Here is a 72,089-nt window from a genome sequence, read left to right as displayed (position 1 = left end):
TTCCTTTTCCTTGTTCTTTCTACTTCTTCTTCTTTTTGATTCTTGGGTTTTACGTCATATAACCTACTGTAATATTTTTGGAATATCCCAGCAACTGCAGTGGTTGAATGTACCATTTCACCTGTTTCATCTCTGATGTTCTCTACATAATTTGCTGATTTCTGTTTTCTTAATATTCTCATTAGGTATTTTCCTGGTCTATTTCCCCACTGGTACCTTTCTTTTGCCACTATGTTAAACACCTTCTTTGTTTCTTGCTCCATTAAATATTTTAATTCTTCTCTTTTTAATATTATCTTCTGATGTAAATCTGTTTCTAACTTCTTTTTATGTAATTTTTCTAATTCATATAATTCTTCTATTAATGTTATTATCTCCTCCCGCCTTTTCTTCTTTCATTCCCTATGGAGATCAAGATACCTTTTATATAAACCTTGTGTGCTTCCCATATTGTGGCAACCGAGACCTCTTCAGTCTCATTTGACTGAAAATATTGCTCAATTTCTCTTCTTAACCTTATTTCCGTCTCTTGATCCTGTAAGAGTATCTTTTTCAATTTCCACATTTATCCTATTCCGTTTCCCTTGTGAACGTAGCTTCATTGTGACAGGAGCATGATCTGATATTGATATTACATCAATGACAACCTAACCAGTGACTCCAAAAGTCTATGTTCTATCATTATATAGTCCAATATTGAATACATCTTAAGCACTGGGCAGTAGAACGTATAGTCTCTTTCCCCTGGATGTTTTATCTTTTAGGAGTTCATAAACTGACATTTATGTATTATTTTTTTAATAGACTTTAAACGTTAATCTCCTTCCCTTTGTCCTTTTGATGATGTATCTATCTGAGGATCTATACAAAAATTAAAATCTCCTGCCACAATCATCCTGCCCTTTTTAAAGTCCTTTAATTTTCTTAACATCTCTTCCAAATATACCATTGGATTCTTGTTAGGACAATAAATATTTGCCAAAGTACATTCCATTGAATTTAATTCTCTCACAAATAGGTATCTACCCTCTGGGTTAACCAACCTTTCTACAATGTTAAATCTCACGTTCTTTGCTATCCCAATTGCTACCCTTTTACCAAGTTTTATTGGTGAGTCAGCATAATACCAGGTCGGTTAATGTTTTGAATATAGTTTAACATTTGTATCGTGAGATATATGAGTCTCTTGTAAGAATATTGCTCCAATAGAATGCTGGTAAATTTCCTTAAGAATCTTGTGTCTTTTTCCCAGGGTGTTCAATCCTTTCACATTATAGGTCATAAAATTAACCAGATTCATCCCTCCACATCTATTTTTCTCTTTGCTAACCATATCTAGGAGATTAACCATGTAATTAATTTGTAACGAGAAGATATCTTCTAAAGGGTCCATTCTTACTATCCCTCCTTCTCCATCCCCCCTCCCTCCCCCCTCTCTGAAATCTCACCAACCCCCCTCTCACCCTCCCTCCTCCCCCCTCTAGCCCTAAAATCCTTAAGCCTCTTTCTAGCCCTTGAATCAGTGGTGAGCCTAGTCGATTCTGCCATCAGGGTGGAGCTCTGAGCACATACGTCGTTCAGGAGCATGAAGAGCAACCAACCGCCTTGCCTAATAATTACATTTCTCTTCCAACCCTCCTCTATTACCCCCTCCCTTCCCATCTTCCCCCCTTTCCATTCCCCCTACTCACTCACACCTTCCTATTATCACCTAATTCCTCTCTCCAATCTCCCCAAATCACCTCTCCTCCCATATGACCATCAGGGTAGAGGGAGGAGGAGCTGAATAGAATGAGAGAGAGGAAAAGAAGAAGAAGAAAAAAAAAGGGTGGGGGGAAGGCAAAATGTCCCGTCTTAAAAAGGTCTCTCCATTGCATCATCTTCTTCCCCCTTCTTCTTCTCTTCTCTACTTTTTCTTGGGGACTAGTTTCCAGTTCTGTTTTCCTAAGTCCAAGCTTTCTGTATCCCTTCTGTCCATCCTGGGATATCCGGGATCTGTATTTCTAATCTCTCACAAAAGTCCTATAGATCTTCTGGAAATCTCAATTTAACGGAACGTCCATTCTACCAACCCACTAGACAGGCTGCAAATCCCTAATTATATTGGACATTTTCCTTCCTCATCTGCTCCAGCAATGGCTTCAATGTTCTCCTTCTTGCCAAGGTTTCAGATGCTATATCTGAAAAAATTTGCAACCTTGTTTCTCCGTATTTTAATGCTGGCTTTCTTCCAGATGTACTCTTTATCCTCATAATAACGAAAACGAACAATCACATCCCTGGGGTTTTCATTCCTTGTGGTCGCCTGATGCTGTGTATCCTGTCAATTTTCAGTTGCTCTGTTTCTGGTTTATCCATTATTCGATTAAACACTTTCTTAATTATATCCATTAAATCTTCTTGGGATGTTTCCGGCAATGCCAGAATCCTCAAGTTATTCCATCTCTTTCTATTTTATTGATCCTCCATCTTATATAATAGTCTCCTTTGTTCCCGTCGCATTTCATCTATTTGTCCTTCCAATTTGATTATTGCTTGAGCATGTTTGTCTAATTTTTCTTCTGTTTCTTCCACTCGCAGTAACACCTGACTCAAATCATTATGTAGAACTGCAGTGTCTTTCTTTAGAGCAAGCTCTAGTTTTGCAAACATCTCTGCTATTTCCATCTTTGTGTGCATTTGCAAACGTACTCCATGTTCCTCTATGTTTTCTATTCCCACTTCCCACTCCATATTCAAAATTTCCTTTACCTGATTCGGGTTTAGTATCCCCAGTGATAGTCTGGTTTGATCTCCAATATTGCTTACTCCCAGTTGTCTCCCTGTGATTTGATTCTCTGGACTTCTTTCTTGTGGGGGCATATATTTTTTAATTGTGCTTGTACTTGTTTGGGGTGTTTTTATCTCCCCTCCTTTTATGGATCTACTCCTCAAGATGTTTATTCTTCTAAGTTTATACTTCTATATGGGATAATATCTCCACAAATCGTCAATAAATAAATAAATAAAGCAAGCATATATTCCAGTGCAGATGCTCTTATCTTCTCATCCCAATATATTAGCCTTTCCTGGTCTATTCTGTTTTCACCTTCCAAATACCTTCACCAACTTTCTCCCCTTCCTTCTTCCTGTTTCTCCTTTGAACACACAGGGTGACCCCCCCCAATTGCTTTTTTTCTCCTTTTCCTTTAGTCTCTGTCTCCTCCTTCTTCCACCTCCTCCTCTATAGAACATTTCACCCTTAGCCCATCAAAAAGTCTCTTCCACCTCTGCCTCCACTTCTAATAATCACATATGGGCTTCAGCCACCTCCAGCGCTCTGCCTCCCCAGCATGGCCACCTCAGCCTTTCACTCTACTCTCCGCAAGGTACCTCTGTTTCTTCTCTTCATTCCTCCTGTTCCTTTGGGGTGCCTTAGACGTTGGATGTGATCAAGAAAAAAGGGGGGGGCACCTCTGTGTGTCTTGGTGTGTCTCCATTGGCTCTGGTCCTCCGTTCCTCCGGCCACGTCTCCCAGGGTTCCCCACGGCAATCACATGGCAGCTCCTGGCATCCACCACTTCACTCCTCCAGGACCCGGGACCCATCCACCTCCGCTTGAGGAGGTAATCTCTCTTTCGCCCTTGGGAGCGCACCAGGAAAAACCACTCGTACAGGCATCAGCAAGCGTGGGGTAGGGTACCCACATTGGAGGGTCTCTTCCACATAGCTAGGTGTGCACCTGGAGCTCCTATTCCATGCTCCCTGTTGGCGCCATGCTCAAAACCCTCCCTCTTCAGTAGCAGTCTAGAGCAGTGTTTCTCAACCTTTTTTCAGTCAAGGCACCCATAAAAATTATGGACAGTTCCAAGGCACCCTTTAAAATTTCGGAGTGCCTCAAGGCTGTTCATAATTTTAAAAGGGCACCCCATTCTAAATATGAAAGGTTTTATATAACGCAGCAACATCCAACATTAGAGGTGATTTATTCTTCCAAAGCAAATACACTTTTGCACAGTAGTATTCCAATGTTTCCTTCTCCCTCAGTTTTTCTCGATCACTGAGCTAATGTGACCCCAGCACTGATGGAGAGGGTCAAACAAGGATGCTGTGCAGGCAGCTGACATCCTTATCAATTGATGATGTCATTGGTTGTCAGGATGCTGGCAGCTAGAAGGTTGTAATAGTGCACAATAAAAATCTGTGGCTTTGTGTAACTAATTGGCAGGCTTGTATACAAGTTGTGGGCAATTTTTAGACATTTTGCCAAGGCACCTCTGAAGAAACTTCAAGGCACCCCAGGGTGCCTGGGCACCCTGGTTGAGAAAGGCTGGTCTAGAGGAGAGATATAATTGTTCCATTACATACCAAATGTTTAAATCTTTAAATGTAATGATTCATATCTGAACATTGCGGTTTTATTAGACTTTCATTAGTGGTTAGACAACAGATACGCTGCTCATCCCTTGAACACTCTGAGGGAGACTCTCTTTTGAGCTATGACAAAATGGCGCCTGGCTATCGCGCATGCGCCGTTCGGTCTATTTAGCTCCGGCGTTCACCGTCACGGCGTTCACCGGTTCTTTCTCTGAAGATGTGTTTGGCACGTAACGCGTAAGGAGGAGCCTACGCACGCCTTGACGTCACGCCGTCGGAGCATTGTGGAGCTCCGGCGGCCACTACATCTGACAGGACGGTTAGTCCTGTCTTTTTTACATGTGCTAGCTGTTCATGTGTGCTAGCTTTTTTGCCATTTTACTGGATGCATCCTGCTTTATCCCAATAAACAAGTTTTAACTATACTTCACTATGGGCATTTTTTCTTGATCCCTTTTGGGGAGCATTTTTTCTTAGATATCGTTGATGTGCAGTGGAGGAGTGGTGCTTTCTTTGGTGGAGCAGTGATTACTTTTCTGCCATCCAGTGGATTTATTCTGCCCAGCTCTGTTTTCATCGTGTGGACCTTCATTGATCAAGGGAATACATCTACCCTCTCCATGCTGATGACTACTTTCTGAACTCCATCTTTGCTACATTGCACTATTTATGTGCACTTCTGGTCAGTGTGCATTGTTACCCTAGGTCACCTTTATTGGGACTTTCTTATGAATATATTTTTGTGTCACATTTATATTTTTAGCGCTGCACTTTATATTTTATTTTCATGTGAGGATTTTTTGGTTGTCCTGTGTGCTTCAGCTGCTTATCTATTGAAAGCGCTCACTTTTTTGCTCTCTGTTTTATAAGGATGCTGTGCAGGCAGCTGACATCCTTATCAATTGATGATGTCATTGGTTGTCAGGACGCTGGCAGCTAGAAGGTTGTAATGGTGCACAATAAAAATCTGTGGCTTTGTGTAACTAATTGGCAGGCTTGTATACAAGTTGTGGGCAATTTTTAGACATTTTGCCAAGGCACCTCTGAAGAAACCTCAAGGCACCCCAGGGTGCCTGGGCACCCTGGTTGAGAAAGGCTGGTCTAGAGGAGAGATATAATTGTTCCATTACATACCAAATGTTTAAATCTTTAAATGTAATGATTCATATCTGAACATTGCGGTTTTATTAGACTTTCATTAGTGGTTAGACAACAGATACGCTGCTCATCCCTTGAACACTCTGAGGGAGGGTAGGTATTGGATTACTCTCTTTGCCATAACTGCAGACATTGCATGGACTTATTTGCTGTGGCGTGATCTCTGGATGTAAATACAGATACCTGTTTCACACAGTGCCCTACAATATCAGTATGCAATCTGATCTGCTCTGCTGACACCTTACTCTTCATGACAGGGTACGTTATCGGGTGTGTCAATAGACTATGTTTTTCTCTGCTTGATGGACAAACTAGTGTGCTATTATCACTTGTCAAATATAGATCTAAAGGGGCCATTCAAAGAGCCAATTCATACAAAACTAATACACCATTTTTGGGTGGAGTGAAGCTAGGTTTATTCCTCCAATGGGTTTTCACTGTTGCCTGAGAAATCTCACCAACTTTTGCATAGCTGATTTAGGTTGAAAGATAGCTGCTTGTGTCACAACCCTGGTGAATGTTTCAAATAATCCAATGGGGAATCCACTATTGCAGTGTTTCCCCAAACTGGCCTTAAAGTGACCCTTGCTACACATTTTGCTATTGTAACAGTATCTGTGCGTATAGACAGCTGTAAGTCCTTGATTGCATTCATTCTGTCACAGCTCTCTAGTAATCACTAGATAGCAGCTGTGAAACTGTTTAAAAATTGTTACCTTCAAAAGTCAGCTGTAGAGTGGGGCTGTGTAGTACGTCTGCCTAGATACGATGGCATCATCCCTCCTTTCTGAATTGGCTGGAATGATTTTCATCTATAACTGTTACAGTAATTGCAGGAACTCTGTTCGGTCTTCCTGGAATCCTTGAAGGATCCCTGCTGGGATTTTCCAGATTCTTGGGACCTCCATGACTTCCCAGTAACAATGCTAGGTGTCTCCTCTACCCTAAAGGGTATTAAAACTCCAGCCTTTGCAGTGGCTGGTGCTGTGTCTCATCGCTAGCTGCCTGAGACTTAAACAGCTATGATAACTGCCAGTTGCCTGCTGCCTGCAATGACCCCTGCCTGGACAGAAACTACTCTCTTGCTGGTTGCTTGCCGTGACCCCTGCTGGGACCTGTCCACTTTCTCCGACGTGGAGCAAGTAGGTAGCTTAGAAAAGTCAGATGTTCTCATCTGCAAACTTTCAGATCACTGACTGAAAATATACTCTCTTGCCTGTTGCCTGCCATGACCCCTACCAGGACCTGACCACTCAATTGCCTGCTGCCTGTCATGACCCCTGCCAGGACCTGACTACTCAATTGCCTGCTGCCTGTCATGACCCCTGCCTGGACCTGTATGGATCTGTAGAAAACAAAATATGTGCTTCCTCATATCCATATTTTAGAATATTCCTATGTAATTGAACAATTATCTTTTATTTCTCAGCTTGTCCTGCTTTCAGGGGGGGGGGTCTTTTTGGTGTGGATGGTGGTCCCCTGGCCCATATTTCCTGTCTGAGATTAACCTTCTATTGTAACTTGAAGGATAAGTTCGGGCCGAATTTCACTTTTCTTAATAAATAGAAGCGTTTGCCATTGCCATTTCTGGCAAACTATCCTGCTTTTCTCTCACTGAATTTGAACTGTTAACTGATTTTCAGATTGCGTTGTTTCCTGTTGATGGTCTCTCAGCATTCACTTCCTGTAGGCCATCTCCCAGAAGCCTTCACTTCCTTGTTGCATCACAGAAGAGGGTGTGTTAGGGTATGTTCACCACTCTGGACCACACCTCCGTCATTACAATACTACTTTCCTCCCATCAGCTATGTAGTATAAGAGCCTGTCTGATTTGATACCAATTGAATAGATTGTTCAGGTGTGTCCACCTATTCCATAGTTCTGGCAAATCTAAATTAAATTGTAAGGAGATTGTACAATCAGATTGCATAGTGTAGGGCCATCTTTATACAAGTACATAGGAGGGAGTGGATAGAAACACTCAGTTGTCAGGCCCCGTTCACATCTCCACGAAGTGAATACTCATATTCCCGCATGCTTTTGTTTTGGTAGTTTTGGAGCATTTTCACTCGTCACGCATAAGGCAGCCAATTCGCTTTTAACGGGCCACCCTACACTTGGGGTGCCTTTAACATGAAATGACAACACAAACACGATACAAATTCGCAGCGTGTTTCTGAAGTGCCTGGCAAAGCACACATTTTCTATACAGCTTGCCATGCTTTCAGAAACACTCAGTTGTGAATAGAGCCTAATTGTTTTTGTGTAAACGCACCAATTTGACTTTCAGGCCCCATTCACATTGAGAGTAGTGGGAGCGCATGATTTTTGGCTCATCTTTCCAGCGACACACATAGGGCAGCTTGTTGATTTCAATGGGCTGTGTTACACGTCTCAAAGTAGCTCATAGGACATTTTGGCATGGTGTGTGCTGCACATTTTTTACTGTGCGTTTTGCTGCATTTGTCACCCTTTTTTCATGTGGCAAAATGTGTGCTTGTTTCTGTGATTGGAGTGCCGTTAACAATTAATGGCACTGGAAGTGCAACTAGTTCATTTTAGGTGTATAAAGGTGGTCATACTATATACAATCTCTGTATGAACTTCTTTAGATTTATGAAAACTTTATAATAGGAGGACACACCATCTATCCAATCACTCTGTATCCAATCAAGCAGGCCCTTTCATTACATGAGGGGTGTCCCGTGGGCTGCATTGGGGGTACAGGGAGTTTAGCATGCGGTGTGAGCCCATCTGTAGAGACGCTGGGGTAGCCAGGCAAATGCACATGGGGAGGGATGCTGTGAAAAAAATATTTGATGGGTGAAGGGTGTCTACTAATGAGGCCAGTGCAGGCTGTGTGTGCTAAGGAGATCAGCTGGTAATCTGATTGTGGGGTTTTACTGGCTCCTCTGTCCTCCAGGAATTGAAAAAGCTTTCTAAGAAATTTACCAATGGCTAAAGCTGGCCTTACACTATACAATTTTCTGTCCAATTTCTGCCCAATTTCCTTTAGATTTACCTTCAACTATGTAGTACAAGAGCCTACTTAATTGGATACAATTGAAAGTGTTGTTAGGTTTGACCTCCTATTATATGGTTTTTGGTAAATCTAAACCAAAAATCTCAAGAAAATTGGATAATCTATGGCCAGCTTAAGGTAAGGCCTTGCTCTCCAGATCAAAGAGAGCTTGTATATTTTTGCAACTGAGGTGCATTTATGGTATATTGGTGCATATAGGAGCTGGATTTTCAAAAAAAAAAAAAAAAGGTGAATTTAGCCTTTAAGGTACTTAAAGAAATATGTGTAAAAAAATATGTATATTGTTAGAAGTTGGTCAAAAGGAATTATGACTGTATCTTATAATTTCATAGAACCTGCGGAAGTAGGGAAGGATGCCCATGAAATGCGTTGTAATTTCTTTTCTCCAAGTGGACCCTAACTTCCACCTGGGATCCTCACTGTTGAACAGAGGGGAATATATAGTGATTCATTGTGAAGCAAATGGAAATATGTGTCATGTATCCATATTATGTAATATACCTGTAAAGTGTATGATACTAAGCTCAGACTGTACTTGTTTTAACTATTTTATAATAAAAGTTGAATTTTACCAGTAGAGTATATTTTGGTACAATTCTTGGCACCCTTAACATACCATAATTAGAAGAAACTGTTTGTACTGGTGGGACTTGGGTACAGGTCTGGGAAACACAGGGTAGATTTACTAAAACCAGAGAGTGCAAAATCTGGTGCAGCTGTGCATGGTAGCCAATCAGCTTCTAACTTCAGTTTGTTCAATTAAGTTTTGGCAATAAAACCTGGAAGCTGATTGGTTTCTGTGCAGAGCTGCACCAGATTTTACACTCTCTAGTTTTAGGACTGTAACCCCACTGTGTTATAGGGTGCATGTTACAGGATTTCTGCTCCCTCTAGCTGTATCTCCATAGGAATGTATGTTTAGCCTGGCCTGCAGCCTTTTGCTAGCCATGTGGTTTTGCAAGATCAGCCTCTACATTTATGAAGACTTGGTGTCAGATAAGACCCTATCCCAAGATGTGGGAATTGGTTTGGGGTTGATTTGTTCTTTATTAAACTCTGCACAAAGTTCTGTTGAAAAGTGCAAATCTCATCTACTCATAACAGCTTTTCAGGCTGCTCGTTTGATTTATGATAGTGCTGCCTGAACAACAGGGCTAGCCATACATGCATAGATTTCTCCATCCACCCTAAACAGCATGGATGGCGGAATCTCTGCTGACAGCTATTGTATTTATTTAACCACAGCACATGTTACTGCCTGAAATATCCGGACAGTGACAACATCTGATAGGTTGCAGCAACTGTTCGGTCAACTATTTTCCATACAGCTTCTTTGATTTTTCATTTGAAGTTTGTTGAGTTGAGTGGTGCTGACAGAGCCACCCATGGCTCGAATTCCTGTTGAATTGGCAAAAGTATGAGGCATATATGGCCATCTTAATGGATGATTGCTTATGGGATGCTATGAATTGCTGCTCACTACATGTTGCTATTTTTTGCTGTATAATTCTACATTTTGTGAAAAGAAGTACTTTTCACAAAATGTACTGAGGAGTTTTTGTAGCATTTTTGCATTTAAACAAGTGCCTGAAAAGCTCAAGAAAAATTCTTCCCTATGTATGTGAGTGCATATCTATGCCGTGGCATCACTAGGGGGTTGTGGGCCACACCAGGTGACACCATCACAGGGAGTGACATCCCTCCTGCAGCCCCAAGAACAGCCGTGCCATGCGGGGGGTGAGATGTCAGGTCCCAGCGAGGAGGGGGGGGGGTGTCCGATCCCCGGGATCACAACGGCTGCTGCAGGCCAATTCACACCCAGCCTCTCCCCCGTACATCGGAGCAGAGCCCTCTGATTGGACGGCTACATGTACTCTACATGTCAGTCCATGAATGGTAATGACCCTGCCTAGAGCCCACCCCTCTGCCTCACACATCACTGACCTATCCCTGCACAGGACATTCTTCTGTCTCCCAACACAGAGCCCGGGACCGGGGGGACACCACGTGTTACTGCACCGGTTGACACCAACCCTAGTGACGCCTCTGTATCTATGTATGTTTTCACACTGAGGTGTTGTGCTTGCGGTGCGGTGTAAAAACTCCTGCTTGCAGCATCTTTGGGGCATGTTTGGTGAGTATAAAAAAGCCCCCAAAAATGTCTCTTCCCATTGAAATCAATGCAAAACACCTGCAACATGCCTTAAAAACGCCTGAAAAGAGCTTCAAAAACGCCTCTGAGAAGTGTTTTTGGTGCAGTCTTTAAGTCATGTGTCCTTTAAAAAAAACTCAGAAAGCACGGCAAAACCGCAGTAAAAATGTCTAAGTGTTTTTTTTGTTTTTGCTGCGGATCAGTGTGAAAGTAGCCTAAAGTGACATTAAATTCTGGTATAAAAAAAAATTCTATTCAGGTATATGTTATTAAAGCGGAGCTCCACCCAAAAGGGGAAGTTCCATTTTAAGCCTTTGTCCCCTGCTCCCCATTAAGGGAGAGCGGGTACCCGAATTTAACAGGTACCCGTTCCCACTTCCTCTGTGATCGCCTAGTTGATCGGAAGCAGAAGTTGTCCTCCACCCTCCCACCCTCCCTCCCCTTAGTCTTCTGGGACACGTGACAGGTCCTAGAAGACTACAGGGCCATTCACAAAGCGCAGCGCTTCTCGCACATGTGCAGTGGGCACCCGGCTATAAAGCCGCACGCTGTCACAGCCGGGTGCCCACATTGAAGATGCCGGCACCAAGGAGAGAAGACGGCTTATGAAACCAGCGGTGGTGAGGACACCACTGGACCGAGGGACAGGTAAGTGGCTGTATTTTAAAAGTCAGCAGCTACAGTTTTTGTAGCTGCTGACTATTATTTTATTTTTTTTTAGGTGTAACTCTGCTTTAACTCTAAAAGTCCCTCCTATTGCTCTCAGTCTCCTTCAAATCTCTAAATTACTATTTTTTTTGCTGCTGTGATTCAACATCTTGTTAGAGGGCAGCTATTTACATACGTTCTCTATGGTCCCAGTCAGGGGCGGACTGACAACTCATGGGGCCCCCGGGCAATAGGGGATCATGGGGCCCCTGTGTCCTTGCCCAAACTCAAAAAAACCTATAAAAAAAGGTACCAGGGGCATCTCATGGGGCCCCCTACTGACCCCGGGCCCTCAGGCAGTGCCCTAGTTTCCAAATGGTCAGTCCGCCCCTGGTCCCAATGTATGTATGGACCAGGGACCAGATGGACCAGGGACTATAGGATTTTAAGTGTGTATAGAGCGGTACACATGACCACAATTAACATGCGCTACTTGTTCCAAACATATAAGAAGGGAAAACACAGAGGTTTGGGAACTCAAGGAGGCAGACCAACACACACCAATTTCATGAAAAATAGATTACAGGGCTATTGAAATGATGCTATATAACTAAGAATAATCTTATTCTCCAAAAATAATAATAATACATTATTAATAGTAATTAACAATAACTACACATTAACTACTTAATGGCCCTGTAGTCTGTTTTGGGTCAGTATCACTTAAATAGATAAATAAATAAACCCCAAATTGTATACATAGGCAGGGTGATCTAAACAAAGGATACCCTAATAAAAGGACTAGACAAGTCCATAGTATTTTCAGGATGGAAATTTGTATTGGAGCCATACAAAGCAGTGTGCAGGAGCTGACAGGGGAGAGAACTGTATTGTTTACAGTTCTAGTAATCACTGACCGGGACCCTGCGATTGACAGCCAAGGCCGGGAATGGCGGCACGGGTAAGGCACGCGTGTGTGGCTCGCACACACCCCCTAAACGGAACTGCGAAATCACGTATATATACGTGATTTTGCGCACCCCTGCCGCCTTTTAGCTGTATTTCTGCTATAGTCTGTTTTGGGTCACAATCACTTAAGTAGATAAATCAATGAACCCCAAATTGTATACATAGCCATGGTGATCTAAACAAAGGATACCCCAATATTAGGACTAGACAAGTCCATAGTATTTTCAGGATGGAAGGTGTGTCTTGTGTGAAGAATATTAAGTAACGATAGTAAGTTTGTGATGCATCTCACACTCTACATATTTGTGTACATATCCTAATTTTCTAGTTTGCACCAAGCCCTGAAATCCTTTCACTGGGTCAGTACAGGGAATTTTATACATTTAGAAAACTTAAATCCTCACTGTAGTCAGTCCCGGATTGGACTCTGTGGAGGCCCCTAGAAGGTTGAAACCTTGGGCCCCCCTAGCAGGTATCTGGAGGTTTCTTGTGTGCGTGCTCTAGTGCGATGTCCATGTCAGCCGCTAGATGGAGATGACCATCACTATTGTACATTACATTTACGAAGATTGAACCAAAATGTTTTACAAACTGACAGCTAAAAGGAGATGAGCTTTTAAAGTGGTAGTAAACTCTGCTTTCATTTCTTCCTTTTAGAAGCCCCCAGGTGGGTTATGCCATAATGTGCTAGTATGCACCATAAATTGAGCCCTACAGCGCTGTACTGTGAATGATCCGGCGGATCCTGGGTGCTTCCATCCAGTGGCATCCCGAGGCAGGTGCAGGGAGTGCGGTCCGCACCGAGTGACACCGACCGCAAGCCAACGATCCCCGCAGGATGGATCCGATCCTGCGGGGATCATCGGCTTTCTTTACATCTTACCTTTTCTTGGAGCGGGTCCGATGTCACCCCGTATAGGTTGCATGCTGACAATCCTGCGGGGATCATTGGCATGCAACCTATATGGGGGGACACCGGTGTAGCGGCAAGATGTGTCTCCCATGTAGATATGTCCCCCTGAATCAACTGCGCATGTCCTGGTTTCAACCGGGACATGCGCAGTTGCTTCAGGGGGGGGGACATATCTACATAGGAGACACATCTTGCCGCTACACCGGACCCGCTCCAAGAAAAGGTAAGTTGTAAAGAAAGTCGATGATCCCCGCAGGATGGATCGGATCATCTGCTGAGCTCAATCTGATTGAGCTCAATCCGCAGATCTGATCCATTCTGATCATCGGGGGGGGGGGGTGTCACCAAGTGTTACCGCACTGGTAACTCTTCCATCTGCCTCTGCTTCCATCTTCCGGTCCTTCTGGGTTCTGTGCACTCTGCCACTTGAATAGTCGAGCCACTATGATGTTACTCCCACACATGCGCATCGCAGTGGCACAGTCTGGGGCTGTACATGTTCACTGAGCTGCGTGCAGGGGCGGACTGACAACTCATGGGCCCCCTGGGCAATAGGGGATCATGGGGCCCCTGTGTCCTTGCCCAAACTCAAAAAAGCCTATGAAAAAGGTACCAGGGGCATCTCATGGGGCCCCCTATTGACCCCGGGCCCTCGGGCAGTGCCCGAGTTTCCAAATGGTCAGTTCGCCCCTGGCTGCGTGACTCAGTGTACGTGACAGCTGACAGACAGGAGGAAACATTTATGACAGAAGAGACCGATAGAGTCTCTTCTGTCATAAATATCTTGTTTGCCAGCAATTTTTTTTAAAGAGAAAGTTTACTACTACTTTAAGAGACAAACTGTAATATGAACCTGATTTCTATGGTTTATGCACTTTAAGTTGTTGTTGGGTACATTACATTAACACAGTATTTTTTCTATAGAGTCTTTAAAGTGTTACTAAACGCACAACAGTAAAATCAGTCTGTATATGAAGTAAAGCATGCTTGTTATACTCACTGTGGAACCTAAGGGGTTAATCCTCTGCATAGTGTAAAAAGGACATTTGATCCTGTTTTCTCTGCCCCTCCTCATGTTCAAATGTCCACATCTTATCTCCTGATAAGACAGACTAAACCCATAGCCACATGCACATGCTCAGTTTGGGGTGTATTGCTAGAGAGGTGTTTTTTTTCTTGGGAGGATGCATGTGATTCAACACAGGGCCAATCAGCACTGTCCAGACAGAGGTCAGGGGTTTTGCATCCTCCTAGAGCAGAAATAAAACTCCTCCTACATGCTCTACCCAGTGCACAGCTGAAGTCACAAGACTGCTCCAACTGCTGATGAGAAAAGGTATTTTGCAGTTTTTATTTACTAAAATAATTGCATTTCCATGTTCTGTGTACTGTGGGAGACCAGATAGAGTGGATGCAGGGTCCTGGGTTTAGTAACACTTTAATGTAAAGTTTTTGATTTTTGAGTTGATTAATTTCTTCTATCTTTTGTAAACAATTTAAGAAAGCTTTACTGTAATTTTCTTTCAAGATCAAATCAACATTATTTTGATCTGTTGTCATGGGGCCCATAGCCTGGTGCCTACTCTGCCTATTTGGTAATCCAGCACTGACTGTAGTCAGCGTCATTGTAATTGTTGAATGTATTGATAACCTCTATAAAATGTTGTGTTTCCATTTTCTGAGTTGTTTAGCATCAACATTTTTAGACTGTTATTTTAAGGAAAGGAAGTTTTTTCCAAAGCATACATGCATATGACAAATATCCAGAAGACCAGTCCATTATACCTGTGTGATTTTAATTCCCAGCAATATGATATTAGCATAGTAAATTGTACCAGTCATTTGCTCATAATGCAAAATTCTGATTTATGGTCTGATCTAGTTTTCTGCCAGTTAGTTGGCATCTATTGCCCCATTTACTGACAATGATGCTGTATCCTAGTGAACTGCCACCCAAAATGGCCATCGCTTCTCTGTATATAGTAAACGGCAGACTGACAGGTACACTATAGCTGATGCTCAGTGGCTCCAGAGAGACCTAGATAGTGATAGGAGCCCCCTCGGAAACAGTAGTCAGGAGGTGCAAAACTTAAAAAAGGATCAAATGCTGGACAGAAGACAGTCCACAAAATGAATAGAAAGACAAGGAAAATGTTAGATTAGCTGATATGATAACAAATGTAATATATTTGCTTTAATAACACTTTAATTTTTTTTTTAATTATTTAATTTAAAAACTTTCAACAAATAATTTAATCAACACTGGCATAACATAAACATATTAATGGTTATGATATAAAAAGAGAAATATAGTGTATACCATAAATATCATACAGAAAGGATTGTCATTTACAACCTACTGCATAGAGATTGTGCTAGATTATGAAGTTGGGAGTACCTGCGAAGCCATGACTGTCAAAGTGACTAAAGTGAGAAAGGGTTAGGGTGGAATCTGACCTATTAATTAAGGTCATGGCTTCAAATAATATGTGGAGTGGCAGGTAGCATTACAAGGAAAAGTCAGTGGGAACACTTGAATTATTTATTACAGCTGTGAAACGGATATCTTATTATGAGCTCTTGGGAGCGTATTTATAAAGCAGTGAATGTGGCTTTCACCAAACATGTCCTGGTCATTTGAAACATGTGCACCTAGAAGATTCACCTGCAGTGAATGTTTGTTAAATGTTATGCATGGGTTGAATTCCGAAACAATTTTCTTTCAAAAATTGTAACTAAGAATTTTCATTTGAATTTCGCACCATCAGTGGGCCACAGCATCGGCCAATTTTCATGCGGCCATCGAATGTAAGTGATCGGGCATGTTGGAAATTTTCTGAAAAACTAACAAATTTCTAACCAATGATGGGAGAATCGTACAAGAAATATGATTGAAAAAGAAATGAACATGAGCTGTGACCTGGAAAGAAAAGAAGATTCACAGCCACGAAAATTCTCTTCTGTAGCAACATAAGGTGAAATTGAAGGCTTGGTTGGTCGAATTTCCAAATCAATGGTGGCACCATCGGATTACAAAATTCACAAAATTTCCGATTTTTAAAAAAAAAATTGTTCAGAATTTGACCCATGTATGGCCTGCATTAGCATATTGCTTTTTAAATATACTCCTAGGTATTTAGTAAGTGGTATTTCTTTTCTGCTTGTCATTGTATGAAGAAACAACAGGTCAGAGATGGGGTGATAACCATCATGTAGGAATTGCTTGCTCATTGTAATCTTTTCGGTGGTCCGCATCAATAAAATGAGCTTTGTTTTTCATTTTGGAAAGAGTAAGGGAGGGCTATAATCCCTGTCAATTTTATTTGCCATCTGTGTCCCATTGGAGAGATTCCCCTTCACTTCCTGCCCCATAACCAAAACAGGAAATAAGGGAATCCCTGGTTGTTACCAGAGTCATTGGAACTAGTGTCCCCAATGGAAGATCTCCCCTCTATTATTGTTCTGGTAACAAGCTTTGGGATTTTCTTCACTTTCGCCATGACGATACTTGTGGACATAACATATAGAGAGGGAGAATTTCTTTAATGCGGGCACAGACAGCAATAAAAACCTGGCAGGTGTTCTAATCCATCTACATTCCAATTTTGCCATTTGTATGCCTTTAATTATACTTTAGGTTCCTGCAGGGGCCACAGTACATCAGTGAGTACCAGCTGCATGAATGGGTAATGCCAGTTGCAGTCACTATGCTGCAAGTCCTCTTACTTTCTAAAGAGCGCTGTAGACCAGTGTTTCTCAACCTTTTTTCAGTCAAGGCACCCTTTGAAATTATGGACAGTCCAGTGGCAACCTTTAAAATTATGGACAGTCTTGAGGCACCCCATTCTAAAATGTGAAAAAACTATTCTAATAGTTTTATATAACGCAGCAACATCCACACATGTAGGACGCCCAACATTAGAGGTGATTTCTTTTTCCAAAGCAAATACGCTTTTGCACACTGGTACTGACTAGTATTCCAATGTTTCTCTTCTCCATCAGTTGTTCTCAATCACTGAGCTAATGTGACAACAGCACTGATGGAGAGGGGCAGGGGACAGTCAAACCAGGATGCTGTGCGGGTAACCAGGACGTGTCAGGACACAGTCAGTTAGAAGGTTGTATAGGTGCACAATGAAAACCTGTGGCTTTGTGTAGCTAAAAGGCAGGCTTGTTCCACCCGCTGGCTTGTATACAAGTTTTGGGCAATTTTTAGACATTTTGCCAAGACATCCCTTAACCCCTTGACGCTGATCGCAAACAGATTATGCCCTGTGCGCTCCCAGCACATATGTCCGCGACTCCCGGAAAGGTCCCGATCTCCCATTTCGATTGGGCCCTTTTCCGATCATGTGACTGTCGTGACGGTGAATCATGGCGATTACATGATCCTAAAACCCCACCTCCCAGCTTCTGAAACTCTTAAAGGGCCGGGAGGTGCCAGCGCCAAGAGGATAAGAAACCTCAAGGCACTTAAGGGTGCCTGGGCACCCTGGTTTAGAAAGGCTGGTCTAGAGGAGAGATATACTTGTTCCACTACAAACCAAATGTTTACATCTTGAAATGTAATGATTCATATCTGAACATTTCGGTCTGTCAGACTTTCATTTAGTAGTTAGGCAACCTGGGCACCCTGGTTGAGAAAGGCTGCTGTAGACAACACTGCAACTCGTGACAGATTCATATAACTGTTGGTAGAGTTCCAGAATTTCTGCAGACAGAATTTTGTCTCTGACAAGATACACAATTTACTCCAGCATGGAAGAGGTCTTATTTGCTTCCACATTTCTTCACACATAGTGGTATTTCTGCCACAACCATAGCTCCAGAAAGTAAAATTGTGTCACATAAGAACTACCTGAATTTGTTGCATCCATTGGAAACAGCAAGAAAACTGTTGCATGGCTTTCATGAATTTGTTGGCCAGAAAAAGGTCACAAATGCTTTATTGAATATCTCCCAGTAACCTCCACTGACTGCACAGCAGAATTCTCTGTATAGGTGTATATGTTAGATGTGCTCTGCTATTACAAGATCTATTCCACACCAGTTTATGTTTAATTCATAAACTATGGACCAGGGGCGGACTGACAACTCATGGGGCCCCCGGGCAATAGGGGATCATGGGGCTCCTGTGTCCTTCTCAAACTCAAAAAAGCCTATGAAAAAGGTACCAGGGGCATCTCATGGGGAACCCTACTGACCCGGGCCCTCGGGCAGTTCCCGAGTTTCCAAATGGTCAGTCTGCCCCTGATGCAGAGACTCAAGTTGTCTCTCCTTACCCACTGTGCATATATAGAAACATACAGCTCCATAGCTTAGGATGGCAAAGCACTCATCTGTTCCTCCCTTCTCCTCCCTCCTTCCTTCTCCAAGCTAACAGACTGTCTCCAAACTGCATTGTTCACTGCTGTTTCCTGTGAAGACTGAAAGTTCAGGGAAGCAGCACTGAAAAAACACTAGCCAGTTGTATTGAAAGCTATAAACTGCCAGCGCTAGGGTAAGTATGTTAAAAAATAATTTACTTGGGTATGTTTAACCACTTGCCCTGCAAAGGATTTACCCCCCTTCCGAACTAGGCCATTTTTTGCGTTACGGCACTGCATTACTTTAACTGACAATTGCGAGGTCATGCAATGCTGCACCCAAATGAAACGTACACCCTTTTTTCCCACAAATAGAGCTTTCTTTCAGTGGTAATTGATCACCTCTGCATGTTTTTTTTTTTTGCGCTATAAATAGAGATGAGCGAAGTATTCAAAAATTCGATTCGACTGATTCGGCGAATTCGTGGAAAAATTTTGATTCGAGTCGAATATATTCGCTGTGAATTTAACTTAAAAAAGGGTGTTTCTAGGCTTCAGAGAGACTTAATATTAGTGCTGAACACTGTACCTTTAATTTAAATGCCCTTGGAGTCTGCTGGGGAAGAGAAATAATACTGTCAGGCAGTATGACATGCAGATGAGTGCCGTCGATCTTAGAATCACCGCACACTTCACTCATTTGGGCAGTCACGGGGCCAAAACCAGAGTGTGGAGCCACAGTGTGGCGGTGGAGGCAGCAGCAATGGGAGGCCATACAGCACCCTATGACAAAAATGGAAACCACCAGCAGTGTGAGGAGACCTGAAAGTGGCACATGGCAGAGTGTGGCAATAGAGACAGCAGCAATGGGAGGCCGTACAGGGACCCATGACACACTCTGGACCTGGCAGCAGCATGAGGAGGCGGTACAGGGGCCCATGGCAGATTACGGGCCTGGCAGCAGCATGAGGAGTCGGTACGGGGGCCCATGGCAGATTACGGGCCTGGCAGCAGCAATGGGAGGCCGTACAGGGACCCATGACACACTCTGGACCTGGCAGCAGCATGGGGAGGCGGTACAGGGGCCCATGACAGATTACGGGCCTGGCAGCAGCATGAGGAGTTGGTACGGGGGCCCATGACACACTCTGGACCTGGCAGCAGCATGAGGAGGCGGTACAGGGGCGCATGACAGATTACGAGCCTGGCAGCAGCAACTTGGACAGGAGGACGTTCAGCTTCTGCACCGTCTGGTGCGTGCTCGCAAACTGTTGTCTCTTGGAAACAGATTCCAAGAAAGACTGCTGACGGAATCCGTGAAGAGGAGTAGCAGGAGAAGGAGCATCTGAACGAGCGGAATATGCCAACAAGCGACAACAGGGGCCCATGACAGATTACGGGCCTGGCAGCAGCATGAGGAGTCGGTACGGGGGCCCATGGCAGATTAGGGGCCTGGCAGCAGCTATGGGAGGCCCGTAATCTGCCAGCACCCTATGACAAAAAATGGAACCCACCAGCAGTGTGAGGAGACCTGAAAGTGGCACATGGCAGAGTGTGGCGATGGAGACAGCAGCAATGGGAGGCCGTACAGGGACCCATGAGAGACTCTGGACCTGGCAGCAGCATGAGGAGGCGGTATAGGGGCCCATGGCAGATTAGGGGCCTGGCAGCAGCTATGGGAGGCCCGTAATCTGCCAGCACCCTATGACAAAAAATGGAATACACCAGCAGTGTGAGGAGACCTGAAAGTGGCACATGTTTGGGGCATGATTCATGGCGGATTTAGTCAGTTGTGTCAGGAACTGGTGGTTTGAAATCCAGACTAATCCACGCCTGATTCATTTTCACAAACGTCAGTCTCTCCACACTTTGGGTGGACAGTCGTGTCCTCCGCGGAGTTACAATACCTCCTGCCGCACTAAACACGCGCTCCGATGCCACGCTACTGGCCGGGCATGACGGCCAAAGGTCAAGTTTCATTGCCCAGTAGTCAAGGGGATTGTCTACCTCGGTTGGCAGGGTGCTGTCCAAGTAGGCCTAAGCCTGTTGTTTGAGGTCCTGCTCCAGGTCCACCTGATGCTGCTGCTGCTGCTGCTGCTGCTGCTGCGGCTGGTTAGTAGTTTCCTCACTGCGCTGGTGAAGAAAGCTACTCATCATCGACTGCAGACTGAGGCAGCCGCTGCTGGTGGAGCTGCCACTGCTCCTACCACCCCACCCCTCCCCTGCTGCCATGGCAGCGGAACGCGAGCGCACAGGGCCCACAGTGTCTGAGGATGGACGTTGGCGCAGACAGGCAGAGACCAGCTGACTACATAGGTGGTTTTTATAGTACGTTATTTTGGCCTCCCTCTCAGCAGGTGTGAAAAAGGCCACCATTTTTGAATGGTAGCGAGGGTCCAACAAGGTGGACAGCCAAAAGTCATCCCTCTGTCTGATGGTTATTATTCGGCTGTCGCTACGCAAGCAACCGAGCATGCTATGGGCCATTTGTGCCAAGGAATGCGAGGGACTCCCTGCCTCCATCTCCACAGCATACTGCCACGGTGCGTCTGGGTCCTCTGTCTCCTCCTCCTCCTCCTCTACCAGATGCTCCTGCTCCTCCACTCCTGTCCGCTGAGTGGAAAAACCACCCATTTCACTCAATAATTCCTGAGCACCAATGTCCTCCTCTACCTCCTCCTCTTCTTCCTGTCCTGCCCCCACAGGGGTCATGTGGCGTTGAGATCTGTGCGCCACGTCTACCGCACCCTGACCAGCCATTGTTAACAGCATTTGTTCCAGGACGTGCAACAGAGGAATGACGTCGTTCATCCCATAGTCCTGCCGACTCACGAATAGCGTGGCCTCCTCAAAGGGCCTGAGCAAGCGCAGGTGTCACGCATGAGCTGCCAATGGCTGACATCTAAGTTACACAGGGAGTACCTTTATCCGCTTTTAACATCAGGAAATCTGTGATGGCCTTTCGCTGTTCGTAAAGGCGGTCTAACATATGTAGGGTTGAATTCCACCTTGTTGCAACGTCACAGCATGAGGAGTCGGTACGGGGGCCCATGGCAGATTACGTGCCTGGCAGCAGCAATGGGAGGCCCGTAATCTGCCAGCACCCTATGTCAAAAAATTCAACACACCAGCAGTGTGAGGAGACCTGAAAGTGGCACATGGCAGAGTGTGGCTATGGAGACAGCAGCAATGGGAGGCCGTACAGGGACCCATGACACACTCTGGACTTGGCAGCAGCATGAGGAGGCGGTATAGGGGCCCATGGCAGATTAGGGGCCTGGCAGCAGCTATGGGAGGCCCGTAATCTGCCAGCACCCTATGTCAAAAAATTCAACACACCAGCAGTGTGAGGAGACCTGAAAGTGGCACATGGCATGAGAGACTGTGGACCTGGCAGCAGCATGAGGAGGCGGTATAGGGGCCCATGGCAGATTAGGGGCCTGGCAGCAGCTATGGGAGGCCCGTAATCTGCCAGCACCCTATGTCAAAAAATTGAACACACCAGCAGTGTGAGGAGACCTGAAAGTGGCACATGGCAGAGTGTGGCGATGGAGACAGCAGCAATGGGAGGCCGTACAGGGACCCATGAGAGACTCTGGACCTGGCAGCAGCATGAGGAGGCGGTATATAGGGGCCCATGGCAGATTAGGGGCCTGGCAGCAGCTATGGGAGGCCCGTAATCTGCCAGCACCCTATGTCAAAAAATTCTACACACCAGCAGTGTGTGAGGAGACCTGAAAGTGGCACATGGCAGAGTGTGGCGATGGAGACAGCAGCAATGGGAGGCCGTACAGGGACCCATGAGAGACTCTGGACTTGGCAGCAGCATGAGGAGGCGGTATAGGGGCCCATGGCAGATTAGGGTCCTGGCAGCAGCAATGGGAGGCCCGTAATCTGCCAGCACCCTATGTCAAAAAATTCTACACACCAGCAGTGTGTGAGGAGACCTGAAAGTGGCACATGGCAGAGTGTGGCGATGGAGACAGCAACAATGGGAGGCCGTACAGGGACCCATGAGAGACTCTGGACCTGGCAGCAGCATGAGGAGGCGGTATATAGGGGCCTATGGCAGATTAGGGGCCTGGCAGCAGCTATAGGAGGCCCATAATCTGCCAGCACCCTATGTCAAAAAATTCAACACACCAGCAGTGTGAGGAGACCTGAAAGTGGCACATGGCATGAGACACTGTGGACCTGGCAGCAGCATGAGGAGGCGGTATATAGGGGCCCATGGCAGATTAGGGGCCTGGCAGCAGCTATGGGAGGCCCGTAATCTGCCAGCACCCTATGTCAAAATATTCAACACACCAGCAGTGTGAGGAGACCTGAAAGTGGCACATGGCATGAGACACTGTGGACCTGGCAGCAGCATGAGGAGGCGGTATATAGGGGCCCATGGCAGATTAGGGGCCTGGCAGCAGCTATGGAAGGCCCGTAATCTGCCAGCACCCTATGTCAAAAAATTCTACACACCAGCAGTGTGTGAGGAGACCTGAAAGTGGCACATGGCAGAGTGTGGCGATGGAGACAGCAGCAATGGGAGGCCGTACAGGGACCCATGAGAGACTTTGGACCTGGCAGCAGCATGAGGAGGCGGTATATAGGGGCCTATGGCAGATTAGGGGCCTGGCAGCAGCTATGGGAGGCCCGTAATCTGCCAGCACCCTATGTCAAAAAATTCTACACACCAGCAGTGTGTGAGGAGACCTGAAAGTGGCACATGGCAGAGTGTGGCGATGGAGACAGCAGCAATGGAAGGCCGTACAGGGACCCATGAGAGACTCTGGACCTGGCAGCAGCATGAGGAGGCGGTATATAGGGGCCTATGGCAGATTAGGGGCCTGGCAGCAGCTATGGGAGGCCCGTAATCTGCCAGCACCCTATGTCAAAAAATTCTACACACCAGCAGTGTGTGAGGAGACCTGAAAGTGGCACATGGCAGAGTGTGGCGATGGAGACAGCAGCAATGGGAGGCCGTACAGGGACCCATGAGAGACTCTGGACCTGGCAGCAGCATGAGGAGGCGGTATATAGGGGCCTATGGCAGATTAGGGGCCTGGCAGCAGCTATGGGAGGCCCGTAATCTGCCAGCACCCTATGTCAAAAAATTCTACACACCAGCAGTGTGTGAGGAGACCTGAAAGTGGCACATGGCAGAGTGTGGCGATGGAGACAGCAGCAATGGGAGGCCGTACAGGGACCCATGAGAGACTCTGGACCTGGCAGCAGCATGAGGAGGCGGTATATAGGGGCCTATGGCAGATTAGGTGCCTGGCAGCAGCTATGGGAGGCCCGTAATCTGCCAGCACCCTATGTCAAAAAATTCTACACACCAGCAGTGTGTGAGGAGACCTGAAAGTGGCACATGGCAGAGTGTGGCGATGGAGACAGCAGCAATGGGAGGCCGTACAGGGACCCATGAGAGACTCTGGACTTGGCAGCAGCATGAGGAGGCGGTATATAGGGGCCCATGGCAGATTAGGGGCCTGGCAGCAGCTATGGGAGGCCCGTAATCTGCCAGCACCCTATGTCAAAAAATTCTACACACCAGCAGTGTGTGAGGAGACCTGAAAGTGGCACATGGCAGAGTGTGGCGATGGAGACAGCAGCAATGGGAGGCCGTACAGGGACCCATGAGAGACTCTGGACCTGGCAGCAGCATGAGGAGGCGGTATATAGGGGCCTATGGCAGATTAGGGGCCTGGCAGCAGCTATGGGAGGCCCGTAATCTGCCAGCACCCTATGTCAAAAAATTCTACACACCAGCAGTGTGTGAGGAGACCTGAAAGTGGCACATGGCAGAGTGTGGCGATGGAGACAGCAGCAATGGGAGGCCGTACAGGGACCCATGAGAGACTCTGGACTTGGCAGCAGCATGAGGAGGCGGTATATAGGGGCCCATGGCAGATTAGGGGCCTGGCAGCAGCTATGGGAGGCCCGTAATCTGCCAGCACCCTATGTCAAAAAATTCTACACACCAGCAGTGTGTGAGGAGACCTGAAAGTGGCACATGGCAGAGTGTGGCGATGGAGACAGCAGCAATGGGAGGCCGTACAGGGACCCATGAGAGACTCTGGACCTGGCAGCAGCATGAGGAGGCGGTATATAGGGGCCTATGGCAGATTAGGTGCCTGGCAGCAGCTATGGGAGGCCCGTAATCTGCCAGCACCCTATGTCAAAAAATTCTACACACCAGCAGTGTGTGAGGAGACCTGAAAGTGGCACATGGCAGAGTGTGGCGATGGAGACAGCAGCAATGGGAGGCCGTACAGGGACCCATGAGAGACTCTGGACTTGGCAGCAGCATGAGGAGGCGGTATATAGGGGCCCATGGCAGATTAGGGGCCTGGCAGCAGCTATGGGAGGCCCGTAATCTGCCAGCACCCTATGTCAAAAAATTCTACACACCAGCAGTGTGTGAGGAGACCTGAAAGTGGCACATGGCAGAGTGTGGCGATGGAGACAGCAGCAATGGGAGGCCGTACAGGGACCCATGAGAGACTCTGGACCTGGCAGCAGCATGAGGAGGCGGTATATAGGGGCCTATGGCAGATTAGGGGCCTGGCAGCAGCTATGGGAGGCCCGTAATCTGCCAGCACCCTATGTGAAAAAATTCTACACACCAGCAGTGTGTGAGGAGACCTGAAAGTGGCACATGGCAGAGTGTGGCGATGGAGACAGCAGCAATGGGAGGCCGTACAGGGACCCATGAGAGACTCTGGACTTGGCAGCAGCATGAGGAGGCGGTATAGGGGCCCATGGCAGATTAGGGGCCTGGCAGCAGCAATGGGAGGCCCGTAATCTGCCAGCACCCTATGTCAAAAAATTCTACACACCAGCAGTGTGTGAGGAGACCTGAAAGTGGCACATGGCAGAGTGTGGCGATGGAGACAGCAGCAATGGGAGGCCGTACAGGGACCCATGAGAGACTCTGGACCTGGCAGCAGCATGAGGAGGCGGTATATAGGGGCCTATGGCAGATTAGGGGCCTGGCAGCAGCTATAGGAGGCCCATAATCTGCCAGCACCCTATGTCAAAAAATTCAACACACCAGCAGTGTGAGGAGACCTGAAAGTGGCACATGGCATGAGACACTGTGGACCTGGCAGCAGCATGAGGAGGCGGTATATAGGGGCCCATGGCAGATTAGGGGCCTGGCAGCAGCTATGGGAGGCCCGTAATCTGCCAGCACCCTATGTCAAAAAATTCTACACACCAGCAGTGTGTGAGGAGACCTGAAAGTGGCACATGGCAGAGTGTGGCGATGGAGACAGCAGCAATGGGAGGCCGTACAGGGACCCATGAGAGACTCTGGACCTGGCAGCAGCATGAGGAGGCGGTATATAGGGGCCTATGGCAGATTAGGGGCCTGGCAGCAGCTATGGGAGGCCCGTAATCTGCCAGCACCCTATGTCAAAAAATTCTACACACCAGCAGTGTGTGAGGAGACCTGAAAGTGGCACATGGCAGAGTGTGGCGATGGAGACAGCAGCAATGGGAGGCCGTACAGGGACCCATGAGAGACTCTGGACTTGGCAGCAGCATGAGGAGGCGGTATATAGGGGCCCATGGCAGATTAGGGGCCTGGCAGCAGCTATGGGAGGCCCGTAATCTGCCAGCACCCTATGTCAAAAAATTCTACACACCAGCAGTGTTTGAGGAGACCTGAAAGTGGCACATGGCAGAGTGTGGCGATGGAGACAGCAGCAATGGGAGGCCGTACAGGGACCCATGAGAGACTCTGGACTTGGCAGCAGCATGAGGAGGCGGTATATAGGGGCCTATGGCAGATTAGGGGCCTGGCAGCAGCTATGGGAGGCCCGTAATCTGCCAGCACCCTATGTCAAAAAATTCTACACACCAGCAGTGTGTGAGGAGACCTGAAAGTGGCACATGGCAGAGTGTGGCGATGGAGACAGCAGCAATGGGAGGCCGTACAGGGACCCATGAGAGACTCTGGACTTGGCAGCAGCATGAGGAGGCGGTATAGGGGCCCATGGCAGATTAGGGGCCTGGCAGCAGCAATGGGAGGCCCGTAATCTGCCAGCACCCTATGTCAAAAAATTCTACACACCAGCAGTGTGTGAGGAGACCTGAAAGTGGCACATGGCAGAGTGTGGCGATGGAGACAGCAGCAATGGGAGGCCGTACAGGGACCCATGAGAGACTCTGGACCTGGCAGCAGCATGAGGAGGCGGTATATAGGGGCCTATGGCAGATTAGGTGCCTGGCAGCAGCTATGGGAGGCCCGTAATCTGCCAGCACCCTATGTCAAAAAATTCTACACACCAGCAGTGTGTGAGGAGACCTGAAAGTGGCACATGGCAGAGTGTGGCGATGGAGACAGCAGCAATGGGAGGCCGTACAGGGACCCATGAGAGACTCTGGACCTGGCAGCAGCATGAGGAGGCGGTATATAGGGGCCTATGGCAGATTAGGGGCCTGGCAGCAGCTATAGGAGGCCCATAATCTGCCAGCACCCTATGTCAAAAAATTCAACACACCAGCAGTGTGAGGAGACCTGAAAGTGGCACATGGCATGAATACGCTGTAGTCCCAACATGGGCCCCCTGGCCACGCTTGACTTTCTGGCCACATAGTCGACATACGGCTACGTTTACTTCCTCGGGCGGCTTGACGAAAAATTGCCACACCGCCGAGTAGGAAACTTTGCCCCCGATACTCCTCACTGGCTGACTGCTGCTTCCTCCGTGCACACCGGCACCACTACTGGCCGTGGTGGTAGGCTGCAGTGGAGCTGGTGCTCTACTCCGTGGCCGTTTGGCTCCACTGACACTGCTTCCACTGACACTGCTGCGACCCTGCTGCTGTCTCCTGGGCAACCCACCGACTGTTTCGCTCACTGCCAAGCTGCCACCCTCTTCTCCTGATGATGCGGAAGAAATTGCCTGATGACGACGAGGCTGCCAAGTGCGATCAACCTCCTCATCATCAAGTAGGGTCTCCGCCTCACTACTAGCCCCCTCGGCTGCGTCTGGGTCAGGAGACAGACCTGTCTCTAGACCGGCTACCGGGCCACTCTCCTCGCCACTACTTCTTCGCCTGGCTGCTGAAAAGGCAGATGTCTCCCCCCGTTCCTGACCGCCCTCTGTTAGCTCTTCCTCACTGTACAGTGGGGCTGAGCCCACAGCATGCGATACTTCGCTTGGTGAGGGAACACCAAAGGACAGGGGCAGGTAGAGGACACGTGATTTCAGTGGGCTTGGTCCCGGGCCATGCCAACTAACGGTTGTGTCTGACGTACCCACCGACCGTTGGCTGTAGGTGTCAGAGGTGACCTGGGAAGAGGAAGACGACCGAGCCAACCAATCGATGACGGCAGGGTTGTCGGTGGAGACACGACCGCTGGATGACACCGGGAGCACTGGCCTCGAATAGTGCTGCCTCGACCCCTTCCTCTGCTGCCACGTCTGCTCGCTCCTAAAACATTGCCTCCTCTGCCACTCCTCTGCATGTTGTCTGACATACTCTTTAATTAAACGATTCTGTGTCCCTGAGTAACAATTCTGTGTCCCTGAGTAACAATTCTGTGTCTGTGCGAGTAACAATTCTGTGGCCCTAAGTAACAGTTCTGTGGCCCTCAGTAACAATTCTGTGTCCCTGATTAACGTTTCTGTGGCCCCAAGTAACAGTTCTGTGGCCCTCAGTAACAATTCTGTGTCTGTGCGAGTAACAATTCTGTGTCTGTGCGAGTAACAATTCTGTGGCCCTAAGTAACAGTTCTGTGGCCCTCAGTAACAATTCTGTGTCCCTGATTAACGTTTCTGTGGCCCCAAGTAACAGTTCTGTGGCCCTCAGTAACAATTCTGTGTCTGTGCGAGTAACAATTCTGTGTCTGTGCGAGTAACAATTCTGTGGCCCTAAGTAACAGTTCTGTGGCCCTCAGTAACAATTCTGTGTCCCTGATTAACGTTTCTGTGGCCCCAAGTAACAGTTCTGTGGCCCTCAGTAACAATTCTGTGTCTGTGCGAGTAACAATTCTGTGTCTGTGCGAGTAACAATTCTGTGGCCCTAAGTAACAGTTCTGTGGCCCTCAGTAACAGTTCTGTGTCCCTGAGTAACAATTCTATGTCTGTGCGAGTAAGAATTCTGTGTCTGTGCGAGTAACAATTCTGTGGCCCTAAGTAACAGTTCTGTGGCCCTCAGTAACAGTTCTGTGTCCCTGAGTAACAATTCTGTGTCTGTGCGAGTAACAATTCTGTGTCTGTGCGAGTAACAATTCTGTGTCTGTGCGAGTAACAATTCTGTGGCCCTAAGTAACGGTTCTGTGGCCCTCAGTAACAGTTCTGTGTCCCTGTGTAACAATTGTGTGTCTGTGCGAGTAACAATTCTGTGGCCCTAAGTAACAGTTCTGTGGCCCTCAGTAACAATTCTGTGTCCCTGATTAACGTTTCTGTGGCCCCAAGTAACAGTTCTGTGGCCCTCAGTAACAATTCTGTGTCTGTGCGAGTAACAATTCTGTGTCTGTTCGAGTAACAATTCTGTGGCCCTAACAGTTCTGTGGCCCTCAGTAACAATTCTGTGTCCCTGATTAACGTTTCTGTGGCCCCAAGTAACAGTTCTGTGGCCCTCAGTAACAATTCTGTGTCTGTGCGAGTAACAATTCTGTGTCTGTGCGAGTAACAATTCTGTGGCCCTAAGTAACAGTTCTGTGGCCCTCAGTAACAATTCTGTGTCCCTGATTAACGTTTCTGTGGCCCCAAGTAACAGTTCTGTGGCCCTCAGTAACAATTCTGTGTCTGTGCGAGTAACAATTCTGTGTCTGTGCGAGTAACAATTCTGTGGCCCTAAGTAACAGTTCTGTGGCCCTCAGTAACAGTTCTGTGTCCCTGAGTAACAATTCTGTGTCTGTGCGAGTAAGAATTCTGTGTCTGTGCGAGTAACAATTCTGTGGCCCTAAGTAACAGTTCTGTGGCCCTCAGTAACAGTTCTGTGTCCCTGAGTAACAATTCTGTGTCTGTGCGAGTAACAATTCTGTGTCTGTGCGAGTAACAATTCTGTGTCTGTGCGAGTAACAATTCTGTGGCCCTAAGTAACGGTTCTGTGGCCCTCAGTAACAGTTCTGTGTCCCTGTGTAACAATTCTGTGTCTGTGCGAGTAACAATTCTGTGGCCCTAAGTAACAGTTCTGTGGCCCTCAGTAACAATTCTGTGTCCCTGATTAACATTTCTGTGGCCCCAAGTAACAGTTCTGTGGCCCTCAGTAACAATTCTGTGTCTGTGGGAGTAACAATTCTGTGTCTGTGCGAGTAACAATTCTGTGGCCCTAAGTAACAGTTCTGTGGCCCTCAGTAACAGTTCTGTGTCCCTGAGTAACAATTCTGTGTCTGTGCGAGTAACAATTCTGTGGCCCTAAGTAACAGTTCTGTGGCCCTCAGTAACAATTCTGTGTCCCTGATTAACGTTTCTGTGGCCCCAAGTAACAGTTCTGTGGCCCTCAGTAACAATTCTGTGTCTGTGCGAGTAACAATTCTGTGTCTGTGCGAGTAACAATTCTGTGTCTGTGCGAGTAACAATTCTGTGGCCCTAAGTAACGGTTCTGTGGCCCTCAGTAACAGTTCTGTGTCCCTGTGTAACAATTCTGTGTCTGTGCGAGTAACAATTCTGTTGCCCTAAGTAACAGTTCTGTGGCCCTCAGTAACAATTCTGTGTCTGTGCGAGTAACAATTCTGTGTCTGTGCGAGTAACAATTCTGTGGCCCTAAGTAACAGTTCTGTGGCCCTCAGTAACAATTCTGTGTCTGTCCCTGAGTAACAATTCTGTGGCCCTAACTAAAGTTTCTGTGGCCCTAAGTAACAATTCTCTGGCACTCAGTAACAATTCTGTCTGTCCCTGAGTAACAATTCTGTGGCCCTAATAACGTTTCTGTGGCCCTAAGTAACAATTATCTGGCACTCAGTAACAATTCTGTCTGTCCCTGAGTAACAATTCTGTGGCCCTAATAACGTTTCTGTGGCCCTAAGTAACAATTCTCTGGCACTCAGTAACAATTCTGTCTGTCCCTGAGTATGAATTCTGTGGCCCTAACTAGCGTTTCTTTGTCCCTAAGTAACGATTCTGTGGCCCTAATTAACAATTCTGTGTCCCTGAGTAATAGTTCTCTGTCCCTAAGTATCGTTTCTCTGTCCCCAAGTATCGTTTCTGTGGCCCTAACTCTGTCCCTGTCCCTAATACAGAGCGGTCTGCCTCTGTTCAATGACTGCAGGCAAATGAAGAATTCCAAAATGGCCGCTATTTATAACTCGACCATTACACAGTGCTAGCTGGCTGGCTGCTGATTGGCTGATGCGATCACATGTCGTTGAGGAATGCATTATGGGTCAGCGTGCCTTGTCTGCGCGCCTTCCCAGACATCCCCGCTCCGTCGCCGCACATGTCAGCCGCCATTTTCGATTCGCGCGTCCGAATTAGGCTATTTTTCGGATTCGGCGCGAATCGAAATTTTTCCGATATTCGACTCGAATTCCACTTCGGCTACTTCGATTCGCTCATCTCTAGCTATAAACAAAGACCAACATTTTTGAGAAATAAACTATATTTTTGATTGCTTTCTATTAAACATGTCCAATAAAAAATTTTTAAAAATCAATGTATTCTGCTACATGTCTGTGCTAAAAAAAAGTCCCAATACGTGTAAATTAATTGTGTTTGTAAATGGTGCTATATATACTGGATTTTTTAATTTATTATTTTATTACTAGTAATAATGGCGATCAGCGACTTATAGCGGGACTACGGCGGGAATTCTGACACGGGGGAACTGACTTGGTGTCACTGACATCCCCAGTGACACCAAAACAATGATCAGTGCTAATAAAAAGCACTGACACTGTACTAATGGCACTGGGCAGGAAGGGGTTAACATTGGGGGTGATCAAAGGGTTAACTGTGTGCTGTGTCACAGTATGCTGTGTGTAGTCTTTCCACTGTAAGCACACTGCTTTGTATGGCTCTGCTGTTCAGAACCATACAAAGCAGTGTGCAGGAGCTGACGGGAGAGATCTGTATTGTTTACAGTTCTAGTAATCACCGGCCGGCACCCTGCGATTGACAGCCAAGAAAAACCCCACAAGAAAGAAAGGATACAGCACCTCAATGGCTAATGAACAGGATATATTTATTAGACGTAAAAAATTACAATGCACATACATTCCCACCCCCCACCGCCCGCCAAAAAATCGGTCCCTCCAAGAGACTGAAAGCTAAGGCTGGGAATGGCGGCGTGGGTGGGGCACGTGTGCGTGGCTTGCATGCGCCCCCTATCCGGAACTGCAAAATCATGTATATATACGTGATTTTGTGCACCCCAGCCGCCTTGTAGCTGTATTTCTGCTATAGGGCAGAAGGGAAGCGATTAGTTGTGCTTAATGAGTTAAATTTTACTAAAAAAAGGACCCTGCATTCACTATATCTGGTCACCCACAGTACACAGGACATGGAAATACAATTATTTTAATAAATATAAACTGCTCGATACCTTTTCTCATCAGCAGTCCTATGAGGCTGCATAACCCCTGCATAACCCCTGCATGTGATCAGCACAGGGCCAATCAGCACTGTCCAGACAGAGGGTCCTGTCTGGACAGTGCTGATTGGCCCTGTGCTGATCACATGCACCCTCCCAAAGAAAAAAAACCCTCTAGCCATACACATCAAACATGCATGTGCAGAGTGACTTCTAGAGCTCTGTACTATCAACAGATGGATTGGGGAAAGTAGAAGAAGGGGAGGATCAGAGAAGACAGGATCAAAAATCCTTTTTACACAATGCAGAGGATAAAACCCTTAGGTTCCACAGTGAGTATAACAAGCATGATTTACTACTTATACAGACTGATTTTACTGTTGTGGGTTTAGCAACATTTTAAGATATTAAGAAAAAAACACCGATGGTTTAATAATATAAGTGACTACTAAACTGTCAAGGGATTGTACTCACTCTGGGAATGTAAAATACTTCTGGTATGAAGCACTTGGGATGTAGTAATATATCTCATACTATGTTTTGATTTAATAATGCTATTATGTAATCCATGTGTATGTCCCTGAACTATAAATGTAATAGTTGTTGATCATTTCTAGTAATACGCTTAGCAGGGCAGCATGACAGTAGCCTAGCCCATGGTCTTTGTGACCTTTGCGGTGGGCTCAGGCGGTGGGCATGGGAAGAAGGATACAATGTGTGATAGCAATAGATGGGGAGCAGCTGGGATACAGAAATAGGATGTGATATTCCCTCCCCTTTGGAATAACAACACTCTTCCATTCCAAATCCCTGTGTGTGCAGCTCATGCCAAAGATGGTCAACAAGGAGGCGCTGCATCCAATGCTATCCGCCTGTGAGCCACTGACAACAGCCAGGATCCCAGCTGAAAACATATTAACTCCTTCCAACCCAGGAGCAGTGCTGCAGGTAAACAATGTCTCTCTTATAATGCTACATTGACAAGGTTACGATGCACAGGCAGAATTATGGCACTTGCACTGCTGGGGAGGCTCCAATTCAAATTAGAGATTGTAAAAGTTGCTGCAGTCATGGAATGGATGACAATGATGTATGACAAAGGCATAGGTGATGATAAAAGAATACATGGAATATTTGCATGCTGTGACCGGTGCAGAAATAAAGCTAGACCTGTGTGTATCTCTTTCAGTCAATGATTGACAGGTGAGCTCTATCCTGCACCACATCAGGTTGAGGGCAACAGACGGTGACAGGCAGGATTTTGTCATTTGGAAGGATTGCATGCTGCTGGCCATTGCTTTGTGTTGCACCTGAATACAGCCAGTGGCTTTGTGCCTTAGTGTGGAGGAGGAGGGGACGCCAAGATCTAGCCAAGGCTGACAGCTCATTGCTAATCCCACTAGTTATTAGGAGGAGGCGTCTCTGGGCTGATGGTAATGGATTTGCAATGAAATTTTACAACCTTTATTTACAGTAGCATAACCACAAGATGAGTGTACAGGCAGCTGAGGCTATCCACACAATAGCAGAGCATTGTGGTTGCTGCTATTATGACATTCTGTCATCTGTGGGAGGGAAGGTAATGTTTGGGGAAAACTGATATGGCTGGGTAAATACTGCATGCTGTTGACTGATATTTATTTTCTATTGCCCAAAGCCTGACCATTTAGGAACGTTAGGCAGCCAATAGAGGGGGTGCCATTAAAGTAGATGGCCTCTGCCAAATCAGATTATTCTGTAATCTAAATAAACAAGTGATCATAGGTTCTGCAGGAATGTATACACAGGACAATGTTTCCTATGTCTTGCAAGGACAGTGATGTTACATTGTTTCATTCATATCATTGTCCTAAGAAATGCATGCTGTTTCTCACTCAGTCATCTGACCTTGTTTCTTTATGAATGAACACAAGTATTAGGTATCATGTATGTCAGCGTTTAACACTTCATCTATGCACCTAGCTTAGTTTTCCTTTGGATCTTGCTTTCTACTTTTATATTCTGTCCATCTTTATTTTTAATATTTTTGTAGCCATGTCACAAAAGGATCTGGAAGATTATTGCTTTACCTACAATGACCCAACTCATCATGCAGATTTTTTGGAATCCTTTAGAATGTTTTACAAAGAGGGTCTCTTCACAGACATCACCTTGCTGAGCTCCTCTGGGAAGGGTTTCCAGTGCCACAAGGCTGCCCTGGCTGCTTGTAGTCACTACTTCAAGGTGATGTTCACAGCTGACATGAAGGAAAAGTCCAACAGCCAGATCAAGATCTCAGGGATTGATGACAACATTTTAGAAGCACTACTGAACTACACTTACACTTCTCAGATCAGGATCACAGCCAAGAATGTCCAGAGTCTACTACAAGCTGCTGACCAGCTCCACTTTGTTTCTATCAAGGAAGCCTCTGAGCAGTTCTTGGTGAGACATTTGGATGTGGACAACTGTTTGGGCATGCATTCCTTTGCAGAATTTCATATCTGCCCATCTTTAGAGAAGGAATCCAGAAGAATCATTGTGTCTAGATTCCAAGAGGTTTGGACTCAGGAAGAATTTTTGGACATCTCTTTCGAAAAACTCTTGTACATCCTTTCCCAGAAGAACCTCAATGTCTGGACAGAGGAAGTACTTTTGCAGCCTTTAGTAAGGTGGATTGGGCATGATTGCAGGAAACGTGTAGAACATATATATGACCTACTCAAATGCATTAAGATTGACATTGATGACAGCTATCTCAGGTCCTCTTTGGAGTTGCACAAGAAACATTTACTCACAGAAAACAAGATACAATCTTTACTGTATTATGCTGTAAGGAGGCAACCACAAGAAGTGTCTAAGCGATCCACTGCAAGTATGTTTGTGGTTGGGGGTTATTATTGGCATCCCTTGTCTGAGGTACACTTGTGGGATCCAGAAAGCAACAACTGGGCTCAAGGGGCAGATATGCCAGATCATACAAGAGAAAGCTACAGTGCCACCAACCTAGGACCTCACATTTATATTACTGGAGGCTATAGGACTGATAATATAGAAGCTCTGAACACTGTGTGGATTTATAATACAGAAACAGATGAATGGACAGAAGGCTGCCCCATGATCAATGCAAGATACTATCACTGCTCTGTCACCCTGGCTGGCTGTGTTTATGCTTTGGGTGGGTATAGAAAGGGGGCTCCAGCACAGGAAGCTGAGTTTTATGATCCACTAAAAAAGCTTTGGTTCCCTATTGCCAACATGTTAAAAGGTAAGTTACATATGACTGTTTATGATGAGAGCTTGTGACTTGACTTTGTTTCAAAATGTGAAACTTTTCAGATATGCACAGAACTGTATAATAAAATGAACATACATCTTATCACTTTGAAGGAGGCAGATGCAAAAAGTGCCCATCCGTTCTTTACATATGCTGGCTATTTTTTAAAACTAGCTTTGTGAGCACTTGATTGTTCGTCCTCATCATCCTCTACCCAGTAGCAAATAATTTGAAATTCAGCTAACAGCTGACATTTCTGCACTGGCTGCCTAGATGGAAAAAAAGGCAGGGCAGCAGTGGTTGATAGAAATCACACCTGCAGCTTTGTTAGTGTGATATTACATATACTGGGATTAGTAGGTAATTGTTCAGACACCTTGAAAAATCTCAACTGATACCTGTAGGAAGATCTTCCACTCTTAGAAACGACTGGGCATTTTCTGTGCATGTGTGGAAGAAGGTGAGCCTGGCCAGGAGACTTTTCGTGAACAGGCTGTGCAATTCCCAGTGGCTGCAGTGCAAAGATCTCTGAAATACAGACAGGTAAATGGAAGTCTGAGAGGAGAGAGGTTGCCAGGGCCAATATTTAAAGGATAACTAACTTGCAAGCCTAATATATTTACAATGAGCATTGCAAAATAAAAATTATAATTGCATATTTTCCCAAAGCTGCTACACTGCTCTGGGGTCTGTATCATGAAAACAGTACCACTCAGGAGTTACACAGCCCTTGCTTCCTTCACCTTCCTCTCAAAGTAGTTGTTATCCCCTTATAAGAAGATATGGAGTATCCGAAGAGGTATGCGATACCCTGGCCAAATAATGGGCAGGCAGTGCTTAGAAGCATTTTGGAAAATATACAATAAATGATGTAGTGCATTGTGTATTCTGTATTTGCTCATAGATCATCAGGTATATGATTGGATGTTGGCAGCTTCATTGGTTTCAGAAATTTAGGGATTTAGGTAGGAGTGCAGGAGGTTCTCACTTACATTTTGGAAAATATGGTACCCAATATTAACTATTTTTAAAATCATTACTGGGGCAGCTTGCTCTTAAGTCAAAGTATGTAATGTACTGTGTTGTGCTAATTTGCTGTCTTTGTCAAGGCATATTTACGTAATGTGAAAATGTTATTATTTTGCCATTTTACACTATAACTTTCTATATTATAGTGCAGGGCTGTTAATTCATTAACAAAAGGAAAAAGTGCCATCATTTGGGGTGTAACCAGCCATCAACGGAATCTCTCTGACTCACCCTATCTTGGGGTGCGGATTATTAATTCATTAACTTCCCCTTGTACAACCTTTTTTAGTGTCCATTGTCTAAAGCTGGATACACACTGTTAATCTTTTTTCAGTCAACCAGCAGGCAGAATGAAAAAACAATAACAGATGCCTTCATCCACACAGGATGCAGGAACCCCCCCGCCATGCTATTACATTCTAACAGTGGGGACTCCCCACTGTCAGAATGCACTGATGTACTGATCAGTGCTGCAGCTGATTGGCTGAAAGCCACTGATCTAACAAAATTTTCCAGCAGGACTGTTCAACAGAAGCTGATCTAATGATCTGCTTCTGTCCAACAGAGAGGGCTACACACAGACTGAAATTTGGCCAGTTCCCACTGAACTGGCTGAGTTTTGATTTGTGTGTAACCAGCTTAAGAGTGTCTAGAATAGTAAATGTTTAGTTTCTTCTGTTGGGGAATCCATTATTACATCTGTTACTATATAACATTGGTTAGCTACAGGATAGAATGCCCATAGACAGGGGAACATGCTGGAATGTCTCTGCTCATCTTTGAATTGGTTACTGGAGTGCTAGGTCCCACCTTATCCAGCCAAGGATGGCCATTGTGCATGTAAGTTACTTTGATCTTTCATTCTTCCCCATAGAAGAGTCCTGTAATAATATCCCTCTTCCCCTTGCACAACCCTTTTTAGTGTCCATTGTCTAAAGCTGGGTACACACTGTTAATCTTTTTTCAGTCAACCAGCGGGCTGAATGAAAAACAATAACAGATGCCTTTATCCACACAGGATGCAGTAATCCCCCCGCCGTGCTATTACATTCTAACAGTGGGGACTCCCCACTGTCAGAATACACTGATGCACTGATCAGTGCTGCAGCTGATTGGCTGAAAGCCACTGATCTAACAAACGTTTGCAGGACTGTTCAACAGAAGCTGATCTAATGATCTGCTTCTGTCCAACAGAAAGGGCTACACACAGACAGCTACGCACAGACTGAAATTTGGCAAGTTCCTGCTGAACTGGCCGAATTTTGATTTCTGTGTAACCAGCTTAAGAGTGTCTAGGATAGTAAATGTTTAGTTTGTTTTGTTGGGGAATCCATTATTACATCTGTTACTATATAACATTGGTTAGCTACAGGATAGAATGCCCATAGACAGGGGAACATGCTGGAATGTCTCTGCTCATCTTTGAATTTGTTACTGGAGTGCTAGGTCCCACCTTATCCAGCCAAGGATGGCCATTGTGCATGTAAGTTACTTTGATCTTTCCCTCTTCCCCATAGAAGAGTCCTGTAATAATATCCCTCTAAGGGCAAATTGTGCTGGTTATTAGGAAGAGGCCATTTTCAGCAAGTGATGTTCAAATTGGGAGAATAGCTTTTGATTATCTGCTCATTTATGGCCACCTTTACAAATGGTTAGAAATAACTAAATTTCATAATATAACATGTATCATATAGCAGGAGAAATATAATGCAATGAGAGCAGGTATTATGATAATGTTACTTATATGTTGGGATTTGTATTATTTGATATAGATCAGGGGTGTTCAATCTTTTAAAGAGTGAGTGCCACTTAAGTGACTTGGTCGGTAACCGGTCATGAGCCACAAAGAAATAAAATAGTTAAGAATTAAATTTTTTTTATTTAGAATAGCATAATGAACATTTTCTTCCTACAGCCGTTGAATGCCGGCAGGAACAAAGAGTAGGAGAGCCAGCTTTCAGCAGTTGCAAGAGGAAAATGGAGAGGATCGGTTCCTGTATATGCCACCTCTCCTGTCCAAGGGCAAAAGAGAATGCGACAGGGAGGCCGACCCAGTAGCAATGGACGGGTTCACCACTGCGATCCTTGGCGCTACCCTAGTGGTTGGGATGTGTGGTAAAAACATGTTTCAACTATGGGGTTTTACCGCCTCCCAAACTGCAAATGTAAAGAAGCCCTTGCTGTCCTAAATCCCCTATAAGGCTGCTTTCCTCCGCTTTGTCATAGACTTCTATTAGATTTTGCAGGTGTGGTACATTTTCTGAAAGCGCACCAAACTAGCAGGATATAATAAAAGAAGTGTGCTTCCCAGGTTTGAGGTCAAGGGCCACATCAGAGGGCTATAGATCCTGTAAATTCCTGAATACATGTAGATACCATTTAATTGATAAAAGTCTGGCTGTTAAAACATTAACAGAGTTAGGACAGCAGAAAACAATAATATTATAGACCATATGAATCTTGCTGTGTGCATCATGCCTTGTAGTGTAAATCTAACATGGTTAGATTCCTCTTGTTCAGCCTGTGGGCTAATATGTGCTCAGCTCTCAGAGCTCTTGTACAGTATGTAACTGCAGCTCTGCACCCCCTGCTTTGTGAGTCTGTGAAAAATCCTTTTAATCTCTGAGCTTTACAAGAATGTACAGGACAAATGGCTGCAGATAAACAGGTACAAGGTATGTAGAATGATTTTTTTGAATCTCTGTGTTTCATCTGAGACTAGTCATTTCATTGGGTATAGGTAACAGGTTACAACCACTTTAAAGGTAAAGCAGGTGCCAATCCATTCCATGTAGGTCAGGGGCTAACTGACCATTTGGAAACTCGGCCACTGCCCGAGGGCCCGGGGTCAGTAGGGGGCCCCATGAGATGCCCCTGTTACCTTTTTCATAGGCTTTTTTGAGTTTGGGCAAGGACACGGGCCCCATGATCCCCTATTGCCCGGGGGCCCCATGAGTTGTCAGTCCACCCCTGATGTAGGTAAATCCAAGTTTTCCAGTTTCTAAAAAACTGAGGAGGAATAACTGTCCATCTATAGATAAAATCAAAAGTAACAAACAGCTGGCAATCTGACAGCTTGGCAATATATGTAATAAACAGTTGTGAGTATGAATTATTCAATATACAGCTCAAAATCTGGCTGTAATTATGGAATAAGAAAATCTCTCAAGTTATCTGTCTAGTAATGGAATTGTGTATCTGTACCCACAATGTTGGAGAAACATTTGATCCATACCAATAAAGAGTGGGTTGAGGGTAGTTTTGATTTTATAGAGAAAAAAGGAAGAGGCTGTTGAGAACATATTGTTGTTTAAGAAAAATATTCATTATTAACTCCTTGGCGCAGAGCGCACACAAATATGCAACCTCTCAGTAGCTGGGCCTTGGTGCCAAGGGGCCGCATATCTGCGCACCCAATGTAAGCAAAAGGATGTGCCGAGAGTGTGCACCCTGAACACTCCCGGCACAGTCGCTGGCGCTTCACGGAAAGGTCCCGATTGCTGCTTGTGGTCGGGAGCAGGGGCGGACTTACCATTTGGAAACTGGGGCACTGCCCGAGGGCCCGGGGTCAGTAGGGGGCCCCATGAGATGCCCCTGGTACCTTTTTCATAGGCTTTTTTGAGTTTGGGCAAGGACACAGGGGCCCCATGATCCCCTATTGCCCAGGGGCCCCATGAGTTGTCAGTCCACCCCTGGTCGGGAGCTTTCCGATCCTGTGACTGTCACATGATCGGAAAGCACAATCATGGCGGGCACATGACCCTAAACCCCCGCCCAGCCTCCCGGCGTCACAAACCCCTTAAAGGACCGGCAGGCACCGGCGCCAAGGTGTTAATAAAAAGTTACATTTACACTAAGACAAAAATGAAAAAAACATTGTGATGGTTGAAGATGTAACAAATGTAACAGTGTACTCCTTCTGAGGGATTCCACACTCAGTAGGTGAAGACCGGTACAATGCATATGCTCAATGTCTTGGGGGTCATTGAAGAAGCAGGCCTTTTCTGGGGATTTTGGACTTTTCCTGGGTCTTCATTTCTGGCAAAGGTCCCAGGAGTAGAAAGAATCCGGGTGCTTTGACTGCTGTCTTATAGCAGTATTACACCCCGGTCACATTGGCTGCGACTTGGAATGCGATTTTCATACAATGCGACTTGCAAATTGTATGCCGAGTCGCACCCTATTGTCCGCTATTAGAGCAGTCATATTGGTGCGGTTCCGACTTGGTCGGAGCTGCAACGATTTCTAAAGTAGTGCATACACTACTTTTGTTGCGATTTGCATAGATATCTGTGTCAGATGTCTTGCAAATCGCAACTGAAATTGGCAGGACACCTGATTTTGAAATCATGCAACTTCCTTGTAAGTCGCATGATTTCAAAATTGGCTTTGATGTGACCAGGGGCTTAAACCCAAAAATTGAATAGTTTTTGATTAGTTTCCATTCTTTGGCTTTTTTCCTTTATTTTCACATGGAGATTAAACCAATAAAACAGTCTTAGGGCTTGTTCACACTTGACTAAATTTCTAACTCTTCACAAAACGCCCATATAGCGTTAGTATGGGCTTTAGACAGACGTTAATGAGCTTTAGTATGGGTGTTTTCCAAGTGTTACAAAACGCTCCCCAAACGCCCTATGCATGGTTTTGAGGCGTTTTAGAGGTGTTTTACAAGCATTAAAACCGCACCACAAGCGCCTATAATAAACGCTAATGCTATTAACACCCTGCAAACACCTGCTAGGGCATTTGAGGAGTGTCACCATAGACTTGAATGAGAGGCGTTGAAGGGCTTCAACTCCTCCTGACTGACTTCAGTTTTGAAGCGACGCGACACTAACACTTCAAGTTTTGATAATGTGAACAGCACTGTGAGCTGCCAATAGTATAATTTCCATAGGTGTTTGAGGAGTTTTAAAAACGCCCCTCAAAGGCCTGCATTTTAGCCCTTAGGTTGGATCCTCTCTGAATGCAAGAGAAACAGTGACACCCTTGAACAGCAGTATTGTCAACCTGGGAAGACGGTAGTGTTACTATTATTTCAGGTTCTTATATAGCGCTGTCAATTTATGCAGTGCTTTACATAGGTATTGTACATTCACATCAGTCCCTAACCCTCAAGGGGTGTACAATCTAAGGTCCATAACTTACATTCATACATACACATACTAGGGCAAATTTAGACAGGAGCAAATTAACCTACCAACATGTCTTTGGTGTGTGGGAGGAAACCCACGCAGGCACAGGGAGAACATGCAAACTCCAGGCAGGTGGTAACATGGTTGGGATTCAAACCAATGACCCTAGTACTGCCAGGCGGAAGTGCTAACCATTTAGCCACTGTACTTCCCATAGTGTTAGATTAAGACTTGGTAAACTAAAATATAATACAATTTTGTTTTTGAGTTTAATACTGCTTTAAACTGGGCATTTCCAGATTTTAATTTGAACATTTGTAAAAAAAAAAATTAATTCGTCAGAACATTCTTTTTTTCTCAAGTCAACTAATTATGTTTGAATGCCCTTAAAATTTCATGCAGACCTGCTTTTGAATGGAATCCCAGACATATTAAATAGGTTTCATTACAACATGTACAATTTTCCCTGAACAAAAAGAACATTTACAGTTAAAATTTTGTTCTTTCCAGAAACATTTTCCATCCTTCTCATTACATTTTCCTATCACTACTGTTGAAAACGAATATTAATTTGCCCCGAATAATCAATAGAATACTAAGAACTTAAAACAAAAAAAAAAATTCAAACTACATTCTACTGTGCATGGCCAACTTTAGTGATTAGTCTGAAAAGGTCTCCCCGACTGTGCTAAATTTTTTTGCTATAAGTCAATTTGTTCTTAAACAATGGATATACAAGATAAGTGAATATTTTATGTTTATGTTCTTGGAACAAGAATGCATTATTTTCCTATGAAAGTTGAGTTTATTTTGTCATTTGGCTCACAGTGGATCACTTACTGTTAGACGTGAAGTTGTGGAGATGTTTTCCCATCCTTCATTGCATTTCTACATCATCTGACTGTGGTGTATGTGCTATCCTTTAAAATAAATAAATAAAGAGAAAAGGATTCATACTTGGCCACATGGAGATTTTCCAACAAATATTGGAGCAAGTTCTGTGCAGTTATATTTCCCTCTTGGGGGAGAAGGTATCATCATCACTAAGAGCCTAAGTATATATGGCAAACCACTTGTAATGGTATATTTAGCAAACCAAAAGTGAGCAAATAGAAGTTCACTGTTAGGGTTTTTACATACACTATATATGGTTTAAAATGAATCTCCCATGTGTTCTTAAATTAGAATAGTGATGTAAAGATAATTCTTACCCTGCAATGTACTATATTTCCTTTTAACTGTATGCTCTAGATTGTGTCTCTTCTACAAGTGTATGCTTTTTTTGGAGTGGTGCCAGGATGACATTCAATGCGCCCCAGGGGTGACAGATAAGCAGGGAGCAGCTGTGATAAGAGCACATTTTCCATTTTCCAAAGCAGATTTCTAGCACTGAAGAGGTGTCCCGGGAATACTGCTACACTGTTCGGTTTCATTATTGTTGGGGCAGACAGCCTAGGTGTCAGCTAATGCTGTAGAGATCAGATGATGGTTAGAAGGGAGATGTCATCCATGTTCCAGACCACTGGGTTGTATCCAGACCAATGGACATATACAGTATAAATACAGGACATAGCCTTTACTTATGAATTGATCAGCAAGGTGCCTGAACTGTCACTTAGCAGTAGAAATAGATGTACAGCAGTTTTGTATATATTTTACCTCCTGTCCTTGTTTCCTTCTTTCTTAAAAACAAAACTTGAAAGGCAAATTGCCTGGTTGTTATGCTGACTCATAAGCTTTTTAATTTCTGAGTCTGAATCTAAGTGTGCAGATCATTAATGACACTGGACAAGTCCTAGGTCTTTATTCACATGCATGTTCTGTTCAGTGACTCAAAGTAGATGAAGAAAGAGAATCAGTATGGCAGACAGGCAAGTAGCATTTTCAGGAGGTAAAGTCACAAATGCCAGCCTCCATGTCTCTCTAATGATGGACTTCCTTTAATGCCATAGTGGAATGATATGAGTATCCAAAAGTGCAGTTAAATCTACATGTATATGTGCTTCCTAAATTGTGTAGTACTACCCTTTTGAGCGCTGCTGGATTTTGCTGGGTCCCCCTAAGCAGGGGAGGTGCTTCACTTAGGCTAACTAGGTGGCCGCCTAGGGCGCACTGCCACCCAGGGGCGACTGAGCACTCTCTGTGGGACGCCACCACATCATGAATGATCCTTCAGATGAGAGGAGGGGTGGCAGAGGGGGAGGAAGAAGGGACAGATGAAGATGCCGGGTGTCTGAGGCCAGTGTAGCAGCTGAGCTGTTGCTCCTTTCAGTGCTCCTCTCAGAGTCAGTGCCTTACTGCAAGCCGGCTGGCAGCTGCTGATCACTGTGGAGTTCCAGCCCTTCTCTTCCCATTCATCAGCGGAGGCAAGGCTGCGCCTGCAATACTAGGTAATGTCTGACTCTGATGTTTTGTGTCTGTGTGAGTGTGACCCAGCCAGCCATCTACCACATGTGCAATGTGTCAGTGGCCGGACAGGTCACATTCACACACACATGAAACATCAGAGTCAGACATTACCGTCCTCTAAAGGCACAGCCTTGCCTTCGCTGATGAATGGGAAGGAAAGGGCTGGAGGCTGTGGGATGTCATCATCACGATCCCACAGCCTGATCTTCTAGTGCCTGCTGATCTGTTTCAGTGTTGGTGATGGTATGTTGTGTTGTGTCAGATCTGTCACTGTGTGGGATCGCTCAGTTCAGGTGTTCTCTGTGTGTGTGTAGACAGGACTACCTGCTGTAACAGCGTTTTGTCTTCCCCCATTGCCTTGGGAATTCCAGCCTGGGATCTGTCAGAGCTACACTATATTGCCAAAAGTATTGGGATGTCTACTTCTACACGCACATTCATTTTAATGGCATCCCAGTCTTAGTCCGCAGGGTTCAATATTGAATTGGCCCACCCCTTGCAGTTATAACAGCTTCAACTCTTCTGGGAAGGCTGTCCACAAGGTTTAGGAGTGTGTCTATGGGAATGTTTGACCATTCTTCCAGAAGCGCATTTGTGAGGTCAGGCACTGATGTTAGATGAGAAGGCCTGGTCCACAGTCTCTGCTCTAATTTATCACAAAGATGTTTTATCAGGTTGAGGTCAGAGCTCTTTGCAGGCCAGTCAAGTTCCTCCACCTCAGACTTGCTCATCCATGTCTTTATGGACCTTGCTTTGTGCACTGGTGCACAGTCATGTTGGAACAGGAAGGGGCCATCCCCAAACTGTTCCCACAAAGTTGGAAGCATGAAATTGTCCAAAATGTCTTGGTATGCTGACGCCTTAAGAGTTCCTTTCCCTGGAACTAAAGGGCCAAGCCCAACCCCCGAAAAACATGCTCACGCCATAATTTCCCCTCCACCAAACTTTACACTTGGCACAATGCAGTTGGGCAAATATCGTTCTCCTGGCAACCCAGACACATCCATAGGATTGCCAAACAGAGAAGCGTGATTCATTACTCCAGAGAACACGTCTCCACTGCTCTAGAGTCCAGTGGCGGTGTGCTTTACATCACTACATCCGACGCTTTGCATTGCACTTGGTGCTGTAAGGCTTGGAAGCAGCTGCTCGGCCAGGAAAACCTATTCCATGAAGCTCTCTATGCACTGTTGCGCTAATCTGAAGGCCACATGAAGTTTGGAGGTCTTGAGCTATTGACTCTGCAGATAGTTGGCGACTTCTGCGCACTGTGCGCTTCAGCATGCGCTATAATTTTACGTGGTCTACCACCTTATGGCGTAGCTGCGGTTTTTCCAGTTGCTTTCAGTTTGTTATAATACCACTAACAGTTGACGGTGGAATATTTAGTAGTAAGGAAATTTCATGGATGGACTTATTGCACAGGTGGCAACCTATCATGGTATCACATTTGAATTCACTGAGCTCCTGAGAGTGACCCATTCTTTCACAAATGTTTGTAGAAGCAGTCTGCATGCCTAGGTGCTTGATTTTATACACCTGTGTCCATGGAGGTGATTGGAACACCTGAATTCAATGATTTGGAGGGTGTCCCAATATCTTTGCAATATAGTGTATCTTATGGCACTTATTTTTGCAAAGTAAAAGAAATTTTATGTTTTGTCGATTTATTATTTTCTACTGTTAGTAGCAAGTAGCTGGTCTTGCCTATAGTGCAAAATAGTCTAGCACCGGCCCTGCCTCTAAGCGCTGCACAGCCAGGCAACATGCATTTTCCCACACTTTTTCTCAGAGTCAGTAAAACAGTCCTTGAGCTTGTTTTTGTTGTTTTTGTTAGGGGTTAACAACTTGGATGGGGTATAGGGGTATATGGGATGCCCAAGGACAACTTCTTAGCAAAAAAGATGTACAAAAAATGTGGCCCAGAATCAGCAACAGTCTTAGTAAGGAGCCCTGAGTCTCCTTTGGTGTACCTCCTCAGACCCCAGGCGAACCTTTCTTTCATTTACCCGGCTGTCTTGAGGATATCCCTGGACAAGGGACTCCAGAATCTACTGTAAAGCAGTTCCAGATGAGAACTGGTTGGGTATTGAACCTAACTGCCCTCTCCCTTCTGGGGGTGTAGAAGTACTCACACTGTCCTGTAGTTTAGTGGGTTGCAGCTGCTTTCAGGCCTTACGCTGGGCTGGCTTCTTCTCTGGTGACAGGCTGTCTTCTTAGGAGACTGTAGGGCAGTGGAGATCCTTCTGTCTGCTCCAACCTGTAGGTAGGCCTCCCTCCCTGGGGCCCCCTCCCAGACTCCATGCTCTAGCACCTTCCTTCAGCCCATCTTCCACCCGACTCCAACTGCCACCCTGTAAAGGCTATTCTAATCACCATGCCAGGCCTCCTGCCTGGGGATTGACTAGGTTCCCCTAACCAATCAAATCCAGGCCTCCTCTCTTCCTTCGCCCCTCTTCCAGAAAGTTCCTGTAGTTTCTAGAAGGGTGGGAGGGCTCCAGAAGCCCTGACCTGTAGAGCCTCCCAGCCTGTCCTGAGATCACCTCATTGCCTCACTCTCAGGCTGACTCATCCCAGGCTTCTAACAAGCCTCTGACTAACCAAAAAAAATCCTATCTACCTAGAGAGTGCTACAATTGTAAAGATTGTAGCTGTACTGCGTACATTCCAGTTGTTCTCAAACAAGAAATAACTAGCTTCTTTGTACACGTGCATTGCCAAACCTGTGGATTATTCCAGTAGGGTAGGCTGGCAGCCAGACTGTAGAACCAGCACCCCTAAAGCACTCCAGGTACTAAAAAAAGAAGACTCTGGACACTGGAGATCTCATCATGAATTGTGCAATAGCTTTTATGTTCAAACGCTGGCCTGCCCTTTACTACTCCTCTCACCTCTCTATGGGCTAATAATTGTGAAGGCCCCTTCACTAGCCAATAAGGAGGAGCAAGAACTGAGCCATAGTGCAAATATGCAAATTTCGGTCACAGTTTGGGTTCATGATGACAAATGTTGTTTTACTGCATTTGCTGTGCATTCAGAATGTACATCAATCTCAGCTCAACAAAATCCTATTTGACTTTAATTGAGCCGCACACATGACAGCTCACAGGGTGCGTTTGACCTGCTTTTCATTTTTTTTCTTGCATTGTGCTGAATTTCTGTGGATGCAGCATGTGCTCTACAAATGGGTTAAATGCATGCAAAGCAGGCCATATGCAGCCTTTACTTGTCGGGCACTACATTTTCCACTCAAATCCAACTGCATGCATTTGAATGGAAAATACAGCATTTGACAGTTATGCCAATTGAAATTGCTTCTTTCCATATTAATAGAGCCTTCAGGGTGCTCTGGAAATAAACAAAACGCACAAACAGGTGCTTACTCTACAGTCCGGCAGCCAGTTCACCCTATTGGAACTTTCAACAATCTTTTTAAAAGGCAGTTTTGATTGTTCAATGACTTGGCCAGCTTCTTGCAGTCTGCATTAAACCTGTACGCAGCTTTAAACACTATGATAACTTGGTCATCCCACTGTAGTTTGTGTTAACATCTCCTCCTTGAAGGCCATAACAAAGGTGACTCTCTAGAATCCCTGATTATTTTTTTATTCTATATTGAGAGGATCTGTCTGGGCCATGATATAAAATTATCTGGTTCAGTAATAAATATGGCTTGTCAGGCAATGATAGCAATCTGGTGAGCATGTGCCAGCACAGTGGCTAAATGGTTAGCACTTTTGCCTGGCAGCACCAGGGTTGTTGGTTCAAATCAAAACCATGGCACCACCTGCCTGGAATTTGCATGTTCTCCCTGTGCCTGCGTGGATTTCCTCTGGGTACTCTGTTTTTTCCCATCCTCCAAAGATGTACTGGTAAGTAAAATTGGCTCCTGTCTAAATTGGCCCTAGTATGTGTATGTATGAATGTAAGGTAGGCACCTTAGATAATACACTCCTTGAGGGTTAGGGACTGATGTGAATGTACAATACACACACATATATGGATCAGTTTGAAAACATCAGAATACTTGAAGAGGTCATGCTGCCTTATGCTGAAGAGGAAATGCCCTTGAAATGGGTGTTCCAACAAGACAACGACCCCAAACACACCAGTAAACGTGCAACATCTTGGTTCCAGAACAACAAGATTGACGTTATGAAGTGGCCAGCCCAATCCCCAGATCTTAATCCAATAGAAAACTTGTGGGGTGACATCAAAAATGCAGTTTCTGAGGCAAAACCAAGAAATAGAGAAGAACTGTGGAATGTAGTCCAATCATCCTGGGCTGGAATACCTGTTCACAGGTGCCAGAAGTTGGTTGACTCCATGCAACACAGATGTACAGCAGTTCTCAGAAACAGTGCTTATACAACTAAATATTCATTAAGTGATTCAAAGGAAAGCAAAATCTTCAAACATTTTTCAGTTTATATAGTGAATGTTTGAGTTTGTAAAGAAGAATACAAACACTGCTATTTTTTTGAACAGTCTAATATTTCTTCAATTTTTTTAGAGGAACAACACAAATTTGATATTTTTCTTCATGTTTTGATTTGGAATAGAATGTATAGTGTTCCCAATGCATTTGTGTGTATGGAAATAAAAGAAGGATTTTGAGCTTTATTCACTTTTTGCAACACACTGCTATCATTTTGAACACAACTGTATATATACAGTTGCAAGAAAAAGTATGTGAACCCCTTGGGATTACGTGGAGTTTTGCATGAATTGGGCATAAAATGTGCTCTGAACGTCATCTAAGTCACAACAATAGAAGAACACAGTCTGCTGAACATAATACTACACAAACATTAGATGTTGCCATGGTTTAATTGCACATAACATGTAAACATTCACAGTGCAGGGAGGAAAAAGTATGTGAACCTTTGGGCTTAATAACTGATTGCCCCTCCTTTGGCAGCAATAACCTCAACCAAACGTTTCCTGTAGTTGCAGATCAGACCTGCACAACAATCTGGAGTAATTTTGGACCCCTCATCTTCACAAAACTGTTTCAGTGTAGCAATATTCTTGGGATGTCTGGTGTGAATCACTCTCTTAAGGTCATGCCACAGCATTTCAATCGGGTTGAGGTCAGGACTCTGACTGGGCCACTCCAGAAGGTGTATTCTGTGCTGTTGCGGCCATTGTTTTGTTGAATTACTTGTATGCTTTGGGTCATTGTCCTGTTGCATCACCCATCCTCTGCGGAGCTTCAGTTGGCGGACAGATGGTTGTACGTTTTCCTGCAAAATGTCTTGATAAACTCTGGAATTCATTTTTCCATCAATGACAACAATCCGTCCAGGCCCTGAGGCAGCAAAGCAGCCCCAAACCATGATGCTCCCTCCGCCATGTTTTACAGTGGGGATGAGGTTTTGATGTTGGTGTGCTGTGCCTTTTTTTCTCCACACATAGTGTTGTGTGTTCTTCCCAAACAACTCAATCTTGGTTTCATCTGTCCACAGTATATTTTGCCAGTAGTGCTGTGGAACATCCAGGTGCTCTTTTGCAAACTTCATACGTGCTGCAATATTCTTTTTGGACAGCAATGGCTTCTTCCGTGGTGTCCTCCCATGTACTCCATTCTTGTTTAATGTTTTTCTTATTGTAGATGTGTCAACAAAAATGTTAGCATGTGCCAGAGATTTCTGTAGGTCTTTAGCTGACACTCTGGGATTCTTCTTTACCTCATGCAGCATTCTGTGCTGTGCTCTTGCAGTCATTTTTACAGGGCGACCACGCCTAGGGAGAGTAGCAACAGTGCAAAACTTTCTCCATTTCTGTCTTACCATGGACAGATGAACATCAAGGCTTTTGGAGATACTTTTGTAACCCTTTCCAGCTTCATGCAAGTCAACAATTCTTGATCGTAGGTCTTCTGAGAGCTCTTTTCTGCGAGGCATGGTTCACATCAGACAGTGCTTCTTGAAACCAGTAAACCCAAAACAGGTGTGTGTTTTTTAAGGGCAGGACGGCTGTCAGCAACACATCCAATATCATCACACTGATTGGAGTCAAGGTTGGCTCACTCCTGGCTCCAATTAGCTCTGGGAGAAGTCATTAAGCTAGGGCTTCACATACTTTTTCCTCCCTGCACTGAGAATGTTTACATGTTATGTGCAATTAAACCATGGCAACATCTAATGTTTGTGTAGTGTTATGTTCAGCAGACAGTGTTCTTCTATTGTTGTGACTTAGATGACGTTCAGAGCACATTTTATGCCCAATTCATGCAAAACTCCACGTAATCCCAAGGGGTTCACATACTTTTTCTTGCAACTGTATATATAAAGTGCTGTGTAAATTGACGGAGCTATATAAGTACCTGTAATAAGCAAATGTGTTTTCAGTCACCACTGTTATCCCAGAGATATGAATAACCAGGAGAAGAATTATCTTGTCACAACAAACTTCAATAACAGTTTTATACAACGGTTTAGTTTTAACAGTTCATATAACAGGTGAACAAGACGTTTTAACTTCCTCAAACTTTTGTTGAAAATTTTGACAAATTTTAACCATGTGGAGGAAAATGGAGTCTATAGTCTTTATAGCTGTTTTGTGGATTTTAAGGGAAAATGGGCTTTAAATGGTTGGTAAGGGTTAATTAAGGGGAAATCCCTTTCAACTATCTTGGATTTGTTTTTTGGCCTCTCATTGGATCCAATATTTTACTTTTTTTTTCTCACAGGGAAAAAAAGGAAAATAAACCATGACAATACACAAATAATGACCAAACCCACAAAAAGCACAAATAGAACTAAAGTGGTAGTAAACACTGCTTGGTGATCTGTACCTACAGGTAAGTTTATAATAAAGATTACCTGAAGATATAAGAAATATCTCCTAAAATGTGCACCGTTTAGGAAATATACACTATTTCTGCAGCTAGTGACGTCACCGCTGCATGTGCACTGCGTTCTGAAGTAACGGCAACTCAGTATGCCATCCCTTTAGAGCTCTGTGATGCAATTGTGGCTCCCGTGTGCATGTGCAAGATTGACATCATCGTGGCTTGGCCATTCAAATAGCCACAGCCTATGAACCTGGAAGGAAGACCAGGTGAAGATGGAAGCCCTGGTAGAGGTGACAGAATGCCGTTGGAGGATTTTGTTTTAAAGTGGATGTAAAGGCTCAAGTTTTTTTTACCTTCATGCATTCTATGCATGCAGGTAAAAAACCTTCTGTGTGCAGCATCCCCCCCCCCCAGCAGCATCCCTCTAATACCCACCTAAGACCCCTCTAGATCCATTGGAGTCTCGGCTGTCCTGGGACTCCCTCTCCTCATTGGCTGAGACAGCAGTGGGAGCAATTGGCCCCGCTGCTGTCAATCACGGCCAGTGAGCCAATGAGTAGAGAAAGGGGCGGGGCCAAGTTATGGTTCCGTGTGTGAATGGTCACACGGAGCAGCGGCCGGGGAGTGCACATGCTCGGGTGCCCCCATAGCAAGCTGCTTGCTGTGGGGGCACCTGACAGGAGGGAGGGGCCAGGAGCATCGGCGGGGGACTCGAGAAGAGGAGGATCAGGGCTGCTCTGTGCAAAACCACTGCACAGAACAGGTAAGTATACATGTTTATTATTATTTTATTTTATTGATGTTATTATTTCTATTTTGTTATATTTTTTTTAAAATGAAGCCTTTAGAATCACTTTAAGGTAAGTCTTTCATAATGTGATAGTAAGGGGTGCATACTAGCACATTATGACGTTAACTTGCAGGGGGAAGTTTTTTTCTCACTTTACTACTGCAATAAATAAACTAAACTACCCAAAATACACCCAAAAAATTGCCTAAATAAATGGGGAAAAAAGAGAACATTTGTTGATCAATATCAATGAATGTACAAGTATTACCAGAGATAAAAGTTCTACCTAACAGTTTCCAGTCATGTGAAGTTATATTGAAATTCAGAGTATTAGCTTGTGGAATGCTTTTGTGGCTGCAGGGTTAATATGTGGTACACTAAAATTACTGCAAATGATTCCTTCTGGCATGACATGGAAACCAGGGCCGTGAATGGAGATTGTTTTTAGTATTTGGATCTGGCTCCATATATGGAGTTCTTTGTTCTTTCCAAAGACAAGGTGGGAGTATTTTAGAGATGCCCATATAGTGCTGTACTCAGACATCATGCTATCTTAGGTACACCTGAATAATGATGTCCACTCTTGTGTTAAAGGATTATTTTCAAAGAGTGGTGTGTTAGCTTGAGGTTTTTCATGGGATATTTTTGTATTGTAACTCCTGTGGCAGAGATGACAGGTATATAGGAACAGCAGCAGCCGCTCAGCCTGTACAAAGTTATGAGGTCTGAGGAAGAAGGCATAGCCTTCGAAACGCGTCAGCTATACTGAGTGTGTACCCCCATGATGGGATTCGCGCTGGCTTCTTATCTTTGAAGCCCCTTTGAGGACTACATGCCTGATTTTATTCGCTGTTTGTGAGTACCTATCTTCTATTAATAAATTCTGTTACTGAGGAAATGTGCAAGGTTGGTGCGCTTCTTTTTTTTTGCTTCACTTTGCAGCAAAGTTATGACGGGTTAAGAGAAGTTGTTGCTCTTTGCATGTAGACACACAGCCAGAGGTTACCTGGGTTTAGGGAAGGATGGATCGAATCATCCTTACAGCGCTGAGCGAACTGTTGGCGCTTTATAAATACTGTATAATAATAATAATAATAATCCTTTTCTGCCTTGTTGCTAGGAGGTTGGTAGAAACGCCTAATTCACTGTTCACATCCACCATCACAGTAGCAAGCTCTCAAATGTTGAGCTCAGAGCAGGGGTGGACTGACAACTCATGGGGCCCCCGGTCAATAGGGGATCATGGGGCCCCTGTGTCCTTGCCCACACTCAAAGCACACCCAAAAAAGCTTATAAAAAAGGTACCAGGGGCATTTCATGGGGCCCCCTACTGACCCCAGGCCCTCGGGCAGTGCCCGAGTACTCGAATGGTCAGTCCACCCCTGGCTTAGAGCTAATGCATCAGGTGGGGGTTTGAATCAGAGAAGATGCTCACTCCTGTGATGGTAGAGGTGAACAATAAGTCACTAACTCTAATATATACACTATATTTTACAGCAATTTTGTTTACCGACCACCAAACAAGAGAAATGAAAGATTGTTTCTTATTTCCTGAACTGTAAAAAGTCTTGTGACTCCTCCCAATATCCTTTGCACCCCCCCTTGCCATCCTGCTTACTTACTTTTGGGTCCCATGCTGCACAGCTAGGCTGATGCATTCTGAACCAGGCCCGGATCTAGTGGGGTGCTGGGGTGGGCTATGCACCCCCAGATTTTAGTTGTGCCCTCCAGATCTCTGAGAGTGCATGCAACTGATCCATGAGACCTGATGGGGACAATTGATGTAAGGGGCAACACTGATAGGGATAGCTGATGTAAGGGGGCACTCCGGACAATTGATGTAAGGGGGCACTCTGTTGAAGAGCTTGATGTAAGGAGCACTCTGAGAGGGGCAATTAATGTAAGGGTGTACTCTGATGTGCACATTTTATGTAAGGAACACTCTGATGAGGACAACTAATGTAAGGGGGGGACTCTTATAGGTACCTTGATGTAAAGAGGAAACTTTGAGGAGGACTCCTGATGTAAGGAGGGGCTCTGATATGGACATATAAGGGGCACAGGTTCTGTTTAATCATCTTAATACATACTAGTGTTCTCTATTCACTCCCTGCACAATCTGTCAGATGTTACTTTCGGGTTGTGTACAAAAGCGTGCCGAGTGAACAGGGAATACGGGTTCTATGCATTTCTGTCACAAAACTGACATTATGCCCCCTGACTTTTTTTACTGCACCCCCAGATCAGATAGGCTAGATCTGGCCCTGTTCTGAACATTGGAGGTTGGCTACAGATGCCATTCAGAGAATGCTTTGCATTTTTTTGAATGAATGAAAAGCATTTTCTGATTGGATGAGGTGGAGAGGAGGGGTGGTGATGTGACCCAGAAGCAAGTGAAGAATGGGTTCTATGCATTTCTGTCACACTACTGACATTATGCCCCCTGACTTTTTTTTACTGCACCCCCAGATCAGATAGGCTAGATCTGGCCCTGTTCTGAACACTGGAGGTTGGCTACAGATGCCATTCAGAGAATGCTTTGCATTTTTTTGAATGAATGAAAAGCATTTTCTGATTGGATGCGGTGGAGAGGAGGGGTGGTGATGTGACCCAGAAGCAAGTGAAGATCACTGGAGCAGCAGTATCTACTATAGAGATTTCCAGCTTCCAGGGGTATCGGCCAGATATTGTATTTACATCGTTACATTACTCCAAGCTAGATCAATGTAGTTCTGTATAAAACATCCTTAGACAAAATTCTTCTTTTACTACAAATGATCAGAGATGGCCAGAAAACCGAAACAAAACGAGAAAAATCCTTTGAGCAGTTTAAATGTTTAAGCATGATGCTGCCTCTTCTTACCCTGCTGCACTAGGCACCGGCCCTTGGACACCGTCACGCTAAACAAAACCATGTCCTTATTGTGAAATGTATTTGTTTGAATTTACATATGACCTTATTTCTTGTAACAGGTGTGGGAAATGCTACAGTTGTGACCAAAATTATTCAACCCCCACTGAAATTGAGTGTTTTGGCCAGTTTGACATTGCTTTTGATCATTCAGTCATCTTGCTTACATTTACATTAAAGAGGCACTTGTAGGTCAGACAAATATAACATAACAGTTATAATGAAATAACCACAAATGTCTTTTCTGTGCTCACAGCATTATCAGTTTTATTCAACCCCCAAGTGACATTCAATCTTAGTACTTAGTACAGCATCCTTTTACAGTTATAACAGCTTTTAAACGTGAAGCATAGCTTGACACAAGTGTCTTGCAGCGATCTACGGGTATCTTCGCCCATTCTTCATGGGCAAAGGCCTCCAGTTCAGTCACATTCTTAGGCTTGCGCACTGCAACTGCTTTCTTTAAGTCCCACCAGAGGTTCTCAATCGGATTTAAGTCTGGTGACTGCGATGGCCACTCCAAAATGTTCCAGCCTTTCCTCTGCAACCATGCTCTAGTGGACTTGGAGGTATGCTTGGGATCATTGTCCTGTTGAAAGGTCCAACGTCTCCCAAGCCTCAGGTGTGTGACGGACTGCATCACGTTTCCATCCAATATCTCCTGGTACTGAAGAGAATTCATGGTACCTTGCACACGCTGAAGCTTCCCTGTACCTGCAGAAGCAAAACAGCCCCAAAGCATGATTGACCCTCCACCATGCTTCACAGTAGGCAAGGTGTTCTTTTCATCATAGGCCTTGTTCTTCCTCCTCCAAACATAGCGTTGATCCATGGGCCCAAACAGTTCTAATTTTGTTTCATCAGTCCACAGAACACTATCCCACAACTTTTGTGGTTTGTCCACATGGCTTTTGGCATACTGCAGTCGACTCTTCTTATTCTTTGGAGACAGCAAGGGGGTACGCCTGGGAGTTCTGGCACGGAGGCCTTCATTACGCAGTGTGCGTCTTATTGTCTGGGCTGAAACTTCTGTACCCACATCTGACAAATCTTTTCTCAGTTCCTCAGCAGTCACACGGGGACTTCTCTCCACTCTACGCTTCAGGTAGCGCACAGCAGTCGAAGTCAGCATCTTCTTTCTGCCACGACCAGGTAGCGTTTCAACAGTGCCCTTTGCCTTGAATTTGCGAATGATGCTTCCTAAGGTGTCTCTTGGTATGTTTAACATCTTTGCAATCTTCTTATAGCCATTGCCCTTCCTGTGAAGAGAAATCACCTCTTCTCTTGTCTTCCTGGACCATTCTCTTGCCTTCACCATGTTTGTAACCACACCAGTAAATGTCTAGAAGGAGCTGAGTATCACAGTCATTTTAAAGCTGCCTAATTGGTGCTTATTATGCTTGATTGCTGCTCGGTGACATCCACAGGTGTTTTCAATACCTGATGGAAAGCACCTGTATGAACCTCTGTTCTTCAGAGTGGTAGTCTTTAAGGGGTTGAATAATTGTGGCAATGAAGAAACCACATAAGAACCATTTACTACTGTATTACATAAACAATTGATGTCATTTTAGTTGCATTTGGGTAGTTACAACGTCCTTGTAGGATTTGATTCTGAATACAATTCCAAATGTACACTATAGTCCCTAAACCCCTTTACAGCATTGGGGGTTGAATAATTTTGGTCACAACTGTACAGCCTGTGTGCTGCGTGATGTCATCTATGTCAGCGGTGGTCACTATGGTTACAGAGGAAGTTGCACGTATGATAAGATTCAGAGTTTTCACTCGGATATCAATGAATGGAGGATCCTATCAGTTTGTCCCCATCCAGGTAAGAAAACATGTAAGCGCAAAAAAATGTGAATTGGAATTTAGCAAGTGGTACTCATTCCTACTCCCTATTTTTTTCCACTTACCTACAGTAATGTAGTACTCTGCAAAGCACATACTTACCTACATAGTGAATCCAGCCTTGTCCCTCTGTGATCAGCTGTTCGGATGCCAAACAGTGGGTCTTGTGCCTCCATCTTGGTCCTCTTTAGCTTGCTGCCTCTTCTGGCTGTAGGCAGCAAGCGCTGATGACTCTCCTGACCCGCCCATGATGATGTTATGATTTTATTGAGTATAGAGACCAGGGGCGGACTGACCATTCGAGCACTCGGGCACTGCCCGAGGGCCCGGGGTCAGTAGGGGGCCCCATGAAAGGCCCCTGGTACATTTTATAAGCTTTTTTGGGTGTGCTTTAAGTGTGGGCAAGGACACAGGGGCCCCATGATCCCCTATTGCCCGGGGGCCCCATGAGTTGTCAGTCCGCCCCTGGTAGAGACCACTCTGCTCATGACTCTTGAGTGAAGGTCATCCTGTGCTGTTTGCAGGGGTGGACTGGCAACTCATGGGGCCCCCGGGCAATAGGGGATCATGGGTCCCCTGTGTCCTTGCCCAAACTCAAAAAAGCCTATGAAAAAGGTACCAAGGGCATCTCATGGGGCCCCTACTGACCCCGGGCCCTCGGGCAGTGCCCGAGTTTCCAAATGGTCAGTCCGCCCCTGGCTGTTTGGTTAGGGAATATAATCATCAGTCTGAAAAGTATTAAAAAAGGGAAAAAATAACTTTGAATGCATTTAAAGGAACACTGTAATGGTAAAGTGTAACTGTATGGGCACTATTTAAAGAGACCCTGTCACCAACTTAAAAAACTGCAAATAAAAGCATAGAAACTTTGAGAAATACTCACCGTCACCTTCCAGTGATGCGGTGATTACATCCCTTTCCGGCTGCTGTCCTTTTCTTCTTGGTGCTGGGTTTTCAACCCCCTCATTGGCTCAGCGGTGTCCCTAGGGTTGGTGTCACCCGGTGTGGTAACACGTGGTGTCACCCCTCCAGGGAGGAAGGAGAGGTGTCGGTGTAGCAGTAAAATGAGTATCCCCTAAAGATACAGTGGGGATCGAAAGTTTGGGCACCCCAGCTAAAAATTTGTATTACTGTGCATAAAGAAGCCAAGAAAAGATGGAAAAATCTCCAAAAGGCATCAAATTACAGATTAGACATTCTTATAATATGTCAACAAAAGTTAGATTTTATTTCCATCATTTACACTTTCAAAATAACAGAAAACAAAAAAATGGCGTCTGCAAAAGTTTGGGCACCCTGCAGAATTTGTAGCATGCACTACCCCCTTTGCCAAGCTGAGACCTGCCAGTGTCATGGATTGTTCTCAATCATCGTCTGGGAAGACCAGGTGATGTCAATCTCAAAGGTTTTAAATGCCCAGACCCATCTGACCTTGCCCCAACAATCAGCACCATGGGTTCTTCTAAGTAGTTGTCTAGAAAACCGAAACTGAAAATAGTAGACGTTCACAAAGCTGGAGAAGGCTATAAGAAGATAGCAAAGCATTTTCAGATGTCAATATCCTCTGTTCGGAATGTAATTAAGAAATGGCAGTCATCAGGAACAGTGGAAGTTAAAGCAAGATCTGGAAGACCAAGAAAAATATCAGACAGAACAGCTCGCAGGATTGTGAGAAAAACAATTCAAAACCCACGTTTGACTGCACGATCCCTCCAGAAAGATCTGGCAGACACTGAAGTTGTGGTACACTATTCCACTATAAAGAGATACTTGTACAAATATGGTCTTCATGGAAGACTCATCAGAAGAAAACCTCTTCTACATCCTCACCACAAAAATCATCGTTTGAACTTTGCAAATGAACATATAGACAAGCCTGATGCATTTTGGAAACAAGTTCTGTGGACCGATGAGGTTGAAATTGAACTTTTTGGCCGGAATGAGCAAAGGTACGTTTGGAGAAGAAGGGGCACAGAATTTAATGAAAAGAACCTCTGTCCAACTGTTAAGCATGGGGTTGGATCAATCATGCTTTGGGGTTGTGTTGCAGCCAGTGGCACAGGGAACATCTCACGAGTAGAAGGAAAAATGGATTCAATAAAATTTCAGCAAATTTTGGATGGTAACTTGATGCCATCTGTGAAAAAGATGAAGTTAAAGAGAGGATGGCTTCTACAAATGGATAATGATCCTAAACAAACCTCGAAATCCACGGGGGATTACATCAAGAGGCGTAAACTGAAGGTTTTGCCATGGCCTTCACAATCTCCTGACCTCAACATCATTGAAAATCTATGGATAGACCTTAAAAGAGCCGTGCGTGACAGACAGCCCAGAAATCTCAAAGAACTGGAAGACTTTTGTAAGGAAGAATGGGCAAAGATACCTCAAACAAGAATTGAAAGACTCTTGGCTGGCTACAAAAAGCATTTACAAGCTGTGATACTTGCCAAAGGGGGCAGTACAAGATATTAACTCTGCAGGGTGCCCAAACTTTTGCAGACGCCATTTTTTTGTTTTCTGTTATTTTGAAAGTGTAAATGATGGAAATAAAATCTAACTTTTGTTGACATATTATAAGAATGTCTAATCTGTAATTTGATGCCTTTTGGAGATTTTTCCATCTTTCCTTGGCTTCTTTATGCACATTAATACAAATTTTTAGCTGGGGTGCCCAAACTTTCGATCCCCACTGTATGTATCCCCTGAAGCAACTGCGCATGTGCCGGTTTCAGGCCGAAGAAGCCGATCTCTGACTTTAGCACAGAGCTGCCACAGCTAAACCCTTTCAGGCTGCAAACCACTGAACATGATCCCATGGATCACTATGGGTTGCAAGATCAGTTAACCCTGTATAGGCCTGAAACCGTAACATGCGCAGTTGCTTCAGGGGATACATATGCTCACGGGATACACATTTTACTGCTATACCGGGGCAGCTGTCACTGTGCCCGGAATCTTGGATCACCCCAATAACTGGCCAGGACCTTCACAGAGCCCAGAAGCTCTGCTGGCATCCTGCGCCTGCACCCCCTGTGATGGTGTCACCCGGTGCGGCCCGCTGATGGGGGTGGGGGGTGGGAAGGATGTGATGTCAACCCACTTATATGCATGGGAGTCAATCATTCCCACACAACTGGAGTATGTATTGTTGCGCATGTGCAGCTCAGTGAGCATTCAATAGAAGATTGCGAGCAGGCAGGTAAATGCGCATTATTGCTGCATCCCTGCGGCCTTTTCAAAATTAAGCTTAGTTCTACTTCTAAATGCTTACGTGCAGCATTTTTTTTTCCGTAAACAAAGTTTTACTCACTTACAATGTGCTTTTAAACTTGCTATGGAATTCGACCGCTCCAGGAAGAGTCGATTCCCTAGCACAGCCACAGTTCCTTCTCCTACCTTGTATTTCATAGACTTCTTCTCTTCTGGGAGTGTCTAATGCTGTCCCAGCTCCTCTCTTTACTGTCTGTGTTGGCCCAGCTCCTCTTTTTACCTCCCTACATAATTTTCAATGTAGCTGCAGGAAGGAGTGAAGGAGAACACTATTGAGTGACAGCTCTGAGTCTGCTGGACTGTTGACATCACATTCAAGATGGTGACACCCAACAACAAGAGCTTTTAGATGTCTGCACATGGGAGGCTTTTACAGCTAAATAGAAGGAAAAGGAGAGGAAGGCGCCTCTAAGTGCACTATTAACAATTTATTAGTAAACAATGGAAAATTTACACTTACAAGATAAACGGTTAAAAAGGCTCATCGTGTGGTAATTGGATCCAGGTGGGACATCCAGTCATCCAGCAGCAAGCTATGCCTATAGGATCAGGAAGTAGAGTCCAGGATGTGCCTGTGCATCAAAAATGAATCTTGGAGAGCAGAGTCAGATGTAGCAGGTGAAAGGGGCGGTAATGCATTTCGGAGCATGCTCAATAGGCTCCTTCTTGAGACCTCATACTGTATACTCTTATGGGAAAATTGATGTTGAAATGAGTGAGCTGGTGCCAGGGTCTTTTTAATCCCTTCCTGCTGGTCCCTGATGGCTATTTAAGAAGATCTTAATGACAAAAGTGTTTCCTGGTCTTCATGATCAGATACAATGATGTAGAGCACAGGTGTCAAACTGGCGGCCCTCCAGCTGTTGCCAAACTACAAGTCCCATGAGGCATTGCAAAATTGACAGTTACAAGTATGACTCCCAAAGGCAGAGGCATGATGGGACTTGTAGTTTCGCAACAGCTGGAGGGCCGTTAGTTTGACACCCCTGATGTAGAGACTGTGATTTGCTGTCACAGTGATCACCTGATTAAGAGCTGGTCCTATTGGCTTCTGATTGTTGCTATGTGACTGGGAGCTGTTGGTGACTGTAATGTCACAGTGCTGAGGGCTCATGCTTGAGCAAGTATCCAATACAAAAGAGATGCAGAAACTGTATATATGCCAGTACAAAATTAGGCCCATTGAATGCTGCCACATGCATGTATCCAGCAGGCAGGTTATAATACTCAGGTTCAGGACAAGCTAAACAATCTGCTGTATGTCAAACGTTACTTAAAAATCTTTAGAATTATACGTAGTACAATACTGTAAATAAGGATCATAGAGAGTGTGGAATATTATGGCATGTCTTACTCAATTGTACCATTATTTTTCAAATTAAAGGAGTAATTAGAAGTAAGTCTGTTAGAACCTAGAGAAATGTGAAAATATATTTTTAAATAATTTTTTAAGGCTGAAAATTTTATTCTTTTTTTCCAGAGTATGGATTGTGTTCAGTGGCACTACATAACAAGCTGTACCTGGTCGGAGGTCAGACCACGACTACTGACTGCTATGACCTTGAGCGCAATGAGTGGGTGGAGCTTGCCCCAACAATGGAACGGAGAATGGAATGCGGAGCCATTGTCATGAATGGATTTCTTTATATCACTGGTGGTTACTCCTGGTCTAAAGGCACCTACTTGCAGAGTATAGAGAAGTACAATCCAGAAACTGATAAATGGGAACTAGTCGGAAATCTCCCCAGCCCTATGCGTTCCCATGGCTGTGTCTGTGTGTATAGTGCATAGGTGCCAATTATGTACATTGATCTACTATGTGATACAAACAATTCAGCTCAGGTTCTTGGAGCTAAAGTAGTTCCAAACAACTTATTATGTTGCCTGTGTACAGCCATCTTCATGAATAGAAGCATATGTTTAAGCTACCCCTAAGGGGTAGTTAAGGCATTTTAAAGGCATGCCATGCAATTAAGCCACACTTCTGTGGGGTACAAATGAATGGCTTGCCTGTTCAATATCTACTGAATGGATGGGGGAAAGTACAGTAATACAATGGTAGAATGTACACATGCATGTAATCATTGTATAAGTGCTTCAATTGATTTGGCTCAGGTGGTAACCATTCAGATATATGTAAATGGATGAATCCTTGAAGAACAGGCTGTCTGATTAGCAGCTGTCATCAGCAGAGGTGAAGGGGAACACTAGGTTACTCAGCCTGGGGTAACTAGGATGGTACATGTTGGGTTCACTGCAGGCCTAAAGCCACATGTTAGCATACTCAGGTTGCCTGTCCCAGCATATAGCAGCCATATGGGCAGAAATGTGTATCTATCATTAAAGTCCAACTCCAGCCAAAAAATGTTGTTTCAGTCTCAATCTGGATGAAGTAAGGAAGGGTTAGAGCTCATATCAGGTTTTTATTGTTGTCCATGTCTCTGCTAAAGAGCTTTTCCTTTAGTAGAGTCACAGGAAGTGATGGGAAATCTGTCTAACAGCGTCACAGATAAAAACACATTTTCTTAATCATACAGCAAAGGACACAGGCTCCTTTAACTCCTGACTATGGGTTATATACTGGCACCATCAGGTGAGCACACTGGCCAACAAAACTGTAGAACAGCCCATATGACTCCTTCCGTTCCCAGCAATCCTTGGGTTTTTGGTTGTGTCCATAGGTGATGGTTGACCTCTCTTTACTGAGAGCAGATTTCCAACCTATAGTTCCTAATTTACTGGATGATTAAAGACTTTACTTTGTTCTTCACACAGAGAAGACCTTTCTCCACCTTGTTGCATCAACACCACTGAGGCAATATAATTGTAGCCTCTCGATTGGTCGTTCTTCAGGTAGCTCCTCAGGTACAGTACTGGACTCCACCGCATGGAAGACGCAGCTTTGGTCTGTATCATTGCTTTTTGCTACTTGACTCTACCTGTGACACTCACCTTCACCTAAGCAGTGCAATTTGGTACAGTTAGATGCAGAGTGCTTTACAGGTCCAGGGCAGTGGCAATCCAAAACCCAGTCATGTATATGTACTGTATGGTGTTCATCAGGGCTCAAGCTTGGGTCTCTTATTTTTTAGCATTTACGTGTTTCCAGTTAGCCAACTGCTTAGATCACATTGGCTCAATTATCACTTCTATGCTGATGACACTGAGATATACATCCTCATTAAACCGGATTCTACTTTGGATGCTTTTCTCCTATCTAACTGTATTTGTGATCTAAAAACTGGGATGACTCACAATTTCCTTCAATTAAACCTTGACAAGACTGAAGTCATGCTTATTGGCACCCCCCATCAATTATGTAAGGCCAGTCCTGGTAGCCTCTCAATCAGGGGTGGACTGACAACTCATGGGGCTCCCGGGCAATAGGGGATCATGGGGCCCCTGTGTACTTGCCCAAACTCAAAAAAGCCTATGAAAAAGGTACCATGGGCATCTCATGGGGCCCCCTACTGACCCCGGGGCCCTCGGGCAGTGCCCAAGTTTCCAAATGGTCAGTCCGCCCCTGCTCTCAGTAGATGGCACTGTACTTGAACTTCAGTCTAATTTAAAAAACCTAGGGGTGAGATTTGATGCTAGTTTAACCTTTGATCCACATGTACAAAAATTTGTCAGAACATCTTTTTTTCCACTTGAGAAACATTACTCAAACCTGAAAAGCAGATAGTTATATATGTGTTCCCCCTACTTGACTACTGCAATGCTCTAATCACTGGTGTACCTAAATCCACTATTAATCCACTACAATATGTACAAAATTTTGCAGCTAGAATCCACACTAGGTCTGGTACAAGTGACCGTATTACTCCTATCCTGGAGTCCTTGCAATGGCTCCCCGTCAGGTTTCACATAGACTTTAAGATCCTCTTGTTCACCTACAAGGCTCTTCATAGCTTGGCACCCTATTATCTGCCTGAACTCTTATCAACTTACTCCCCCCTCTTAACCTCTGCTCCTCTAATCCTGGTCTTCTGTGTGTCCCCCCTACTCACCTACACTCGATGGGAGACACAACCTTCTTCTGCTATGTCCCAAAACTCTGGAAATCACTTCCAAAGAACATCAGAGAATCATCTTCTCTAAACTCATTCAAATCAAATCTAAAAACGCTTTTCTTTAGACAAGCATTCATGAAATATTCCCTTTTTTTCCTTTATTTTATTCGGTGTTTTCTTTGTGAAGCTACCTTTAAAGGCACAATATAAAATAAAGCTTATTATTATTATAGTAGTTCCTGCTCTCAGGTGGACCAAGTGGGAAGTTTTCACCCTGTTGTGTTCTCCCTGGGAAGGTGTCTTTACACAGGTGTGGTGAGTTCTGGTCTTAGCCCCTTCCCCTGTGAGGTTCCCCTCCCTCTCTCAACTTTCTCTCGCTCAGCCCCCCTCTCCTGCATGTTTAGGGCAGTATGCACCCAGGGACAAATCCCTGGAATGCATGCAATAACACTCGGTACGCAGTCTAGACCCATTCAGTCGCAGCAGCTTTCAGCCTGTCAGAGTTTTACAGGTTGCTGACTGCAGGGCTGCATGGTGCACCTATTGTCACGATCGCGCGGTCCCCGCCACCAACATGCGACAATCGTACGACCGTGACTAACAGTAACACGTCACGCCCGCGGCGTCAGACCCCAGACCTTCTCACCAACTCGTGACCGAAGGACCAGCCGATCTAAAACCGCGGTGTGACGCGCGTAACAAGGCCCCACCCAGCTGCACGCTGCACAGCGATTTTCCAGCTAATGGGCTACAATCGGTGCCGGCAGCCTGAATGCGCTTGTTACTGGGTCGTGTTAATTACGCAACTAACTCTCTACTGCCACCACCACTTTTGTCGGAGATTGGGAAACTCCCGTTATCAAATATTCACTATAATGATTGAAAAGTCGCCTGTCCAATGCGGTCACTGCAGGCCGATTGGGCAGAGGATTAAAAAAAACACAGTAGCGTCTCTTCAAAGGCAGGAATTCGTGAATTGCAAGTAAGCGCTTAGAAACAGTTTAACACTTTCAGAAAGAAAGATTTATTACTAAAAGAGTCAAACAGGTGCAATACAATATTTACAAAGAAAATGTAACTATATATATATATATGCATATAAAGGTACAGCAAAGAGATAATAGGAAGGAAATTAAAGAGTTAAGTTACTTGCCAATATGCCTTGGTTTGTAAGCAGATCCAAGTGCAGAGCAGGAAGGGTCTTTGATCTCCTCTGTTATGATGTTAAACTCAGGAGATGTGTGTTAAGCTCTAACAGGCTTGCCAGCCTGTCCTTTTTTTTAAAAATCCCTCTGAAAGGGGGGTTGCTCTGACTACGCTGTTTTGGGAGGGGTCAATGAGACTCTGAGTTAAAACTAACAGCTTGATACTCCATGATATGAAACATACAGTTGACCTGAGGAATGTTCAATTAATTGCTGATCAGTTTTATGATGTGTGGGCCTACACAGTTTTGGGTGACGAAGGTTACACTTCAGCAGACTGCCTGGCACCTGGACTCAGGATGTCTTAACCCACACCATCTGTCAGGAGATAACGTTTGCCTCTCAGGAAGGGAGGGGGTAGGGAATGAGAGGAATACTTCCAATACAAAGAAAAGAAAAAGGGGGAACTCCACATCCAACTCTGATGAGCTAGTTTGCTACACCTATGTCTTCTGCAGTGTTAATTTTGTTGATGAAAATATTATTATTGACTAAAATACGACTAAAACTAAAACAATTCAGATGACTAAAATACGACTAAAATTTAAGTTTTAGTCAAAAGACTATGACTAAAACTAAATCGAAATTTGACTTCAAAATTAACACTGGTCTTCTGCCTGCACCCAAATGCTGGAATCTCATGCATCAGTGCCAAACGCCCAGTGTGCATGGGGCCTTATTCTGTAAAGAACCCATTCTTATATTTCATAAAGACAATGCGGTTTTGGGGCCCGGATTCTTTTCTCCCTTAGGTGGTCTCCTTCTTTCACCTTAATCTGGACATCATCCTGCCATCTCTTTGCCCTGCTCCAAAGCAACACAAAAGACTATGACTAAAACTAAATTGAAATTTGACGTCAAGTTAACACCGGTCTTCTGCTTGCACCCAAATGCTGGAGTCTCATGCTCAGTGTGCATGGGGCCTTATTCTGTAAAGGACCCATCCTTGTACTTCATAAAGACAATGTGGTTTTGGGGCTCTGGGCTTCTTTTCTCCGTAAGGTGGTCTTCTACTTTCACCTTAATTTTAATTTTTCACCCTGCTCCAAAGCAACACAAAGAGCTATCTCTGCATTGTTCTGATAAGGTATGTGCGGTGTGCACCTCTCTGCCACTGCCACAGTAAAACTGTTTACATATAGACGCATATATATGTCCGCTCCGCATTAAACCCCAGCCACTGAGAGGCCACGTATATGTGGCCAGTCGGCGTGAACGGGTTAATACTGTGAGGAGGAGCTTTAAACATTGTGGAAATGTTTGTATTGTTTTTCTTAGCTTCCTGTCCCAGTGACACTTCTTATTCAGTTGTCACATGAACAGGAAGCAAGGGAAAATTCCCCCCCAGTGGGATCACAAACAGAAATAAAACACAGTGAAGGTTAACTCTTGTAATCTCTATACAAAACTTAAACATCTTGCTGGAGTTATTATTATTATTATTATTACACAGGATTTATATAGCGCCAACAGTTTGCTCAGTGCTATACATTACAATGGGAGACAATACATGAGACAGTACAGTAACAGTACAATGAAATACACGAGGGGTTCGAGGGCCCTGCTCCTTGGAGCTTACAATCTAGGAGGGAGGGGAGAGTGGTACAGGAGGAAATAGCTGTGGGGGATGGAGTGGTGGGGAGAGCAGAAGAGATCAGCAGTTAGGTGAGGGCGGGGTAGGCTTCTCTGAAGAGGTGGGTTTTCAGGGTGCGCCTAAAGGTGAGAAGGGTAGGTGACAGTCTGATGGATTGGGATAGTGAGTTCCAGAGGATGGGGGAAGCCCTGGAGAAGTCCTGGAGACATGGGATGGGCATGGGAGGAGGAGACCAGGGAACTGGAGAGTAGGAGGTCTTGTGAGGTGAGGAGAGTGCGTTTTGGGTGGTAGATGGATATCAGGTCGGTGATGTAGTTTGGGGCAGTGTTATGAGTTAAGCTTTAAACAATATTTTGCATGATCATTTTAAAAGTGTAAATGACCTCTACATATGTGTATCTAGAAAAGTGTAAATGTCTCTCTAGATAAAATGTGTGTGTATTCTCTTGCACACCAGCACTTTGTATCACTGCACATCACTAGACATTGCATGGATATTATTGGATAAATCTCAGCAATGCTGATGGATGAATTACAGCTAGTAAGACATTAGCAGCCCTGCAGTGATGTTGTACAGCAAAGCAATGTCCTGTGTAATAGCATTGTGTGTGCAGATTTAGGACAGACACTTATACTTGGATTCAGTAAGAGGTTTGTCAAAGCTGCTTGCAATTACGGGCATTTGAAGAATACATCCTGCCAATATGTTAATGACCATAGACAGCAAACAGACTTCTTGTGTACACTTGAGCTCTCTGCATCTCATATCAGTTCATATTAAGCGCTGCGTAAATTGGAGGCGCTATATAAGTACCTGAAATAGATAAAATATGGAAAGGAACATTGTACTATATTCAGGGTAATAAACACGTCTGTATTGATACATGTACATGGCACTGGAAAATGTAGAAGTAAAAAAAAGTTAGACTTTTTATAAAAACAAACGGAGAGGATGAAGAAAAGAGATAATAACGGTTCACACTGATTCAGTGTGGGATTTGCAGCAAATTATGTGCATTTTCCCGCACCACAATCACACTCCATTCATGAGAACCGCTATGTTAACATCACCCCAAAAATGGTTCACAGAATGCAGTGCGACTGGCTGGATCGGATAGGTGTGAACACCCATGCAATCCAGTTCCAGTGCAAAAAAAAAAGGTGCTAGCACCTTTCCCACAAGTGCGGTGCAATTTGAGCCATATAAAATGAATGGCTCAAATCATGTGATTTGAACAGGAATGCGGTGCAATTTCTGTCCAAATCACATGCGGTTTCCTGCACCACAATAGTGTGATCCAGCACAATAAAGGGCAGGCCACCCTAAACAATCATTTAAGTTTTTAGTCAATGATGGAGAGTTATAGAACTCCAGAAATGAACTTACTTCAAAATATATCTTTGGTTCAGCTTTGCAAAATCAATTTCTTCATAAGCCACCTCCAAAAAGCCCACTGAAGATGCTGCAAATGGTTTGGCTACTTACAGTATGTGCTGCATGCTCTAACATTTCTCAATCCTTCACCTCAGCCATTCAGGGAACTCCTTGTATTTTCTCACTGAATACAAGGCATTCTCTGACTGGATGAGGTGGAGAGGAGGGGCAGATGATGTCATGAACCACTCAATAGTCTCCTTTACCAGGGACATTAGGCCAGGTTTACGCTGTTGCTTTGTAGTAAAACATGGCATATCATTCTGAATGGCATCTCAATGCACCTTCCTAACGCACTGCATTACAATGGCGCACACTGTAACGCACAGTAATACAAAACTGCTAAAAATGGTGCATGCACTTTTTTGTGTGTTCTCTATTTTAAGCTGCCCATTCCAATGAGAAAGCTACCTAAGCCCCCATTCACACTACATAGCATTTTACATGTAAGCGTGTTTTTGCACTTTGCGCATAGGCAGCCTATTCAAATCAACGGGTTGTGCTACATGCAGAAACTGCAGCAAAAAAGCTCAAGTCTTTGTTTAAACTTTGCGTATAATTTAGTCACGTGTTTTGCAATGTTTTTTGCAAAAAAATTAGCATTTTGCTTGCTGCATTTGGTGTGCCAATAACAATGGATGGCACCACAAGTGCAATGTGCGTTTTGTGCACATTTTGTGTACGCACACAAAATCGTGCGATTTTGTGGGGGTTAATTGTAATGTGAAAGCAGCCTTATTGTAACGAATGTCAGCACTTGACATGATATACATTAAAGTGGCTGCAAAGGATCAAGGTTTTTTACTTTCATGCATTCTATGCATGAAGGTAAAACCGTCCCTGAACAGCAGTACCACCCCCCCCCCCCCAAATACTTACCTAAACTCCCTCTCGATCCAGCGATGCGCATTGGAGTCTCAGCTCGCCATTGGTTCCTGCTGCTGTCAATCAGAGTCAGTGAGCCAATGAGAAGTTGCTGTGGGGGCACCTGACTGGGGGGGGCAGGAGAGCTTATGGGGGACCGAGAAGAGGAGGATCCGGGCTGCTCTGTGCAAAACGACTGTACACAGCAGGTAAGTATAGGCATGTTTGTTATTTTTAGAAAAAAACAGTTAAGCCTTTAGTATCGCTTTAACACACCACACAGATGTAAATAAGTCGGTGGTAATATATGTGTGCTTGTGTTCCTGGATCTGCATACCAGCCGTGGCCATTATGAGGTGTTCCCACTTTCCCTGCTGGAGTTCTATTTATATCAAAAACTCCCAGGTGGAAAGAGAAAGGGAGATTTTTTTTATGTATTTATTTTTGTCTTTGGTTGAAAAATGGACATTTTTTTTTCAACCTGATTATGTAATCATGCTGGCTTTTGCTGGTAATTTGGGTTTGCTGTTCTGCACCTTAACTCCAAGAACAACCTCAGCTGCTCTGACAGACCTGGTTGAATATAAGATACTGCAAGCACTTAAGAGCACACAAGCATAGATACCTTAAACTCGGCTGTGAATTAGCACCAGGAAATAGACACAAGACCGTTAGTGGTAAATGAACTCAATGTATTGGTACGGATTAGAAAACATGAAGGTTTGAGCATAGATTAACACACAGTCTGCCTGACAGTATAATCACCATGCCAAGGTAACTAGGAATAGAGGTCTGTACCATTACCACTGGAATTAACTCATGAATCCACAAAGTCAGCAATAAACAGTGCTTATAAGCATTAACTGCAATGTGAATAATACTATAACTAGTCTTGTCTGTACTCTAGGAAAATGGTTAGGATATGGTGCAATGTTCCCTGAGAGGTTCCCATTAGCATTGGCAATAGGTGAAGGTCTCTGTGTAGCAGCTCTAAAGGGGCAGTATTTAGCCCTTACTCTTTAGCCAGCTAGTGTTGGGGCCCAGATGTACCATTGGTGCACATGAGAATAGACCCAGCCAAGCCTGTAGGCATCAGTAAGGCTACTAGATTGATGTATGGTCAGTTCCCAAAGAGCTCAGTCTCTCTAGCAGCAGATAGTGAATCTTCACAACAGCAGCTCACCAATCCCAGCCATATTGCAGCTCACCATCCTGTCACACACAGTGTCCACTCTCTGCTCTGCACACAGGTGACTCTGGCTGTCAGCACACCTGAAGTTAGCAGTCTGGATCCTGCTCAGGCTGCCATTATGAATTAGTGGTGGTACACACTGGACAGCGATGTGCACGCTCTGGTCTCTTTAATAGCAGGAGGAAGCTGTGTCCTGTACAACCTGGGAAAATTCAGTGTTTTCCCTTCCTCTGGACTTCATTTCCCACAGTGCATTGCTTCCTGACTCAGCAGCTCCCTCCTCTTGCTGATATAGCTGTTAACCAGGTCATCACTACAGGGCAGTAGCTACAGAAAGCAGCTGCAGCCAGTGTTTCTCTCACTCTTAGCCAAGCATCCCTTTATATCATACTTCCCAGGCTAGACCATGTTTGACTTGCAGAGGCTGCTTACATCTAAAGGCATGCACAGATACTTCATATAACTTGAAAAAAAAAAACAGTACAAGTCTTCCCTTCCCTTACACTCATCACATTTTCTTCTACAAGACTACTGTCACATATCTGCATGCATTGTTTAAAGCCATATTGCTTCTTTTGTAAAAAAAAAATAAAAAAAAAGATAAACGTACCCATACTGCTAAAAGAAACAAATGTGCATACAGCATACATGTATGTTATTTTTCTGCATTGCAACCTGAAGCATTGCAACAGTGATCAGTGGTGCAATCACAGTCTCCTGCAGACTATTCCTCCAGTCCAAGGTCTGTATGGAGGTATGGATATGGAGGAAGTAATCAATGCACTATGAGTGGCTGATGTCACCACATTTGGGCTTCATTGAGAACTAAAAGTTTTCATTTCACAGATCCTTGTGAATGGATTATTATCGGATGATGTGAGGTGCTGCGGGGAGAATAACCCCATGATTCAGGTATGGGGGGGGGATGTATTTCACGGGGGCTGTGTGCGACACGAAACATGGCCAGCAAGGTAGGATTAGCTTTTAAACAGAAATAAATGTAAAATAAAACCTTGTCAAATATTTTTTATTATGTCCTGTACTATTTATAGTTTTTCCCTGTGCAGTGCAATACAACATAATTTTCATAAAAATCCATCCCAGGGGTGTAGTTTGTTATTCAAAGGAAACCTTTACTGAGAAAATATTTATGATACCATTGTTGATGTCTTCTTTTGAAAGTGATAGTTTCCCGGCCATCATGCTTATCTAATCGCTGACCTGGAGCAAGTTCTGACTTCACCTGCTGCATGCTTAATCTGCATCACTGATTCATAATGGATTGGCAGATACAGCCAGGCAACTAGCATTTTCACAAGAAGGAGTCATCACTGGAATACCTCCATTGACATAATTAAAAGGTCAGCTTTGGGTTGATTGCACCACTGCTAATGCCCAAGACTGTCATTAATATGTATACATACAAATATGTTTGATTTTTGTTTTCCAGTACAGATTCCTGCTGACATTCTTCAATGATAGTGAATCAAGGCTGTTATAAAAATATCCCTAAATTAATCAAATGTGAATTTTTCCACTTTCAGAAATGTATATATATATGGTCTGTTGTTTTTAAAGAATTTTACGAAGAAGCAATTCTTTTAACATTCACGGAGCACAAGCTTTCTTTCTTGGCTGTGAATCTGTTAATTTGTAGTTGATGATTTGTACATATGTTGAAATGTTTGTACATTTGATGAAAATAAAATAAATGCACCTAATTATTTGTTCATAATCAGTCCTTCTCTTAATGATAATGAAATATGTTATATTGACACAATGTATATCAAATTTTAATAATATATGTAGAGATGAGCGAATCGAAGTATCCGAAGTGGAATTCGAGTCGAATATCGGAAAAAGTTCGATTCGTGCCGAATCCGAAAAATAGCCTAATTCGGACGCGCGAATCGAAATTTTTCAGAAAATGGCGGCTGACATGTGCGGCGACGGAGCGGGGATGTCTGGGAAGGCGCGCAGACAAGGCGCGCTGACCCATAATGCATTCCTCAACTACATGTGATCGCATCAGCCAATCAGCAGCCAGCCAGCCAGCACTGTGTAATGGTCGAGCTATAAATAGCGGCCATTTTGGAATTCTTCATTTGCCTGCAGTCATTGAACAGAGGCAGACCGCTCTGTACTAGGGACAGGGACAGAGTTAGGGCCACAGAAACGATAATTGGGGACAGAGAAAAGTTACTTAGGGACAGAGAACCATTACTCAGGGACACAGACTTGTTAATGAGGGCCACAGAATCGTTATTTAGGGACAAAGAAACGCTAGTTAGGGCCAC

At 44.6% G+C, this 72,089-nt stretch overlaps 1 protein-coding gene across 1 annotated transcript; it reads left to right on the top strand.

Moving 5' to 3' along the window:
• The first annotated feature begins 32,837 nt into the window (after positions 1 to 32,837).
• Positions 32,838 to 71,513, top strand: KLHL23 (kelch like family member 23). The gene is made up of 5 exons (XM_089651871.1): positions 32,838 to 32,978; positions 34,063 to 35,277; positions 54,425 to 54,442; positions 56,062 to 56,196; positions 60,970 to 71,513. Exons 2-5 carry the CDS (start codon positions 34,065 to 34,067, stop codon positions 61,278 to 61,280), a joined length of 1,677 nt encoding a protein of 558 aa, XP_089507997.1. The 5' UTR covers positions 32,838 to 32,978; positions 34,063 to 34,064; the 3' UTR covers positions 61,281 to 71,513.
• The last annotated feature ends 576 nt before the right edge of the window (positions 71,514 to 72,089 follow it).

This window comes from Staurois parvus, unplaced genomic scaffold (genome assembly GCF_062004578.1).
Source record: "Staurois parvus isolate SC_StPar_1 unplaced genomic scaffold, SC_StPar_1.0 ptg000665l, whole genome shotgun sequence".
In the NCBI taxonomy this organism is placed as follows: Eukaryota; Metazoa; Chordata; class Amphibia; order Anura; family Ranidae; genus Staurois; species Staurois parvus.
The sequence above is the reverse complement of the archived record's forward strand: the minus strand, read 5'-3'. Positions and strand labels throughout refer to the sequence as shown.

Coding starts and splice junctions, on each gene's coding strand:
- KLHL23 (XM_089651871.1), top strand. CDS start 34,065: ATGTCACAAAAGGATCTGGAAGATTATTGCTTTACCTACAATGACCCA. Junction 56,197..60,969: donor ATCAGTTTGTCCCCATCCAG/GTAAGAAAACAT, acceptor CTTTTTTTCCAG/AGTATGGATTGTGTTCAGTG.